At 48.3% G+C, this 70,905-nt stretch overlaps 2 protein-coding genes, 1 long non-coding RNA gene, 5 other non-coding genes and 1 pseudogene across 8 annotated transcripts in view; 4 read left to right on the top strand and 5 right to left on the bottom strand.

Annotated features, from left to right (window-relative positions):
* Window positions 1-23,647: 23,647 nt before the first annotated feature.
* Window positions 23,648-23,828, bottom strand: LOC125555147. The gene has a single exon (XR_007304576.1). It is a non-coding gene; the product is annotated as a small nucleolar RNA Z112 (small nucleolar RNA).
* Window positions 23,829-24,047: 219 nt separating this feature from the next.
* LOC125555151 lies at window positions 24,048-24,144 on the bottom strand. The gene has a single exon (XR_007304581.1). It is a non-coding gene; the product is annotated as a small nucleolar RNA snoR31/Z110/Z27 (small nucleolar RNA).
* A 43-nt stretch (window positions 24,145-24,187) lies between these two features.
* On the bottom strand, window positions 24,188-24,281 carry LOC125555173. The gene has a single exon (XR_007304604.1). It is a non-coding gene; the product is annotated as a small nucleolar RNA snoR31 (small nucleolar RNA).
* Window positions 24,282-24,484: 203 nt separating this feature from the next.
* Window positions 24,485-24,563, bottom strand: LOC125555171. The gene has a single exon (XR_007304603.1). It is a non-coding gene; the product is annotated as a small nucleolar RNA U31b (small nucleolar RNA).
* A 3,213-nt stretch (window positions 24,564-27,776) lies between these two features.
* LOC125555172 lies at window positions 27,777-27,877 on the top strand (annotated as a pseudogene).
* Window positions 27,878-27,933: 56 nt separating this feature from the next.
* LOC125555175 lies at window positions 27,934-27,993 on the top strand. Its single transcript, XR_007304606.1, has one exon. It is a non-coding gene; the product is annotated as a small nucleolar RNA U49 (small nucleolar RNA).
* Window positions 27,994-28,498: 505 nt separating this feature from the next.
* Window positions 28,499-30,553, top strand: LOC125553369. Its single transcript, XM_048717162.1, has 3 exons — window positions 28,499-29,294; window positions 29,384-29,554; window positions 30,047-30,553. The coding sequence occupies exons 1-2, from the start codon at window positions 28,590-28,592 to the stop codon at window positions 29,549-29,551; spliced, it is 873 nt and encodes a 290-aa protein (XP_048573119.1). The 5' UTR covers window positions 28,499-28,589; the 3' UTR covers window positions 29,552-29,554; window positions 30,047-30,553.
* Window positions 30,554-35,724: 5,171 nt separating this feature from the next.
* Window positions 35,725-39,159, bottom strand: LOC125554487 (5-methyltetrahydropteroyltriglutamate--homocysteine methyltransferase 2-like). The gene is made up of 11 exons (XM_048718032.1): window positions 38,810-39,159; window positions 38,623-38,710; window positions 38,036-38,163; window positions 37,761-37,952; window positions 37,456-37,658; window positions 37,017-37,131; window positions 36,899-36,917; window positions 36,584-36,834; window positions 36,408-36,480; window positions 36,192-36,320; window positions 35,725-36,102 (listed from the first exon to the last, which is right to left on the bottom strand). The coding sequence occupies exons 1-11, from the start codon at window positions 39,157-39,159 to the stop codon at window positions 35,740-35,742; spliced, it is 1,911 nt and encodes a 636-aa protein (XP_048573989.1). The 3' UTR covers window positions 35,725-35,739.
* A 30,417-nt stretch (window positions 39,160-69,576) lies between these two features.
* The window catches only part of LOC125553368, a 1,477-nt gene continuing 148 nt past the window's right edge, over window positions 69,577-70,905 (top strand). Inside the window, exons 1-4 of the long non-coding RNA XR_007304037.1 lie at window positions 69,577-69,733; window positions 69,824-70,046; window positions 70,237-70,379; window positions 70,479-70,905. The exon at window positions 70,479-70,905 is cut by the window's right edge and continues 148 nt beyond it. This is a non-coding gene — a long non-coding RNA (uncharacterized LOC125553368). The remainder of the gene's footprint in view (window positions 69,734-69,823; window positions 70,047-70,236; window positions 70,380-70,478) is intronic.

Here is a 70,905-nt window from a genome sequence, read left to right as displayed (position 1 = left end):
CGCGGACCGAGGGGAGAGTGGGGTGAGTGGGAGGAGAGACCGAGGGGGCGCGGCGTGGCGACCTTATCCCCTCGTCGTCGCCGGTGAGAGGGTGAGGCGGGGACGCGCCCCTGTTTCGACCCGGGTCGGGGGAACAGGGAAGGGAGGCAGCAGGGGGAGGCGGGCCGGTTCGGCCGGATGGGCCAGGTGGGTTAGCTGGGCCAGATGGCCCAGGGGGGTTTGGGGGGTTTTCCTTTCTCTTTCTTTTTTTCTTTTCTGTTTTATTTCATTTTAAAGTATTTAGTCTTTTACTAAAAATGTGTTTTCTGCACCATAATTACCTTTGTAATATTTGGCGTCCACCGAACATTTTTTTTCAATTTTGAAAACTTTTATTGTCGACCTTAATTTTAAGTTTGAATTTGACGCGTTTTCGAATTATCCCGAGATTAGTAACAGTAATCACAGATGACATGGCATCATTAGGAGAGTTTTACTGTAGCCAAATTATCCGGGCGTTACAAATCTCCTCCACTACAAGAAATCTCGTCCCGAGATTTAGGAGGTAGAAGGAAACAGTGCGGGGTATTCATCACGCAGGCGGTCCTCGCGTTCCCAAGTGGCTTCGTCTTCAGAGTGATTCGACCACTGGACTTTGAGGAATTTGATCGCCTTCTGACGTGTGCGGCGTTCAGCTTGGTCAAGAATGCAGACCGGATGCTCTTTATAAGAGAGGTCCTGTTGCAATTCGAGCACTTCATGATCCACCGCTCGGATTGGATCCTTGAAGCAACGGCGGAGTTGTGACACATGGAACACATCATGAACCTGTGAAAGGTTCGGCAGAAGCTCCAGTTGATATGCCACTTTTCCACGCCTTTCGAGAATAGTAAAGGGACCGATATAGCGAGGAGCTAGCTTGCCCTTGATCCCGAAGCGGTGAGCACCCTTCATTGGTGTAACTCGAAGATAAGCCTTTTCGCCAGGTTGATAGACCATGTCTTGGTGATGACGGTCATACTGACTTTTCTGACGTGACTGAGCAGTCTTGAGATTCTCGCGAATAATGCGAACTTGTTCTTCGTCGTGTTGGATAATATCCGGACCGAAGAGTGGACGTTCCCCAGTTTCTGACCAGTTCAGAGGGGTTCAACACTTTCGTCCATATAGCACTTCGAAGGGGGACATCTTCAGACTAGCTTGATAGCTATTATTATAAGAGAACTCGGCATATGGAAGAGATTCCTCCCATTTCTTGCCGAATGAGATTACACAAGCTCGAAGCATGTCTTCGAGAACTTGGTTGACACGTTCAACTTGCCCTTGTGACTGCGGATGAAACGCAGTACTGAAAGATAAGTGAGTTCCCATAGCTTCTTGGAAACTCGCCCAAAACCTTGAAGTGAATAAGCTGCCACGGTCTGAACTGATAACCAGTGGGATACCGTGAAGTGAAACAATTCTGGCCATATAGAGAGTAGCAAGCTGACTAGCAGTGATTGTCTCTTTGACCGCCAGAAAATGGGCAACTTTGGAAAGTCGGTCAATGACGACAAGAATAGCATCATTACCTTTCTGCGATTTGGGAAATCCAGTGACGAAGTCCATTTCAACATGGTCCCACTTCCATTCAGGAATAGAGATAGGTTGCAGTGTTCCAGCAGGCTTTTGATGCTCTGCTTTGATACGGCGACAAACGTCACACTCAGCAACATAACGAGCAATGTGCTGCTTCATATTAGACCACCAGAATCTTTGACGAATATCCTGGTACATCTTTGTACTACCAGGATGGATGGACAGAGGCGTATCATGAGCTTCTTGCATAACCCTTTTAGTCTTATCCAGGTTTTTCTTCGAACATGGTACCACTAGGCGGCCTTTGAAATACAAGGCGCCATCGTCGGCGATAGTGAAGAATGAGGGCTTTCCTTCTGCTAGATGGCGTTTAATCTTATGGACTTCAGAGTCATAACCTTGAATAGTCTTTATACCAGCTATGAGATCTGGTATGACAGCCAGGGTATTTAGAGAACCCTTAGTAACAACAAGAAGATTCATCTTGCGGAACTCCGGGGGAGGGGGAGCGAGTGCTCCAGGAGGAACAATATGGAGGTTCAGCTTTCTAAATTCTTCGACAAGCGAGGGCTGAAATTTGTGAACCTGGAGGTGGTTGCAGTAAGACCTGCGGCTCAAGGCATCAGCCATTACATTAGCCTTGCCGGGGGTATAGGATATACCCACGTCAAAGTCTGCAATAGTCTCCATCCATCTTTGTTGACGGAGGTTCAGATCTGGCTGAGTAAACAGATACTTCAGACTTTGGTGATTGGTGAAGATCTCGCAACGATTACCGAGAAGGTAGTGTCGCCACTGCTTCAGTGCATGAACGACAGCAGCAAGCTCGAGGTCGTGAACTGGGTAGTTTTCTTCGTGAGGGCGCAGTTGACGAGAGGCATAAGCAATCACTCTGCGCTCCTGCATTAGGACACAGCCTAATCCTTGACGGGAAGCGTCGCAGTAAATGACGAAGTCCTTCTTAGTATCAGGTGGAGCAAGCACGGGGGCAGAGGTCAACTTGTCTTTGAGCGCCTGAAAACTTTCCTGACACTTGTCTGTCCATTCGAACTTGACACCCTTATGCAACAGATTAGTCAGAGGCCTGGCAATCTTGGAGAAGTTCTCGACGAATCGACGGCAATAGCTGGCGAGGCCGAGAAAACTTCGGACTTGCTTCACATTCTTCGGAGGAGTCCAATCGAGAATAGCCTGAACTCGTTCAGGGTTGACGGCAATACCATTCTTGGAGATGACATGCCCAAGATAGGTTACTTCGGGGAGCCAGAATTCACACTTGGAATACTTAGCATACAGTTGATGCTCTCGAAGTTTTTCCAGCACAAGGCGAAGATGTGCAGCATGTTCTTCTTCGTTCTTGGAAAATACAAGGACATCGTCCAGATAAACCACGACAAACTTGTCGAGGTAATCCATGAATATATAATTCATCAGACGAGAGAAGGTGGCGGGAGCATTCGTTAAGCCGAATGACATGACGGTGTACTCGTATGATCCATACCGAGTCACGAATGCGGTTTTTGGGATGTCCTCCTCACGAACACGGATCTGGTGGTAACCCAACCTCAAGTCGAGTTTGGAGAACACTGATGAGCCAGCCAGTTGATCATAAAGATCATTGATCCGAGGAAGAGGGTATTTATTCTGAATGGTATGGTTTATAGGACGGTAGTCTTGGACTAATCGGTTTGTCCCATCCTTCTTCTTAACAAAGAGAGAAGGTGCTCCCCAGGAGAGCAACTTGGGCGAATGAAACCTTTGACAAGAGATTTGTCGATTTCCTCCTTAAGCTCAATGAGTTCATGCGGCGGCATCTTGTAGGGTCGTTTAGCTATAGGGGTAGTGCCGGGTTTCAAGTCGATGATGAATTCGACAGCTCTAGCAGGGGGAATCCCCGGAAGTTCTTCTGGGAAGACATCTTGGAATTCACGAACGACGGGAATGTTTTCAATGCCCTCGAGTGGTGCAGCGTTCAACGCATTCAAGGCATAAAGACGTGCCTCGGCGTTCTGAACTAGATGAGCTTGGTAAGCAATTATTTCATCAGAAGGGTGTAGCAGATGGACGACCTTAGTGGCGCAAACTATAGAAGCAGTATGCGCTTTCAACCAATCCATTCCCAGAATGAGGTCAATGCTGCAGGACTTTAGTACGATGGGGGAGGCAAGGAATTCCAGTCCTTCAATTTCAACGGGAACGTTGTGACTAACCATAGAGGTTTGACACTGGCCCGCAGGAGTGTGTACCACAATCGCAGTGTTCATCTCTTCGTATTTAATGCCATGCATGAATGCAAACTCAGCTGATAAGAATGAATGTGATGCTCCTGTATCAAATAAAACAGATGCTGGTATGGAATTTACGAGGAGTGTACCCATCACGGTAGCAGGCTGGTCTAGAACTTCATTGAGATCAACGTGGTTGGCATGAACACGACCATAAGACTTGGTACTGTTGTTGCGGGGCTGGTTGCTTCCACGGCCAGTTGCTGGAAGGGCCAGTTGATTCTGGTTCTGGTTGCATTCCCTAGCACGGTGCCCTGGTTGCCCACACCTGAAGCACAATCCATTATTGGGAGTGGGGACAGGAGCTTGTGGTGGTGGAGCTGGAAGTCTTGGCTACCTAGTTGGAGGAGCAGGCAGACGAGGTGCATCATAGGTCTGCCTTGGGGTGGGTGCATTCGGCTGGTACATGCTGTTGGGAATCCATATCTTGCGCTTCTGCGAGGACGGGCCCGAAGAAGAGCCTGTGTCACGGTTGCGCCTGTGAGAGCCCTGGTATTCCTGCAGACCAGTTTCAACATTGATGGCCTTGTTCACCAGGGTGGCGAAATCAGCAAAGTCATGCACTAGAAGTGCGAGCTTGATGTCAGCTTGAAGGCCATCACGGAACTTCTCCTGTCTGCGTGCATCAGTTGCAATGTCTTCTTCAGCATAGCGGGACAAGTCAAGAAACTCCCGTTGATAAGCTTCAACAGTCTTGTTGCCTTGGGTGAGGTTGCGAAACTCGCGCTTCTTACGGTCCATGACTCCCTGAGGAATGAAGCGAGCACGGAAGGCAGCTTGGAAGTCTGGCCAGGTGATGATTGTTCCAGTTGGCAGAGTACGCCTATGGCTGTCCCACCATTGAGCTGCGGGTCCTTTCAGGAAGAAGGAAGCAAAGGTGACATAGCTGGCAGGGGCTACATCAGCAGACTCCATCTCATAGGTGATGTCACGGAGCCAGTCATCAGCATCCAGAGGCTGAGTTGAGCTGCGGTACACGGTTGGGTTGAGGCGCATGAAATCCTGCAGAGTCACTTGGGTTGGCTGCTGGTTCATATTGGGGAGAGGAAACTGAGCCATAATATTCTCCATGAACTGACGATTCAGCTCAAACTGTTGCATCATCCCAGCCATGTACTCAGGCGGTGGTGGGGCGTTGCCACCACGACCACGACCACCTGGTCTAACCATCCTGCTAATATTTAACAGGGGTAGTTCAGCATTGAGAAATTTGCAAAAAAACAAGAATCATTCATGATGAAACATGCACAACGAAAGCAGCACGATAGATACTACATAGTAGTCGGCATATCTTACAAAAGAGATCATGCATAGAGTTTGTTACACAGAGTTCGATACATAGGCTAAGACATCATAGGCGGCACACAGGCTCGCGGCGAATGCATCTAACACTAACAAGCAAGTCTACATCAGTCCCACGCGGTACTGCGGAGGTAGGTGTAGCCCGACAGCTAGTAGTGACACGAAGGGAAGACCTCCACGCGAGTAGCCTGGGGTCCGCGGATACTCTGGTGCGGAACCCGATGCGCAGGTGGCAGGAGAGGACCAAGTGCAGGAGAGTAGCCTCCCACATCTGGCCAGCCGACGCCCTGGGGCATCACGGTCCTGGCAAGGTAGATCGCAGAACGCGACAGATCACCAGATTGGACAGAGGGGTGCAACAGCGTCAGAGCACGATACAGGTGCTGACGGGTGGTGTACAACTCGTGGCGAAGAGCTCGGTTAGCTCTATCCAGCCCATCAGCATGCAGAACCAGGTTCTGATGGTAGAAGGGCTCTCGGGTGACGGTGGAGTAGGCAGCAGTGTAGTATCCCTCCGCACCAACATCGGATGCGATAGCAATGTGCTTGAAGGGGGAGGTATCCAACTCCTGATACTCTCCACGAAGACGTGTCAGAGCAGCATAAGCAGCATCGTGGACCGCCATATCGATAGTCACTCCAACACCATGAGCAGTGTGCAGCACATTAGTGGAGTCATACTCCCGAGAGTAGAGGTGGACGATGGCACGGTACTGCTCTTGGTTGAAGTCCTGATACTCCTCATAGACGGTGTACTCAGGGTGCCAGCGATAACCCAGATAGGTCATCATCTCAACTAACACAGCAGGTGATCCTGAGGCACCAATGGCCGTCGTGTGGCGCACGACCTGCCTCGTGGGTTCCATCTGAAAACAAAGATGTTTTCACAGGAGTCAAATGACAATGTGGATAATGTTCAGATACTACTCTAAAGAATAACTAGGGCTTATCCAACTTTGGGGTGAACGTGGTCACGGGATCCTAGTGTTAGAGTTAGTAAAATCGTTTAACCCGAGTAGGAGAGAGTTCAGTGTCCCAGAGTAAGGATCGAGGAGTAAAAGAGCCTAATACCACCCAGATGGCGATGTGGGCCCGTAAGGCACACAGCCATGTTAGTAAAAGTTTTTGTAATGTCTAGACTCCACTTCGGCCAAGGAGTGTGGAAGGGGGATTCCTACAGGCAGTCGACTCTGATACCAACTTGTGACGCCCCCTATTTAACCGTACACTAATCATGCACGCAAATATGTACGATCAAGATCAAGGACTCACAGGAAGATATCACAACACAACTCTACAAATAAAAAAAGTCATACAAGCATCATATTACAAGCCAGGGGCCTCGAAGGCTCGAATACAAGAGCTCAATCATAGACGAGTCAGCGGAAGCAACAATATCTGAGTACAGACATAAGATAAACAAGTTTGCCTTAAGAAGGCTAGCACAAACTGGGATACAGATCGAAGGAGGCGCAGGCCTCCTGCCTGGGATCCTCCTAACTACTCCTGGTCGTCGTCAGCGGGCAGCACGTAGTAGTAGGCACCTCCGGTGTAGTAGGAGTCGTCGTCGAAAGTGGCGTCTGGCTCCTGGGCTCCAACATCTGGTTGCGACAACCAGGTAGAAGGGATAGAGGGAAAAGAAGGAGAAAGCAACCGTGAGTACTCATCCAAAGTACTCGCAAGCAAGGAGCTACACTACATATGTATGCATTGGTATCAACTGGATTAAGGCTATTATATGTGGACTGAACTGCAGAAAGCCGGAATAAGAGGGGGATAGCTAGTCCTTTCGAAGACTATGCTTCTGGCAGCCTCCGTCTTGCAGCATATAGAAGAGAGTAGACTGAAGTCCTCCAAGTATCATCGCATAGCATAATCCTAACCGATGATCCTCCCCTCGTCGCCCTGTGAGAGAGCAATCACCGGTTGTATCTGGCACTTGGAAGGGTGTGTTTTATTAAGTATCCGGTTCTAGTTGTCATAAGGTCAAGGTACAACTCCAAGTCGTCCTGTTACCGAAGATCACGGCTATTCGAATAGATTAACTTCCCTGCAGGGGTGCACCACATAACCCAACACGCTCGATCCCATTTGGCCGGACACACTTTCCTGGGTCATGCCCGGCCTCGGAAGATCAACACGTCGCAGCCCTACTTAGGCACAACAGAGAGGTCAGCACGCTGGTCTAAATCCTATGGCGCAGGGGTCTGGGCCCATCGCCCTTTGCACACCTGCACGTTGCGAACGCGGCCGGAAGCAGACCTAGCCTAGTAGGCGTTCCAGTCCAATCCGGCGCGCGCCACTCAGTTGCTGATGTCACGAAGGCTTCGGCTGATACCACGACGTCGAGTGCCCATAACTGTCCCCGCGTAGATGGTTAGTGCGTATAGACCAGTAGCCAAACTCAGATCAAATACCAAGATCTCGTTAAGCGTGTTATTTTGAAATAACCGCGAACGCCGACCAGGGCCAGGCCCACCTCTCTCCTAGGTGGTCCCAACCTGCCCTGTCGCTTCGCCATAAAGATCCACACAGAGGGCCGTTGGGACAAAGGTCCTTTCAGCCCCCAATCCGTGAATCACTCGCGGGTGCTCCACAAGCCGACCCGTCTTTAGTCACCACATGTATCCTGTAGAAAATATATAGTATATACCCGTGATCACCTCCCGAGTGATCACGGCCCAGTAGTATAGCATGGCAGACGGACAAGAGTGTAGGGCCACTGATGGAACACTAGCATCCTATACTAAGCAGTAGGATAGCAGGTAATGGTAACAACAGTAGTAGCAAGAGTGAAGGAAATATGCCCTAGAGGCAATAATAAAGTTATTATTTATTTCCTTATATCATGATAAATGTTTATTATTCATGCTAGAATTGTATTAACCGGAAACATAATACATGTGTGAATACATAGACAAACAGAGTGTCACTAGTATGCCTCTACTTGACTAGCTCGTTAATCAAAGATGGTTATGTTTCCTAACCATGGACAAAGAGTTGTTATTTGATTAACGGGATCACATCATTAGTTGAATGATCTGATTGACATGACCCATTCCATTAGCTTAGCACCCGATCGTTTAGTATGTTGCTATTGCTTTCTTTATGACTTATACATGTTCCTATGACTATGAGATTATGCAACTCCCGTTTGCCGGAGGAACACTTTGTGTGCTACCAAACGTCACAACGTAACTGGGTGATTATAAAGGAGCTCTACAGGTGTCTCCAAAGGTACATGTTGGGTTGGCGTATTTCGAGATTAGGATTTGTCACTCCGAATGTCGGAGAGGTATCTCTGGGCCCTCTCGGTAATGCACATCACTTAAGCCTTGCAAGCATTGCAACTAATGAGTTAGTTGCGGGATGATGTATTACGGAACGAGTAAAGAGACTTGCCGGTCACGAGATTGAACTAGGTATTGGATACCGACGATCGAATCTCAGGCAAGTAACATACCGATGACAAAGGGAACAACGTATATTGTTATGCGGTCTGACTGATAAAGATCTTCGTAGAATATGTAGGAGCCAATATGGGCATCCAGGTCCCGCTATTGGTTATTGACCGGAGATGTGTCTCGGCCATGTCTACATTGTTCTCGAACCGTAGGGTCCGCACGCTTAAGGTTTCGATGACAGTTATATTATGAGTTTATGAGTTTTGATGTACCGAAGGAGTTCGGAGTCCCGGATGAGATCGGGGACATGACGAGGAGTCTCGAAATGGTCGAGACGTAAAGATCGATATATTGGACGACTATATTCGGACATCGGAAAGGTTCCGAATGATTCGGGTATTTTTCGGAGTACCGAGGAGTTACGGGAATACGGGGGGAGAAGTATTGGGCCTTATTGGGCCATACGGGAAAGAGAGAGGGGCTGCCTAGGGCAGGCCGCACGCCCCCCAAGGCCTAGTCCGAATTGGACTAGGGGGAGGGGCTGCGCCCCCTCCTTCCTTCCCTTCTCCCTTCCCCTTCCTTGTCTCCTACTCCTACTACATGGCAGGACTCCTAGTTGGACTAGGAAAGGGGGAATCCTACTCCCGGTGGGAGTAGGACTCCCTTAGGGCGTGCCATAGAGAGGGCCGGCCCTCCCCTCCTCCACTCCTTTATATACGGGGGCAGGGGGCACCCCATAGACACACAAGTTGATCTTCGTGATCGTTCCTTAGCCGTGTGCGGTGCCCCCCTCCACGATATTACACCTCGATCATATTGTAGCGGTGCTTAGGCGAAGCCCTGCGACGGTTGAACATCAAGATCTTCGTCACCACGCCGTCGTGCTGACGGAACTCCTCCCCGAAGCTTTGCTGGATCGGAGCGCAGGGAGCGTCATCGAGCTGAACGTGTGCCAAGAACTCGGAGGTACCGGAGTAACGGTTCTTGGATCGGTTGGACCGGGAAGACGTACGACTACTTCCTCTACATTGCATCAACGCTTCCGCTTTGGTCTACGAGGGTACGTAGACAACACTCTCCCCTCTCATTGCTATGTATCACCATGATCTTGCGTGTGTGTAGGAAATTTTTTGAAATTACTACGTCCCCCAACAGTGGCATCCGAGCCTAGGTTTTATGTGTTGATGTTATATGCATGAGTAGAACACAAGTGAGTTGTGGGCGATATAAGTCATACTGCTTACCAGCATGTCATACTTTGGTTTGGCGGTATTGTTGGATGAAGCGGCCCGGACCGACATTACGCGTACGCTACGCGAGACTGGTTCTCCCGACGTGCTTTGCACAAAGGTGGCTCGGTTGGGTGTGACAGTTTCTCCAAACTTTAGTTGAACCAGTGTGGCTACGCCCGGTCTTGCGAAGGTTAAAACAGCACCAACTTGGCAAACTATCGTTGTGGTTTTTGATGCGTAGGTAAGAACGGTTCTTGCTAAGCCCGTAGCAGCCACGTAAAACTTGCAACAACAAAGTAGAGGACGTCTAACTTGTTTTTGCAGGGCATGTTGTGATGTGATATGGTCAAGACGTGATGAGATATAAGTTGTTGTATGAGATGATCATGTTTTGTTGAAGTTATCAGCAACTGGCAAAATCCTTATGGTTGTCTCTCTATTGCATAAGATGCAAGCGTCCAATAATTGCTTTACTTTATCGCTATGCGATAGCAATAGTTGCAAGATCAATTGTTGGTGAGACGACCACGTGACGACACATTGATATAGATCAAGATGATGGAGATCATGGTGTCATGCCGGTGACGATATAGATCATGACAGTACTTTGGAGATGGAGATCATAGAAGCAAGATGATGATGGCCATATCATGTCACATATTTTGATTGCATATGATGTTTATCTTTTATACATCTTATTTTTGCTTAGTTTGACGGTAGCATTTTAAGATGATCTCTCACTAATTATCAAGAAGTGTTCTCCCTGAGTATGCACCATTGCGAAAGTTCTTCGTGCTGAGACACCACGTGATGATCGGGTGTGATAGGCTCTACGTTCAAATACAACGGGTGCAAAAGTTGCACACGCGGAATACTCAGGTTAAACTTGACGAGCCTAGCATATACAGATATGGCCTGGAACACGGAGACCGAAAGGTCGAGCGTGAATCATATAGTAGATATGATCAACATAGTGATGTTCACCGTTGAAACTACTCCATCTCACGTGATGATCGGACATGGTTTATTGATATGGATCACGTGATCACTTAGAGGATTAGAGGGATGTCTATCTAAGTGGGAGTTCTTAAGTAATATGATTAATTGAACTTAAATTTATCATGAACTTAGTCCTGGTAGTATTTTGCAAATTATGTTGTAGATCAATAGCTCGCGTTGTTGCTTCCCTGTGTTTATTTTGATATGTTCCTAGAGAAAATTGTGTTGAAAGATGTTAGTAGCAATGATGCGGATTGGATCCGTGATCTGAGGTTTATCCTCATTGTTGCACAGAGAATTATGTCCTTGATGCACCGCTAGGTGACGGACCTATTGCAGGAGCAGATGCAGACGTTATGAACGTTTGGCTAGCTCAATATGATGACTACTTGATAGTTTAGTGCACCATGCTTAATGGCTTAGAATCGGGACTTCAAAGACGTTTTGAACGTCATGGAGCATATGAGATGTTCCAGGAGTTGAAGTTAATATTTCAAGCAAATACCCGAGTTGAGAGATATGAAGTCTCCAACAAGTTCTATAGCTAAAAGATGGAGGAGAATCGCATGTGCTCAGATTGTCTGGGTACTACAATCGCTTGAATCAAGTGGGAGTTAATCTTCCAGATAAGATAGTGATTGACAGAATTCTCTAGTCACCATCACCAAGTTAGTAGAACTTCGTGATGAACTATAGTATGCAAGGGATGACGAAAACGAATCCCGAGCTTTTCATGATGATGAAATCGATGAAGGTAAAAATCAAGAAAGAGCATCAAGTGTTGATGGTTGACAAGATCACTAGTTTCAAGAAAAGGGCAAAGGGAAAAAGGGGAACTTCAAGAAAAACAGCAAGCAAGTTGCTGCTCAAGTGAAGAAGCCCAAGTCTGGTCCTAAGCCTGAGACTAAGTGCTTCTACTGCAAAGGGACTGGTCACTGGAAGCAGAACTGCCCCAAGTATTTGGCGGATAAGAAGGATGGCAAAGTGAACAAAAGTATATTTGATATACATGTTATTGATGTGTACTTTACTAGTGTTTATAGCAACCCCTCAGTATTTGATACTGGATCAGTTGCTAAGAGTAGTAACTCGAAACAGGAGTTGCAGAATAAACAGAGACTAGTTAAGGGTGAAGTGACGATGTGTGTTGGAAGTAGTTCCAAGATTGATATGATCATCATCGCACACTCCCCTATACTTTCGGGATTAGTGTTGAACCTAAATAAGTGTTATTTGGTTTTTGCGTTGAGCATGAATATGATTTGATCATGTTTATTGCAATACGGTTATTCATTAAAGTCAGAGAATAATTGTTGTTCTGTTTACATGAATAAAACCTTCGATGGTCATACACCCAATGAAACAAGTTCGTTGGATCTCGATCGTAGTGATACACATATTCATAATATTGAAACCAAAAGATGCAAAGTTAATAATGATAGTGCAACTTATTTGTGGCACTGCCGTTTAAGTCATATTGGTGTAAAGCGCATGAAGAAACTCCATGCTGATGGGCTTTTGGAATCACTTGATTATGAATCACTTGATGCTTGCGAACCATGCCTTATGGGCAAGATGACTAAAACGCCGTTCTCCGGAACAATGAAGCAAGCAACAGATTTGTTGGAAATCATACATACTGATGTATGTGGTCTGATGAATATTAAGGCTTGCAGCAGGTATCATTATTTTCTGACCTTCACAGATGATTTGAGCAGATATGGGGATATCTACTTGATGAAACATAAGTCTGAAACATTTGAACAGTTCAAAGAATTTCAGAGTGAAGTGGAAAATCATCGTGACAAGAAAATAAAAGTTTCTACGATATGATCGCAGAGGTAAAATATTTGAGTTACGAGTTTGGCCTTCAATTAAAACAATGTGAAATAGTTTCACTACTCACACCACCTGGAACACCATAGTGTAATGGTGTGTCCGAACGTCATAACCGTACTTTATTAGATATAGTGCGATCTATGATGTCTCTTACCGATCTACCACTACCGTTTTGGGGTTATGCATTAGAGACAGCTGCATTCACGTTAAATAGGGCACCATCTAAATCTGTTGAGACGACACCGTGTGAACTATGGTTTGGCAAGAAACCTAAGCTGTCGTTTCTTAAAGTTTGGAGTTGCGATGCTTATGTGAAAAAGTTTCATCTCGATAAGCTCAAACTCAAATCGGAGAAATATGTCTTCATAGGATACCCAAAGGAGACAGTTGGGTACACCTTCTATCACAGATCCGAAGGCAAGACATTTGTTGCTAAGAATGGATCCTTTCTAGAGAAGGAGTTTCTCTCGAAAGAAGTGAGTGGGAGGAAAGTAGAAAACTTGATAAGGTAATTGTACCTTCTCCCTTATTGGAAAATAGTTCATCACAGAAATCTGTTCCTGTGACTACTACACAATTTAGTGAGGAAGCTAATGATGATGATCATGTAACTTCAGATCAAGTTACTACCGAATCTCGTAGGTAAACCAGAGTGAGATCTGCACCAGAGTGGTACGGTAATCCTATTCTGGAGGTCATGTTACTTGACCATGACGAACCTACGAACTATGAGGAAGCGATGATGAGCCCAAATTCCGATAAATGGCTTGAGGCCATGAAATCTGAGATAGGATCCATGTATGAGAACAAAGTGTGGACTTTGGTGGACTTGCCCGAGGATCGGCAAGCCATTGATAATAAATGGATCTTCAAGAGGAAGACGGACACGGATAGTAGTGTTACTATCTACAAAGCTAGAATTGTCGCAAAAAGGTTTTTGACAAGTTCAAGGTGTTTTGACTACGATGAGAGTTTCTCACTCGTATCTATGCTTAAGTCTGTCCGAATCATGTTAGCAATTGCCGCATTTTATGAAATCTGGCAAATGGATAAACAAAACTGCATTCCTTAATGGATTTATTAAAGAAGAGTTGTATGTGATGCAACAAGATGGTTTTGTGAATCCTAAAGGTGCTAACAAAATATGCAAGCTCCAGCGATCCATTTATGGACTGGTGCAAGCATCTCGGAGTTGGAATATACGCTTTGATAAGTTGATCAAAGCATATAGTTTTATACAGACTTGCGGTGAAGCCTGTATTTACAAGAAAGTGAGTGGGAGCACTACAACATTTCTGATAAGTATATGTGAATGACATATTGTTGATCGGAAATAATGTAGAATTATTCTGCAAAGCATAAAGGAGTGTTTGAAAGGAGTTTTTCAAAGAAAGACCTCGGTGAAGCTGCTTACATATTGAGTATCAAGATCTATAGAGATAGATCAAGACGCTTGATAAGTTTTTTCAATGAGTACATACCTTTACAAGATTTTGAAGTAGTTCAAAATGGAACAGTCAAAGAAAAAGTTTCTTGCCTATGTTACAAGGTGTGAAGTTGAGTAAGACTCAAAGCCCGACCACGGCAGAAGATAGAAAGAGAATGAAAGTCATTTCCTATGCCTCAGTCATAGGTTCTATAAAGTATGCCATGCTGTGTACCAGATCTATTGTATACCATACACTGTGTTAAGAGAGGGAGTACAATAGTGATCTAGGAGTAGATCAATGGACAGCGGTCAAAATTATCCTTATTGGAATAAGGATATGTTTCTCAATTATGGAGGTGACAGAAGGTTCGTCGTAAAGGGTTACGTCGATGCAAGTTTTGACACTGATCCAGATGACTCTAAGTCTCAATCTGGATACATATTGAAAGTGGGAGCAATTAGCTAGAGTAGCTCCATGCGGAGCATTGTTGACATAGAAATTTGAAAAATACATGCGGATCTGAATGTGGCAGACCCGTTGACTAAACTTCTCTCACAAGCAAAACATGATCACTTTTTGGGTCTTAATCACATAGCGATGTGAACTAGATTATTGAATCTAGTAAACCCTTTGGGTGTTAGTCACATGGAGATGTGAACCAATCACATAAAGATGTGAACTATTGATGTTAAATCACATGGCGATGTGATCTAGATTATTGACTCTACTGCAAGTGGGAGACTGAAGGAAATATGCCCTAGAGGCAATAATAAAGTTATTATTTATTTCCTTATATCATGATAAATGTTTATTATTCATGCTAGAATTGTATTAACCGGAAACATAATACATGTATGAATACATAGACAAACAGAGTGTCACTAGTATGCCTCTACTTGACTAGCTCGTTAATCAAAGATGGTTATGTTTCCTAACCATGGACAAAGAGTTGTTATTTGATTAACAGGATCACATCATTAGTTGAATGATCTGATTGACATGACCCATTCCATTAGCTTAGCACCCAATCATTTAGTATGTTGCTATTGCTTTCTTCATGACTTATACATGTTCCTATGACTATGAGATTATGCAACTCCCGTTTGCCGGAGGAACACTTTGTGTGCTACCAAACGTCACAACGTAACTGGGTGATTATAAAGGAGCTCTACAGGTGTCTCCAAAGGTACATGTTGGGTTGGCGTATTTCGAGATTAGGATTTGTCACTCCGAATGTCGGAGAGGTATCTCTGGGCCCTCTCGGTAATGCACATCCTTAAGCCTTGCAAGCATTGCAACTAATGAGTTAGTTGCGGGATGATGTATTACGGAACGAGTAAAGAGACTTGCTGGTAACGAGATTGAACTAGGTATTGGATACCGACGATCGAATCTCGGGCAAGTAACATACCGATGACAAAGGGAACAACGTATATTGTTATGCGTCTGACCGACAAAGATCTTCGTAGAATATGTAGGAGCCAATATGGGCATCCAGGTCCCGCTATTGGTTATTGACCGGAGACGTGTCTCGGTCATGTCTACATTGTTCTCGAACCGTAGGGTCCGCACGCTTAAGGTTTTGATGACAGTTATATTATGAGTTTATGAGTTTTGATGTACCAAAGGAGTTCGGAGTCCCGGATGAGATCGGGGACACGACGAGGAGTCTCGAAATGGTCGAGACGTAAAGATCGATATATTGGACGACTATATTCGGACATCGGAAAGGTTCCGAGTGATTCGGGTATTTTTTGGAGTACCGGGGAGTTACGGGAATACGGGGGGAGAAGTATTGGGCCTTATTGGGCCATACGGGAAAGAGAGAGGGGCTGCCTAGGGCAGGCCGCACGCCCCCCCAAGGCCTAGTCCGAATTGGACTAGGGGGAGGGGCTGCGCCCCCTCCTTCCTTCTCTTCTCCCTTCCCCTTCCTTGTCTCCTACTCCTACTACATGGAAGGACTCCTAGTTGGACGAGGAAAGGGGGAATCCTACTCCCGGTGGGAGTAGGACTCCCCTAGGGCGCGCCATAGAGAGGGCCGGCCCTCCCCTCCTCCACTCCTTTATATACGGGGGCAGGGGGCACCCCATAGACACACAAGTTGATCTTCGTGATCGTTCCTTAGCCGTGTGCGGTGCCCCCCTCCACGATATTACACCTCGATCATATTGTAGCGGTGCTTAGGCGAAGCCCTGCAACGGTTGAACATCAAGATCGTCACCACGCCGTCGTGCTGACAGAACTCCTCCCCGAAGCTTTGCTAGATCGGAGCCCGGGGAGCGTCATCGAGCTGAACGTGTGCCAAGAACTCGGAGGTGCCGGAGTAACGGTGCTTGGATCGGTTGGACCGGGAAGACGTACGACTACTTCCTCTACGTTGCGTCAACGCTTCCGCTTCGGTCTACGAGGGTACGTAGACAACACTCTCCCATCTCGTTGCTATGCATCACCATGATCTTGCGTGTGCGTAGGAAATTTTTTGAAATTACTACGTTCCCCAACAGTCGGCGTCGGAGTAGGCCGTGAGAGTCATGGACGACGATCGAGGAATGTGCAGGCGGAGGTCGAGTGTACCCTTGATGTAGCAAAGAATACACTTGACCAAGTGTAGATGCAGCTCGCGGGAGCATGCATATAGAGGCAGGCCTGCTGCACAGCATAGGCGACGTCCAGACATGTGAGAGTGAGATACGGCAATGCACCAGCATAACTCCGATAGGTAGTAGCATCATCAAGCAAAGCACCATCAATGGCTGAGAGTTTGACCTTGGCGCCAACTGGAGTGAGCGATGGATGACAGTCGGCCATGCCTGCACGCTGAAGAAGATCCAAGACATACTGTCGCTCGGAGAGAACCATGCCATTGGCGTCCCGGGTAACTGAGATGTCGAGGAAAAACGAGAGGTCTCCAAGATCTGTCATGGAAAAGTCCGAGTGTAGCTGCTATGTCAAGTGCTGAAGGAGCGTGGATGTAGAAGCGGTGATCACAATATCATCAACGTACAAGAGGATGTACGCGAGTTGGTGTCCGTGGTGGTAGATGAATAGGAAGACATCCGATTTCGATGCAACAAAACCGAGGCGATGCGCATAGAGAGCGAACCGTTGGTACCATGCACGGGGCACATGTTTGAGGCCATAGAGTGACTTGTGAAGACGGCACACGTAGTCGGGGCAGCAGGCATATCAACGAAACCAGACGGCTGCTGGCAATAAACCTCCTCATCAAGGTTGTCGTTGAGGAAGGCATTCTTGACATCAAGCTTGTGGATCGGCCACGCACGGGAAACCACAATGCTGAGGACGATGCGGATGGTGTCCGGTTTGAAAACTGGGCTGAATGTCTCGTTGAAGTCGATGCCCGGCTATTGAGAGTAGCCGCGGACCACCCACCGAGCTTTATAGCGGGCAAGCCATCCGTCTGAATGAAACTTATTCTTGAAAATCCACTTCCCTAAAATAACATGAGCACGAGGTGGCCGTGGAACAAGTGACCACGTCCGGTTAGTGACAAGAACCTCGAACTCATCGTGCATAGCACGACACCAGTGTGGGTCGTTGAGAGCACCCCAGTATGTTTTGGGAAGAAGAGAAATAGAGGAGGTGGAAGCCATAAGATTCATATGATCGATGGGCTGAAAGAGACCGCGCTTGGCACAAGTAAGCATCATGTGGGTGTTGCTAGGGGAGGGTGGCCGATGCACGATGACAGGGGAAGAAGGTGCGCTCGAACCAGGGGCAGGTGCGGGCGAAGGCCCGGGGGAGGCAGGCGCGCTCGGTGGGCTAGCGAGAATGGGCGAGCTGGGCGGCGGGCTAGGCGCTGCAGCAGGGCTAGGCACGCTCGCGGGCGAGCGGGCAGAGGGGTGGGGGGAATAAGAAGGGTTGACATGCATAGCGGGTTGGACTGCAGGAGAGAGGGCGGGTATGGTGTTTATGCTACGAGGTGGAGGAGGAAATCCAATGACGCAAGGGGGTTGGACGGGCGATCCGGAGAGGAAGAGAAGGGAAAGATCGTCTCGTCGAAGACGACATGGAGAGAGATGATGACACGACATGTTTGAGGATCAAGACACCGATATCCTTTAGGCTGTGTTCGGTTGAGAGGGATTTAAAGGGGGTTTGGCAGGGATTGAAGTGGATTTAATCCCTTGCAAGTCAAAACCTCCCTAAATCCCCGCCAATCCTCTTGTGGAGGGGTGTAACCGAACAAGGCCTTATGGTTGGCGGGATAACCAAGTAATATTCATGCGACGGAACATGGCGCTAGTTTATGCTTGGCGACGGATGATTGGTTAGGGTAGCATAAACATCCAAAGACTCGGAGCATGCTATAGTCGGGAAGGGTATTATGTAGGCGGATGTAGGGGATGGCGAACGCGATGGACTGAGAGGGGCGTATGTTGATGAGATGGGTGGTGGTGGCCAAGGCTTCCGCCCAGTAGGGAAGTGGCATCGAGGACTGAAAGAGAAGTGTGCGTGCAACATCGTTGAGGGTGCGGATGGCACGTTCAGCCTTGCCGTTTTGAGCGGAGGTGTACGGGCATGAAAGACGAAGATGAATGCCATGAGAGGCAAAGAAGGTGGTGATTGTGGTGTTGAGAAACTCGGTGCCATTGTCGGCCTTCATTGCTACTAGTGAACGGGAAAATTGTGTGCGGGCGTAGGCGACAAAATTAGTAAGTGTGGCGGCGGTGTCAGATTTGTTGCTGAGAGGAAACGTCCATATATAGTGCGAGAAGTCGTCCACAATAACAAGGTAATACTTAAAACCGGAGTTGCTCAAAACAGGAGATGTCCAAAGATCACAATGTACTAACTGAAACGGTTCGACACAATGCGAGGTAGACCTAGTGAACGGCAAGCGTACATGTTTGCCAAGTTGGCAAGCATGACAAACGTGGGAAGCCGCTTTATTACAAGGAATAGATGACTATTTATGAAGATTGGACATAGCGTCGCGACCTGGATGTCCTAGATGGCAATGCCAAAGCTCGATGGAGGTGGTGGCGATGAGTCCATGGGCGTGATGGTTGATGACCGAGGAGGGGGACACGTAGAGATCTCCATGGCTATTGCAGCGAAGAATCACAGCCCTGGTGCGAAGGTCCTTCACAGAGAAGCCGAAGGGGTCAAATCCGATTGAGCATAAATTATCAATAGTGAAACGACGAACAGAAAGTAGGTTTTTGACAATATGAGGGATGAGTAGAACATTGTGAAGAAAAAGTGTGCGAACGGAAGTAGGAATAGAGGCATCACCAGTATGAGAAACGGGTAATGTAGAGTGATACGTCCATTTTGCATCATGCTTTTATATCGATATTTATTGCATTATGGGCTGTTATTACACGTTATGGTACAATACTTATGGCTATTCTCTCTTATTTTACAAGGTTTGCATGAAGAGGGAGAATGCCGGCAGCTGGAATTCTGGGCTGGAAAAGGAGCAAATATTAGAGACCTATTCTGCACAACTCCAAAAGTCCTGAAACTCCCCGAAAGTTGGTTTTGGAAATAATAAAAGATACTGAGCGAAGAAAATACCAGAGGGGGCCCACACCCTGGCCATGAGGGTGGAGGGCGCGCCCCCCTATCTTGTGGGCCCCCTGTTGGCCCTCCGGTGCCCATCTTCTGCTATTTGAAGTCTTTCGTCCGAGAAAAAATCATAGCAAGCTTTCGGGACGAGACTCCACCGCCACGAGGCGGAACCTTGGCGGAACCAATCTAGGGCTCTGGCGAAGCTGTTCTGCCGGGGACACATCCCTCCGGGAGGGGAAAATCATCGCCATCGTCATCACCAACGATCCTCTCATTGAGAGGGGTTCAATCTCCATCAACATCTTCACCAGCACCATCTCCTCTCAAACCCTAGTTCATCTCTTGTATCCGATTCTCATCTCTAAGTCTGAGATTGGTACCTGTAGGCTGCTAGTAGTGTTGATTACTCCTTGTAGTTGATGCTAGTTGGTTTATTTGGTGGAAGATCATATGTTCAGATCCATTATGCATATTAATACCCCTCTGATTATGAACATGAATATGCTTTGTCAGTAGTTACGTTTGTTCCTGAGGACATGGGAGAAGTCTTGCTATTAGTAGTCATGTGAATTTGGTATTCGTTTGATATTTTGATGAGATGTATGTTGTCTCTCCTCTAGTGGTGTTATGTGAACGTCGACTATATAACACTTCACCATTATTTGGGCCTAGAGGAAGGCATTGGGAAGTAATAAGTAGATGATGGGTTGCTAGAGTGACAGAAGCTTAAACCCTAGTTTATGCGTTGCTTCGTAAGGGGCTGATTTGGATCCACTTGTTTCATGCTATGGTTAGGTTTACCTTAATACTTCTTTTGTAGTTGCGGATGCTTGCAATAGGAGTTAATCATAAGTGGGATGTTTGTCCAAGTAAGGACAGCACCCAAGCACCGGTCCACCCACATATCAAATTATCAAAGTACCGAACGCGAATCATATGAACGTGATGAAACTAGCTTGACGATAATTCCCATGTGTCCTCGGGAGCGTTTTCCTTTATATAAGAGTTTGTCCAGGCTTGTCCTTTGCTACAAAAAGGATTGGGCCACCTTGCTGCACCTTAGTTACTTTATTTACTTGTTACCCGTTACCAATTATCTTATCATAAAACTATCTGTTACCTATAATTTCAGTGCTTGCAGAGAATACCTTGCTGAAAACTGCTTATCATTTCCTTCTGCTCCTTGTTGGGTTCGACACTCTTACTTATCGAAAGGACTACGATAGATCCCCTATACTTGTGGGTCATCATAGAGCCATTACCAACAGCGACAAGGGAGGAGGAAGAAGAAGCAGGAAGGAGATGTTGAAGCATACCGGGGTCGGAGGCCATGTAGGATGTGGCTCCGGAGTCCATGACCCACTCCCCGATGTTGGAGGCTGATGCGGCGTTGTTCAAGGTGGCAATGAGCGCGGTGCAGTCTCACTGAGGTGTCGGGTTGTAGCCGTGGACCGGAGGAGCATTGGTGCCGAAGGCCTGGCCATGGAGAGGAGCCAGGGAAGTGAACGCCTAGGCGGGTGGCAGCACCGGGGGACGCGGTCCAAGCAGGCCGGCTCCACCGGTCGGGCACGGCATGGGAGCGCCCTGAGGCTGTAGCGGCTGACCAGTGTATGGGTTGAAGCAGATCCATGGGCCGACCGTGGGTTGGCCGCCTGTACCGATGCGGGCACCGTCGGAGTTGCTGCCGATGGATCTGCCGCCTTGCCTCTTCTTGCACCAGTTCCCGCTGTTGCGGTTGCCGTCGGCTACGGAGTTGCCGCCGCAACGGTTGCCATCACCACGGTTGGAGTTGGAGCCGCCAAGGCCGGAGCCCTGGGAGGAGTGGCCGCCGTACAGGGCGGTCTGGTTCGCCACGGCGGAGGTGTTGGCGAGCTGAGTCTCGCGGAGAACAAGCAAAGAGTGTGTCTGCCCGAAGGTTGGGAGCAGGTTCTGCATGGTCACGATCGTGGTGATGTCGGCGAACCGTGGGTTGAGGACGCGAAGGCAGTTGAGGACGAGAGTCTGGTCCGTGACCGGAGTGCTGACGTCGGCGAGGGCGTCGGAGAGGGCCTTCAAGCGGTGGCAGTACGCGGTGACCGAGAGCCCGCCTGTGATTCGAGGTTGCGGAACTCGGCCTTGAGGTAGACCGCGCGGGTCATCTGGTTATCCAGAAAGAGGTTGGAGTTGAGGTTCCAGGCCTCATGCGCCATCTGATCTTCCGCCATGATCATATCAAGAATCTCGTCAGAGATAGAGCCGTACAGCCAGGACCGGACGACATAGTCCTCACGGTCCAATCCGGCGTGCGGTCCGCCGCGGCCGTGACGGTGGTGATGTGGGGAAGCAAGTTGTACTTGCCGAGGAGGACGCGGATGAGCATCCTCCACTTGGCGAAGTTGGAGGTGTGGAGATCAAGCGTGACGGGCACGTGGGTGCGCATGCTAGCAACTTGTACAGCCGGTGAGGCAGAGGCGGGCATGGTGGTGTTGACGAGGGGGCCGGTGATGGTGGAGTGGGAGGCGGGCAGGGAGGGAGAGGTGAGCGAGGAATTGGTGGTGGCGCCGGTTCCTGCCATGGCTAGGTGACGGCAATCAGGAAGGTTGGCGGTGGCGTGGTAGGGTTTAGGAGGAAAGGATTGATCTTTCTGATACCAAGTAAACGAGAATGATTAGGCAATGCGCCACATATGGGCGGCCCTCGTGTTACATATATATAGGAATACATGAGAGTTACATGCCTTGGAGGTCAAGAAAAATCACAACCATATCATACAGAATCATGGGATATTCCTATACATAAACGATACACGGAAATATACTCTAACACAATCTCAGGGGCCAACTCCAGGTCACCTTCTGCGCCGTCGCCCCGCCGCTCGTTTCCTACTTTTGCGTCCACGCCACCCACATGGACCACACCGAGTTCCCGGTCATGCCCTACATCCTGGCCACCGAGACCGACGGCAGCCTCGTCCTCCTATGCGTCGCCACCAGCGACCATCCGACCGATTACTTGTGTCCCGAAAATTGCCAATACTTCGTCTATGATACCCTCTCTCGCAAACTTCACCAACTCCCGCTCCCCGGCTTCCAACACCGACTCAACGAGACCTCGCTCGCCATCATGCGCAAGCCCAACAAAAGCTCCAAAAACACCAGCAACCACGTCGACCTATGACCCCATGTACATGGAGAGGCAGAGGACGAGGCCGAGGCCCATCACTTTGTCGTTGCCGCAAAATCTTACATTTTCTGGGGTAAAAAATCTCCTCACCTCTGCATCTATGACTCTGCTATCAAGACATGGAGCAACAAGCTAGTGGTGATGGGTCCATCATATCCAGAACACCACCTCACAAGCAAGACACTCACCATCGGAGGAAGCAATGGCACTATGGCTTGGGTGGATCTCTGGCGCAACATCGTCTTCTGCGACGTTCTCGCCAAACGCCCCAAGCTTGGCTACCTGAAGTTCCCGTGCGGACCCGACGTGGGGGCTATCAATCCAAGGTCTCTTCGCGACATAGCCGTCTTTGGCGAGACCATCAAGTATGTTGTGATGCTGCATCACCCCGACAGAAGCTCCTCTAAGGTCCCCTCCCGTCATTGGATGGCCACAACATGGAGCATTGACAAGAGCCGTCACACCTCAGCCAAGGATTGGCGCATGGTTTGCAAGCTCAAGTCCACCCGTATAATGGTTGATGCGGCCGGTACCGCGGCTTCCTTCCCAACCTTGTCGTCTCTTTACGTTGGCATGCCCACACTCAGCATGCAGAATGATGCCATTGTTTACTTCCTCGCCAAGGTTGACTTCAGCCCAAGCCAACACACAGCTCTCTAGCCTGGCTGGGCGAAAGCTCTTAGGCGGCATCTACGAATGTTTTGAGAAACAAGCCTTAAATTTATCGTCGTCGTCGTAACATATCTCCAAAACTGATCAAACCATATTGATCAGTACCTTATTCAGCCACTACAAAAATATCGTAACCACAACAATTAACTCTAGAGAGTGTATCTTAACCAAAATACAGAGAAAGGTTCCTGTCAACACACACAAAACAGAGCAAACAGTATGAGAGAATCCCTCAGAGACCCATTTAAAATCATGCACACAACTGAACCAAACCAGGTGCAAAAGGATATTCCAGCCCTGACCAAACTACAAAGGTTATAGCCAAAGGGAGGACACATGCAGTGGAGAGAAACAGTTGTTGTTTACAGTGTCATAGGCACTTCCTGGTCTAAGAATCTTCGCTGGGATAATTTAAGTTGAACAAAATTAACAATATAATAAAGAAAATTGTACGCTTCTGGTTTTATGCATCAGAAAGCCGCAAAAATATCGTCATTCAGAATCGGACGGTAATTCAACATAAAGCTAATCATCATGCACTTTAATTACATCAGGTCGCAAGTATAAAAGAGAACAATGCTCACTAGCCAATACCAAAAAACTAAGATAATTTACAAGAAAACATGGTGTATCATCAGAATATAAAAGCCTTCTAATCCACAGGTAAATAGGCACTGTGTCAGAAGGTGTCCTAAGATTGAATAAGGTTTCCTCGCATGATACTGACGAAATCAAGAAGAAAATAAACAATTAAAAACAGATCTATAATGGATTCAGTTGCAAAGATGACATCACACAGGCAGCTCATGCCACCCCTCGGATCAAGTTTTGGATCATGCATCAATACCTCCTCACAATCCAAATAGATCATCTAGATTGAAAGGCAAAAATAACAGCCAAAAAGATTCAAAATATAGTTGCTCAGTGGTGGCAGTGTTTAATTGGTTCGATTCTGATTTGGTCTATTGAGCTTGAATACATGCAAATCATCACTGCCATCAGTCAAAGAAATTAAGTAAAAGAAAATCAAACCAACTGTTTAAACTTTGATTTGTCAAGTCGTATTTAATAGTATGTCAATCAGCACATATCCACCTAAACGGACCCTAAGACTGGAGCGATAAATTTGAAATCATCATAAAAAAACTCAACATTGTACAAAGGTATACGTATATGAACAAGTTGGGTGCATACCCTTTGCTCTTCTCGTTGCATATCTTGTCAGCGGCTTTTCTTGTCCACCCTCCTGAGAGCAAAGAACTCGATTCTCAGATCAAATGTCTCATGCTCCCACTTCTCATCCACCAGAGAAGTTCCATCGCTGCAACAACCACCAACTTCAACAGTTAAGGAAGAGATAGCGGAGGCAGCATGATTGGAAGAACAAAAAAATGTACTTCAAGAAAAGCCTATGGACAAACCCTTCAAATATAACTCAAGTCAACAATTAGTCCATAGGAATTGTCATCAATTATTAAAACCAAACATGGGGGCACCGCATGTTCTTTCAGTGCTAGAGTATGTTATGGTGGGGATTGAATGTCAATTAATAAAAGCTATGGCGGGGACTGTGCAATTTCTTTTGCATGTTTTAGATATCAAAGTAGAAAATTGCAGTGGGACATGTGACTGTGGGGTAGGGATAGCCTATTTTTGCCCATTAAGTCATACTATCGGGGCAGGTTTGGGTATACCCATGGTTACAAGATTATATCCAGGCCCTACCCACGAGCAATCAGGTTGGGTTTGGGTGCTGCCCATGGGCACAAAAGCATATCCAAACCCTATCCATTCGAGTCGGATATGCATGGTTATCCATGTCCATGGATAAAATTGTCATCCTTATTAACATGACCGTTGGAACTCCCCATCCCAAATAACTTTAATGGTATTAATTTGGTATACTGTGAATGTTCTCCCCTTTTTCCTATGAAGTTGGTCAAATTTCAAAAAGTTCGACGTAAGAAAAAATGTAAAGTAACAAAAGAAGGCGAGGGAGTGCTAACTAGAGAGAAAATTCAAAAGGTGGAGGAAAAGTGTGAAGTCCATGTTTGGTTAGTTAGCAGCGCACAACACAGAGAGGGGACAAAGTCGAAACTGTTGTGTGAACGACACAACCTGGAAGACAGCGGGACGATGCCCGATCCAGATGTCGACTGCACTTTACTGATATGCATAGACAGACTGATATATGTTGTCGTTCACACATCATCTTGTGCATAGCAGCACTCGGACAAAGTAGTCCCACATCCATATCTGCAAAAAATCTGTCTAGTCATTGACACATCATCCATCCACTTGTTTACATCCATCTATCAAACAAGAAGAAAAAATGCCTTGCAAACACAACTGGCTTTACAAGGAGAAAAAAAGGATATAATCTTACAACAAAACATGTCCACATAGGTAATCTTGCATACATGCATACATTCAGCCGTTGCAATAACAGAATGACACATGGCATACATAATCCAAGCACGGCTGCCTTCAAGCAAAATAAAGAAAAGAAAATTTGCCCTCCAAACAAAAACATATCCTGACATAGAATCTTGTGCACATTAAACTATGTGCAAATAACATATTGGCACATGGCCGAATAACACTAGTAAATACAATGGCAGCAAGCAAGCAAGATCTAACTAACAAGTTTAAATCTGCCTCCACGATGAAGCTCTATTGGAAAAAACTTTAAGTAGAAAAGGAAGACCAAAGTTTGCCAAAAACAACAGTAACTCGATATTGGCGTCACCTATTATAATCTCTTGGTTAAGGAACTACAAGACACTCTTTTACTAGCATACATGGCTGACTAATTGGCTGGGTGTATTTATTATTTTTGTAAAACACCATTCTACATGATAGATGGTGGATTGCAGTGGCCATCGAAAGATCTTCTTGAGGGTTTCTCTCTCCAGATCTGGTGGATGACTTCAATGATGAGATGCAAACTATGGACGTCGGCTTGACACAGAAGAATGGTGGTGCAGCGACGACTAACACATCGCTTGCAGCTGCTAGGATCGTGGAAATGTGGTGGCGACAGTACTTGAGTGACTTGATGGTGGTGCTACTCGAGCACCCGGTGTCGAGCTCCGAGGTGAAAGCCTGGGTGACCCGAGTTGGTTATGCCTGGCAATGACGATGTTTTTACGTCGTTACCTTGTTGAAGGCATTGCTCGGATATGCTTGGACCATTTCTTAAGGGTGAAAACCTAGATTCCAATCTTGAGTGGTCGAATCTGGCAATGGCGGCTATTGAGCGTCGCTCCCTTCTTGAAGGTGTTGATGTTGAAGAACTTCGTTGTTTGTGTGGTGTCATGAGATGGTTGGTGCGGATATGGTCATTGATGTAGCTTGCCGAATGTGGATCTAATCTCTTTTGGGTATTTCTTCGCCTATACATAGCTTTGGTCTTATATGACTTTGCTATCTGTTGGCATGTTCTTGTATGCATGTGTTGGGGTTGCCCGTGTGCATCTTTACTATGCAGAGGCCGCCGGGTGGTCTTAATTATTGTCTTTGTATCCTCCTGATGCTTCATTTTGAGCCAATAAAATTCACCCTTTGTCAAAAAAAAGATAAATGGTGGAGATCAGAGGATCCTGATGCAGTTTGTCAACTACTCGCTATCCATCTAGAATAAGCCAGATTTTTATTTGCACATATCTAATTATAAACTAGAAAACAGTTATTGGGATATTTCATATACCACACACTTTTGAGATTCCTGCCAAGATATAAATTATTAATTAACTTGCCCAAATTAATCTGGGAATACATGTGTTGTTTCTTTAAACTTCGTCTCATTTAGATAGTTTTTTCTTTAAAAAATTAGAAGGGTAACACACTAAAATGTAAAATAAACAATTTTAACACTTTATGAGACTTACCTCAATATATTATATATGATTGTAACATAGAAAAAATAGTGCGGAAATTACAAATAAATTTAGTATAAATAATGATATTTATGTTTATCAGGACCCATGTTTTACTTTTATTGGCGCCGTGCATCAACCGATAGAGAGGCAGCTGCCCGAGGGCATGGGAAACTAATTGATCAGACTTGTTTCCTGCTTATTGTACAGGTGTTTGTTAGGTTACTTCAATCATGCTATTTCTTTTCTGAACTGTTGGTGGTGGTTGTTGCAGTGCTGGAAGTCACCTGATCAAAGAAATGTGGGAGCAGCAAACATTCGTTATGAGGGTTGATTATTACGCTCTCAGGAGGATTGACAACCTAGACAAAAAGGCTGCTGACAAATTATGTAATTAACCAGATGAGCCAAAAGTATGCACCCTGCTTTTTATATGTGTACTTATGTGCAATATTTAGTTTTTTTGTTTCTGGACTGAGGGACTGATGATTTCAAATTTGTCGCCCCAATCTTAGTGTCATACTATAAAATCCGATTGACATGCTATTTGGCTAATTGACATACTATTAAATCTCACTCTGTAGCATAACATTTTCTTTATTTTATTATATTGTTAATTTTGTTCAACTTGAATATCCCAGTGAAGATTTTTAGACCAGGAAGTGCCGCATGACACTGTAAACAACAGCTGTTGTTTAATCTCTGTTATTTCTACCTGTGTTCATACAGCACTTCCTGAAGTTTAATCTCTTTTATTATATTGTGTTATTGTGCCGTATGACACTGTAACATTTTCTTTATTTTAATGCGTGTTATTGTGTTATTTCTTTTTTTGTTTTCACTGAGATATTCTTTTTTTAATTAGTGAAAGAATCTTATAAATCTGAACATAACATATCTATTATTTTGTTTGCAGCTTGCAGGCAGTCGTGGAAGATGCTGCCCAAGATGTTATATTGGAGCTCTTTAAGAAAGAAGAATACAAGCAGAGGTTTTCCGACGAAGAGATCTTGGCTACAATGTCTTTGAGAAGTTTAAGCTTGAAATTCTTAATCTTCCTAGCAGGTTCGTTCTTCACAACTTTGGCTATAGTTTACTTGTTTTTTCTGTTTGATTTTGAATCTGCAGCCTTTTATTGTGAATTTCACTATGTGTATCTTTCAGATTCCTCATTATTGATTTTTTTTTGTTTTACAGCATTTCATCGCTTGAATCAATAATTTGCAAGCTTCGAGGACATGCTCTCAGGACTTTATTCAAAGGTCATTCCTTCAGGCAGAATATCGTTGATATGCATGAGGAATTGCGGCTTTTGCTGAATTGTTGTTTCCATAAACTGCTCGAAGCCCACCGCCATGACCATTCGTGGAGTGGACAATGGACCATTGGTGATTGGTATGTTCTAGATGATGGGAGGGTTGAGATCGAAGTCCCTCCTGTGATGTATCAGGACCATGCTGAACTGTTGACTGCCTGCAAAGCTGATTTAAAGAAATTTGCGACATCCATTGTCTCGCTGTTTGCTATACAAGGCGATTTTCCGGCTTATTTGCTCCATTTCTCCAAAGAGCTCAAGGGTGATGTGCAAAATATGACTTATGATGACTATTTTGGCAGTGACAAGGAGAGGGAGTCCCGGGTGTATTTGTCTGGGCATGGGTGGTACATGGAGTATCTAGAGTTCCATCCTGCATTGTTGTCTCCGGTAGCAAGACTTGCTTTGATTGAAGGATGGTATCTCTGTATTAATGATCTTCAGTATGACAGGTGGATTGAGTTCACCAGTGTCTTATGCTCACGATTGGATTGGATGCAAGTAATTACCGACAACAGTGCTGATGAAGTTGATGATCTCGTGTGGTTGACGTTTTGGTACAAAGCAGGAAAACCTAATCCGCTAGATTCGTCAACTTGGAAGCCACGATACAAAGATACTTGGGCAAAAAAGCACTTGTTCTTACGGCAACTGTGCTATCATTCGTACCGGCACACCAAGGTAGGTTTATGCATGATTTCGACTTGTGTCAACTGTTCTTGCGGCACTTGATATTTGCTGTGTTTTGACCATATTCCTACTTGTACCAGTTTGCAGGGGGTATTCAGAGCGTTAAGAATGAAGATGAGCCGGAGCTCAATGCAGCTCGACTGGAACCTGATTTTCTGCCAGAGTTTGTGAAGCTCCTCCTCAGTGAACGGAAGATGACCGAGGGTTTCTTTCGACACTGGCAGGCTTATCGCAGGCAGAAGTTTTGACTGGTAGATACCCTTGTGATTTATAGTTTTCAACTATTTATGGAAAGATGTTTTAGTAATACCCTGTGGTGCAAATTTACTGTTCAGTTCTATCATGCTTCTGCTGAACTGTTTATGGTAGATACTCTGGTGCAAATTTGCTGCTGTTCAGTTCCATCTTAAAAGTTGTAAGTGTAGCAGAAACATGATGCTGTCATGTCCAATTTGGAATGTCTTAAAATCATTCCTTTTAGTGATCTAAACATTTTTGTGTCTTGTTGGTCTTGTTTTATATAGAGAGCAATTGTGCAAGTAGTTGTTGTACTGTCTGCAATCTGCATAATCGTCTGTTCGAGAAGATGTGCACTCTTGTAATCTCCATTGGTTCACTAGAAACCACCCCTATTTTACACAATTTCTTTTCCTGTCAACTGTACACTTGTGCTCTTACAGTGTCTAGTTGAATCAACTTTATAACTTGTCATTCCTAACATGTATGTTGGTACAACTATGTAGATGCTGACTTCACAAGCCAGAGCTGGAGTGTGGACCGAAGAATCGCCAACCTGGGTACGCGTAGGAGTCTTGCTGGCCGAAGAGGTTGTAATGCCTGTCAAGTTCTTGACTGTTCTGAGGCACATTGTCTGCCTAGTACTTTCAGCTTGAGTTACTCTTTACATTCTGCTTAGGTGATTTGTTGGTGAGGAGATTATGAGGTTGTATGGCAGACGATCCGTTTCGCACCAGGCTTTTGCTTTGACTACTACTTTTTAGTATACTGTCACTATTTAGCGGTGCCTGATCGTATGTCTTCATGAGTTATTGGTTGACTGCTGATTTCAGTATGCTGTGCTGCGCCTGATCGTATTAGTCTTCATGAGTTATTGGTTGTCGTTTGGATTGTCTTTGTGAACTACCGAGTGTTGTTTGCAGTATGTTTACGAACTGTGGATTGTTGTTTTCCGGTGATCCCCTTGTTGTCTTGCAGCACTTGTTCAGTGCGCTTTGCATGGAGGAGCTAACATTTTCGCCCTGTTTGTTTTGGAGTACATGTGTTTTAAGTGTGGAGGTGCTCCCTCTGATTCGGAGGGTGAGAGAAACATTTCGTCCTAAACTGCTATTCGTAATACCGGTACTCTGTGGAGGTACTCGACAAGTTTGCAAAAGCCTTCGCATCAGCTCCCAGTGGATGTTTTAGCTGCGCTGCGTGCCCTGTTCAAAGTGGATGATGCCCAAGCGATTGCTGTGGAGAACGCCTTGCTGTATCACGGTGGTGAGGATGCCCTGTAACATGACATGGCTTCATCTGAACGCACGGTGCCAGACAGAGTCTGGTTAGGCGCGCGAGCTTCCAGTCTCCCTCCCTCGATTCCCAAATCGGTCGATCCCCTTCCCAAACCGCTAAACCCAGCTCTCTCTTGCCACTTTGTAGGTCCGGCTCTGGTGGCTTGCCATCTCCTGCTCCGGCAACCGGTCCTCCCCTCCCCTCCATACTCCTGCTGGCCATCTCCCTCCCCTGCGCTCGCCCCTTAGTCTTCGGCGTCCGGCACTCTCCTCCGCGGCGGCGCGGCTCCGCCATGCTGGCCACCTTCGGCCTTCCCAGCGAGCCGGCAGCCGGCAGCGCCCTCCGACCATCGTCCTCGGGGCTCCCTGGCGTTGTCCAGCAGCAGTCCGTCCATTCTGCAGCCATCCACATACCACAATATTGCTTCTTTCCCTCTCTTTGTAAACAAATCTGAATATTATGCAGTGATTACTTGTAAATTAAAATTGAATGTGATTCATTGGCTGCTTATGATCATAAATGATTGCCACTGATTTCTATTTTGTTTACGTGATTGAGATGTAGATGAAGAAAAAGGATGTTAGCATATTTGAAATGTGGGACAAATCTTTGAAGGCAAGAAAAATAACTTCTACATCAACACCAACTCCTATTTTCGTTTAGGTTGAGAGCAATCTGCAGCTAGCACTAGTGCAAACACATGATGAAGCTCCGCAACCGGAGAGACGAGAGGCTCCCCAACCCCAATTGTAGAAGATGATGAAGCGGTTGATGAAGATGGTGAATCAATGCCCCAATTTGAAGCAGATTTGGCACCTCTGGAACGTGATCCCAGCAAGCGACTTCCCATATCTTCGTATCATGCCAATGACCAAGATAGAGTTATAAGGAGATACATTGACTTGGGTGCTTGTCAACCAAAGGATCCTAAGTTTGAGATCAAAGATTTTAGTGGACATCTCCGTCGCTTTTGCCCTACTTGGTTTAAGGAACACAAGTGGCTTCAGTATAGCGTGCAAGAAGAGGCTACCTTTTGCTTTGTTTGCTACTTGTTCAAGGATAAAACAAAAAGTCCCGGAGGAGATGCATTTGTGAACGGATGGTTTAATAATTGGAACATTAAAGCAAGATTGAAGAGGCATATTGGTGCCGTTAGCAGTGCTCACGCTGAAGCTCAAGAAAAATATGATATGTTCACTACACCTACAACATCAATTAGGGAGTCAATTGCTTCAAACACTCATGCTGAAGCTCAAGAAAAATATGATATGTTCACTACACCTACAACATTAATTAGGGAGTCAATTGCTTCAAACACCACACAATACAAGGTTCTATATAAGCTCCGCGTGACATGGACACTCAAGTGTTTGAGATTCCTATTGCACCAAGGTTTGGCATTTAGAGGGCATGATGAAAGTGATGACTCACTAAATAAAGGAAATTTCCTTGAGCTTTTAAATTGGCTAGCAGGAAACTTTGAAGAGGTTGATAGGGTGGTTCTAAAAAATGCTCCACAAAACTGTAAGATGACTTGCCATGATATACAACAAGAGTTGATCAAATGTTGTGCCTAGCTGACTACTAAACTACTCATTGAAGATCTTGATGGTGGACATTTTGCAATACTTGCAGACGAGTCTAGTGATATGTAACAGAATGAACAACTAGTTGTTTGCTTGCGTTATGTGGATAAGAAAGGAAGGACAGTTGTGAGATTTCTTGGTCTTGCCCATGTTGAAGACACTTTCTCTTCGTATCAAGAAATGGGTCTTGGAAGGCCATGTGACACTCATTGGGGCTCTCACTACAAGACTGTCAACCATGTTATCTCTATGTATCCTGCAATAAGGCGTGTTCTCATCAAGATTGCAAAAGAGTATAACGGCACAGAGGCAGTAGCAGCAATGACTATGTTGACATCATTTCAGACATTTGAATTTGTTTTCATGGCACACTTCATGAAAGAAATATTTGAATACACCGATGACTTGAGTAGAGCTTTGCAAAAGAAAGATCAAGATATTGTTAATGCTATGGAGGTTGTTGATCTCACAAAGCTACACTTGCAATGTTTGCGAGAAGATGAAGGGTGGAATGATTTTCTTTAGAATGTCACTTCTTTTTGTGTAAAGCACAAGATCAAAGTTGTTGACATGGAGGCTCCTTACTATCCTGCTGGGAGACCAAAAGGAGGGTTCTTTAATGGTGCAAGGAATTACCAACGCTTCAAGGTTGAAATGTTTGTGGGTGTCATTGATAGGCAACTTCAAGAACTTGATGCAAGATTTGATGAGGTAAACACTGAACTACTTACTTGCATGGCAGCATTTGGTCCACGTGATTCCTTTGCTGCTTATGATAAAGAGAAGTTGGTTAGGCTTGCTAGAAAGTTTTATGCTAAGGATTTCACAAATGATGAATTGTCAAGACTTCCATGGCAATTAAGCATGTACATTTCTCATGTGCGTATGGATAAAAGGTTTAGCAATTTGAAGAATCTATGTGAGCTTTCAGTTTTGATGGTTGAGACAAGAAAGAATGAACAATATTATATTGTTTACAAACTTCTTAAGTTTGTGCTCATTCTTCCGGTAGCCACTGCCAGCATTAAGAGGGTATTTTCCTAAATGAAATACGTGAAGAATTCACTAAGAAACAAAATGGGTGATGAATATTTGAACAATCGCTTGGTTACGTTCGTTGAGAGGGAATTCTTCAAGCAAGTGAAAGATGAGGATGTCATCAATCTCTTCCAAAAAGTGATCGTAAAGTTATATTGTAATTTCCTTTGCTATTTGTAAGCTTTCTTAATTGTTAGAGATATTGCCACAATGATATTTTGCTACTATTATCGATGTATGGTCATTGAGTCATTGATGTTGCTATCTTACTGTACATTTATGGTTTTATTATATTGCTTTGGCAAAAAAAAAGTTTTACATGAATACCCAGGAGCAAGTTCCTGGCTCCGCCAGTGGTCTTGCCTGTTCTTATGTTAGCTCGTAGCAGCATCTGGGTTGTGCTTTGTAAGCCTTGTATCGCTGTTTTGCAAGGCTGGTGTGCGGGCGTGTCATGCATGGTGTTTGTACCATGCATGAATGAGTGCATGCATTGCCGCCTTGTGGCCAAAGCAAAACATCCTAGAGCAGCACAAGCAAAGGAAGGAGTTGCCTAGCTAGCAACAACCATCATCGCCGCATAGTTAGTTATATTGTGTCATCTTCCCTATAATGCATGCACCCCGGGAAAATATCTAGTGCTCTCAGGCTTGGGGTGCTCCCGATGCTCCAAATGTCCGAAAAACATTTTTAGAATGTTCAAAAAATTCTAAAAAAAATGCAGCACATCGAAGGAACATCAATGTCTCTTGTCACAAAATTTCAAATCAAAATTCAAAACATTGCTTGAGATACAAAAATGACAAATTTTTGTACATAATATAAATTGGGCTTTAGTTTTGGCCCATTATCACATTGATATCAAATTTGTCATTTTTGTATCTCGAGCAATGTTTCAAACTTTGATTTGAAATTTTGTGACAAGAGACATCGATGTTCCGTCGATGTGCTGCATTTTTTCAGAATTTTTTAAACATTTTAAAAAATGTTTTTCGCATCGGAGCACCGGGAGCACCCTAGGCCTGGGAGCACTAAATACTTTCCCCATGCACCCCTTCCCTGTCTCCTAGCCAAATCCTTGTCGCTGAAAGATCCTTCCCTATAATGCAGCGTCGATCAACGGTCTCGCCATGCAGGCGCCGGCGCCGCGCCACCGCGTGTACACGGCCGTCGAGCCCCGGTGCGCATTGCCTCCGGCTTCCTTTCGCTGCTGCATTATGAGCCTGTGACAGTGTGACTTGTGTGTGTTCTGAAGATGTCTGTCTTGCCATGGTCGCAGGGTTCATCAAGGAGGAGCTGAGGGTGCTCTACAACACGAGCCGGAAGCTCAAGGTGGCTGGCGAGCGCCCTGTGGGCGGCGCGCGGTTCCTCAAGTCGTTCCCGGTGCCTAAGAGCGTCCGCACCGGCGGCATCAGGGCCGTGATGGACAAGGACCAAGCCGTGCTCTACGTCATCCTGCCCAAGGGGCCACCACCGCCACCACCAGGCCCTCAACCACCGTCGTCATCGTCCATGGCCACGCAGAAGGAACAGCAGCAGCCTGGAGGCGCTCAACCACCGTCGTCATCGTCCATGGCCACGGAGAAGGAACAGCAGCAGCCTGGAGGCGCTCAGCCCCCGTCTCACGGCGAGCAGAAAGGCGATGGCTCGTCGGGCGGCACCAGCAGCAGCAATGGCAGCTTCTGGAGCGCCCAAGAGGACGCGGAGAAGAAGAGGGCTCAAGAGAAGAAGAATATGGTGCCGAAGGCGGAGACCAGGATTCAGATACAGGAGGAGGAGATTGCCACACCGGATGCACCGAGAAACGATGGTGGTGGTGATGACAAGAGGTGGTGGGAGAAGCTTAGGCCTCTGCATGTGGTTGGATTTGTTGTCCTCGTCCTCGCGGTGGTAGGAGCTGGTGCGCTGTATGCAATGCTGCTACTGTGATTGTGAAGCATGTACTTATAACATAAATGGCTTCAGTTTGTAACTGTCATCTGAGAACAGGTTCACAGATGAGCAGACAGCTTGTGAAAATCAAGGAGGAGCCGAGAGATGCACAACAATTTTCACCTCCGTTTATAACCGTGACACACAAGGCTCGAGACCACAGCCTGTAAACAATAAGAAACCACCCACCAAACATAGATACAACATGTCAACACGTAGCAGTTCACCATAGCAAGACTAACCCTATCCAAACTCGGGCGGTACGTACGATAAAGAATCGGATTATTCAAAACAAATGTGGCTCATTTGGCGCTCTGCCCAGACAAAACAATAGGTAGTAGTATCAGGCTGCTGTTCGCTTTCGTGGCTCTTCACTTTGTGCTGGCGAGCTGGGTGCGGATGAGCTTGGCCGCGGCAACCATGTTGGTCAGGGCGGGCTTCACCTCGGTGTATTTGCGGGTCTTGAGGCCGCAGTCAGGGTTCACCCACAGGATGTTGGTGTCGAGCACCGCAAGCATCTTGTTGACGCGGTCGGCAATCTCCTCGGGGATCCTGGGGGAGTGGATGTCGTAGACGCCAGGGCCGATGCCGGCTCCGTAGGTCACGCCCTCGCGGAAGACCGACAGGAGCTTCTCGTCGGAGCGGGAATTCTCAATGGTGATGACGTCGGCGTCCATGTTGATGATGGAGTGGATGATATCGTTGAAGTTGGAGTAGCACATGTGAGTGTGGATCTGCCCAGGAAAAACAAGTCTCATAAGGTATGGATGAAGATGGTAACAAAGATTTTCTGATTACATTCATGGCATTCCAAGTAGATTACCTGAGTGGTATCTTGCACACCGCAGTTGGTGATTCTGAATGAGTGGACAGCCCAGTCCAAGTAGAAAGCATGCTCCGACTTGCGAAGTGGCAGACCCTCTCTTAGAGCAGCCTCATCGATCTGGATCACCTGCAGATGACCGAAGCATATTTATTACACATGCCACATGGACACAGTAATGATATGGTGAAATGACAAAGAAAGCTTAGTACAAACCTGAATACCACCAGCTTCGAGATCCTCAACCTCCTTTTTAATGGCAAGAGCAATCTGGTAGCATGTCTCAAACCTGTATACCAACAAGTGGCGTACCGATTAGTAGCAGTTAAAACACCTCCACGTGAAGGCCATCGAATCAAAACAGATGTAAGAAGCTAGGAAGCGGTATCAACCTTGGCTGGTCGTTCCTGACAAAAGACCAGTTGAGGATTGTGACAGGACCAGTCAGCATTCCCTTCATTGGGCGAGGGGTCATGTCCTGAGCCATCTTGGACCAGAAGACTGTCATGGGGTTGGGGCGGCTGACATCACCATAGATGATCGGTGGCTTCACGCAACGTGATCCATAGGATTGCACCCATCCATTGGCAGTAAATGCAAAACCAGACAATTGCTCGCCAAAGTACTCAACCACGTCATTTCTCTGAAATGTACATAGAAATTAGTCAAAAAAATGCACATACACTAAGTTACCAGAGAGCAAATACGATATGCTTAAGCAAATTCCTATTTCAATGATCCATAGACAGATATAGCTTCATTTCAAAACGTCCAAACATGTTGCAAATGAGTCTGCCACAAAGAATATTAATTAGCATTGCTCACCTCAGGCTCTCCGTGGACGAGCACATCGATGTCAAGCTCCTCTTGGATCTTGACAACCTTGCTAATTTCTTCCTTGATAGCATCAGAGAGCAGGAGGTGGACACCACAAGCTTGTCTGCAAGAAAGTATTCACAATTGCTTTAATACAGAAAGCAATGACAATGGATAACAGATACCACCTCTGAGTCACACTGTAGGTCGTTTTAGAATATGTATTAATGGAACATTTTAAGGTTTGATCACAGCTATCAGTATAGAACAAATACCAACATCAATATCATGAGATATATGTTTATAATCAATACTTGGTTTTATTTGAAGCAACATATTTTCATAGGAACTGATGGTCAAAGTTACACCTAAAGAACTGTCAATGTTGAAAACGTCCTAAACCGTGACCTGGAGATGGTAAATAATAAATATATTGTTTACTGCTTACCCTTGCCAACAACAGCCTCAAGACACTGGAGAGTGCTGAGAGATGCAGCAAGATCATCAGCCCAGATGTTCCTTCCATCTACAACACCAGCAAATAAGTACTTCCCAGATGGGATACCAGCGCTCTTGATAAGTTCAAGTGTCTTAGTTCCACGAACAAGATCAAAACCATAGGCAGTCACGCCACTCAATGATGTGAGGGTCCTGTGGTTACAAAAGAATTAGTTGCTGTTTTACTGTTTTAATAGAACAACTTGAAACACACAAAATGGCTGAGTAGAATTGATTAGCACTGGAGAAATGTACTTGTAAGATTCAGCAGGAACATCGGCAAAGTATGTCTCAGTAAGCACATTCAATCCAGAGAGTGCCGATTCGAGTTCAGCATATGCTGAAGAGAACGCGGCCAATTCGTGAGCAGCAAGGTCCTTAACAAGGGTGGGCTCATCAAACTGAATCCATGAAGCACCAGCTGCCTTCAGCTCAGCCACAACTTCCCTGCAATTTATATAACAAATGACATTATCAACTGAAGATTCAAGTTAAAAGAAAAGGAGTTGGTTGTGTCAGCCGATGCTTACTTGTAGATGGGAAGAATGCTATCAAGAAGTGAAAGAAGAGAGAATAATTTCTCCACACCCTTCGCTGCCTTGGAGAGCAGCAAGTATGAGACTGGTCCAACAAGCACTGGAACAGTGTCAACACCGAGCTGCATGGAAGAACATGTAAGCATGCAGGCATCATTTTGTGAAGACAAATAGCATGGCAAATGAATTTCTATATTCAGGACCTTGAAATGAATTTCTATATTCAATTAGGTGCAAATGGTAATGCATTATTCTGTGGACGACAGAAAAAAACATGCTTGTTCCAGAACTATAAATTTCAACTTCAGGTATAGGTTACAAAATCAACTAGTCAGCGTTTTGCAGTATGGGATTGCTAAGATATTGGGTCTCATCCAGATGTGGTTAAAGGCTCTACTTTAACCAAAAAACATGTAACTAGCAAAGCAAGACATAAAAACTAGCACTGTGGGATCAGATTTAGATAGCTAGCACAAAATAGTACTAGTAGAGGTCAGAAGATATTTTTTACTACCAAATCATGTGCAAGGAAACTACTATGAAAAGGAGGCTGAGACAATGCTGTGGGTGAAGGAACATACCGCCTTTGCCTCCTTGTATTCAGAGACAGCCTTGTGTGAAGCATATGAGAACTTGGTTGCTGGGCTCAATTCAGGCACAATGAAGTGGCTGCAAAAGAGTAACAAAGCCAGTAAGCAAAACTGCATGACCAATGCCCTAAAAAGATTTCACCTCTGATCACCATTCAAGAGATGCAGATTGACTTACTAGTTAGTGTCAAACCACTTGGTCATCTCCATAGCAGGGACAGTGGCATTGCCCCTGGCCATTGAGAAGTAGGTGCTGTAGCCAATCTCTCCGCCAGTCCATGAGTAGCGGTCCGGGACGGCACCAAGCATGGCCGTTGTGTCAAGCACCTGGTCATAGTATGAGAAGGTGTTGCTGGGAATGTACTTAATCCCAGCCTCTGACATCTGCTTCCAGATGCTGGCCCTGAGGTCGGCAGCAACCTTCTCCAAATCCTCGGCGCTGCTCTTCCCATCCCAGAAAGACTCCAAGGCAAACTTGAGCTCCCTCTTGGGGCCCATGCGAGGGTAGCCAACAATGTGGGACGCCATCTTTCTACACCATCAAAAAATTAAAATCAATTAATCTGCAGGAACATTGGTTGGTAAGGGACTTTCCAAAATACTTTGCACATATAGCAAAGTATATATTTCTTCAACCTAACAGACAAGGGATCCAAAATAAAAATCAATTAATGCACATACAGGAATATATATATATATATATATATATATATATATATATATAAGCTAACAGGCAAGGGATCCAAAATTATCACAGCATATTTTTCCAAACCAAATCAGTACTCGATCTTCTTCGTGCTTTCCATGTACACAATTTTTTTTAATTATTACTGTGGCATGGGCTCCTCCAGTAAGAATTCAGAGGCTTAAGAAATACCTTTGGCTAAGCCAGGATGTTTCTGTATACTGGGAATGTTTAGCCGTGCCATGAAGGCAGGCTACACGCACTAAAGGCCTCCATTTAGGATCCAACCAACTCCCATGGTGTGGGTACAGGGCAGCTAAAATCGGCCGGAAAGAAAGCAGGGTCCCTCTCAGGCATGAAGGCATCATCATACTACTACAAACAACATAACATTCAGGGGAACGGATGTCTGGGATCAAAATGTCTGAGTACGAGTAGGACATGCAGCGTTTAAGTTGACCACAGGATTTATATGTGAAATAAAATAGTAACAACGCTGATCAGAAAATGTCCTGGTACTACGGATATGCATAATTGGACAGAACTGGAGGCAAATTAAATTGGCCGACGGGTTAGAACGGCCGAGAAAACAAACTGATCATTAGAAATGATAATAACAATCAGCACATAAAACCAGCACTCACTCCCTGACAGTCGCTCTACAGATACAGTACACAGCCAATGCAATCTCAGATCGTAACTAGGAGGCACAGCAGATCTGATGCCAGGAACCTAACCACCGCATCGACCTCAGATCCACCGAGGGCGCGGCCGAGAGGCTCGGATCTGGGCCCCGAGCGGCCACCGCCATGCAGGTGGCGGATCCGGGTGGCGGGGGCGGCCGCGGCCAGCCAAAATTCAGTTCGGGTTTAAGCCCGAACCTCATCAGAAAACCAAACGCCCGATGCCGCTAGGTGGGCGGGGAGACATCGGGGACGCGACGAGCTTACACTATGGCGCGGCGGCGTCAAGCGGACGGCGCGGGGGATTTCGCGGCCGCGCTTGCGCGCGCGCGCAAGCATTGGGTCGGACGCATGCGGGAGGGAAGGGGAGGGGAGGGGAGGGGGAGCTTACCCTTGGACCGGAGGAGTCGCGGAGCGGCGCCAGAGATGGGGAGGAAGATGATAAATTTAAGTTCAATTTTACTTAAGAACTCCCACTTAGATAGACATCCCTCTAATCCTCTAAGTGATCATGTGATCCAAATCAACTAAACCATGTCCGATCATCACGTAAGATGGAGTAGTTTCATTGGTGAACATCACTATGTTGATCATATCTACTATATGATTCACGCTCGACCTTTCGGTCTCCGTGTTCCGAGGCCATATCTGTATATGCTTGGCTCGTCAAGTATAACCTGAGTATTTCGCGTGTGCAACTGTTTTGCACCTGTTGTATTTGAACGTAGAGCCTATCACACCCGATCATCACGTGGTGTCTCAGCACGAAGAACTTTCGCAACGGTGCATACTCAGGGAGAACACTTCTTGATAATTTAGTGAGAGATCATCTTATAATGCTACCGTCAAACAAGGCAAGATAAGATGCATAAAAGATAAACATCACATGCAATCAATATAAGTGATATGATATGACCATCATCATCTTGTGCCTGTGATCTCCATCTCCGAAGCACCGTCATGATCACCATCGTCACCGGCGCGACACCTTGATCTCCATCATAGCATCGTTGTCGTTTCGCCAATCTTATGCTTCTACGACTATCGCTACCGTTTAGTGATAAAGTAAAGCATTACAGGGCGATTGCATTGCATACAATAAAGCGACAACCATATGGCTCCTGCCAGTTGCCGATAACTCGGTTACAAAAGATGATCATCTCATACAATAAAATTCAGCATCATGTCTTGACCATATCACATCACAACATGCCCTGCAAAAACAAGTTAGACGTCTTCTACTTTGTTATTGCAAGTTTTACGTGGCTGCTACGGGCTTAAGCAAGAACCAATCTTACCTACGCATCAAAACCACAACGATAGTTTGTCAAGTTGGTGCTGTTTTAACCTTCGCAAGGACCGGGCGTAGCCACACTCGGTTCAACTAAAGTTGGAGAAACTGTCGCCCGCAAGCCACCTCTGTGCAAAGCACGTCGGGAGAACCGGTCTCGCGTAAGCGTACGCGTAATGTTGGTCCGGGTCGCTTCGTCCAACAATACCGCCGAACCAAAGTATGACATGCTGGTAAGCAGTATGACCTATATCGCCCACAACTCATTTGTGTTCTACTCATGCATATAACATCAACACATAAAACCTAGGCTCGGATGCCACTATTGGGAAACGTAGTAATTTCAAAATTTTCCTACGCACACGCAAGATCATGGTGATGCATAGCAACGAGAGGGGAGAGTATGATCTACGTACCCTTGTAGATCAACAACGGAAGCGTTGACACAACGTAGAGGAAGTAGTCATACGTCTTCCCGATCCGACCGATCCAAGCACCGTTACTCCGGCACCTCCGAGTTCTTAGCACAGTACAGCTCGATGACGTTCCCCGGGCTCCGATCCAGCAAAACTTCGGGGAGGAGTTCCGTCAGCACGACGGCGTGGTGACGATGATGATGTTCTACCGACGCAAGGCTTCGCCTAAGCACTGCAACAATATGACCGAGGTGGAATATGGTGGAAGGGGGCACCGCACATGGCTAAGGAACGATCACGAAGATCAACTTGTGTGTTCTAGGGTGCCCCCCTGCCCCCGTATATAAAGGATGGAGGAGGAGGAGGCCGGCCAAGGCTTGATGCGGCCAGGATGTGGAGTCCTACTAGGACTCCAAGTCCTAGTAGGAGTCCACCAAGAGGGGAGGAAGGGAGAAGGAAGTGGAGGAGAAGGAAAGGTGGCCGGCCCCCTTTTCCCTAGTCCAATTCGGACCAGAGGGGAGGGGGGGCGCAGCAGCCCCTTGGCCCTTTCTCCTCTTCCCACTAAAGCCCATCAAGGCCCATTGCTTCTCCCGTAACTACCCGGTACTCCGAAAAATACCCGAATCACTCGGAACCTTTCCGACATCCGAATATAGTCGTCCAATATATCGATCTTTACGTCTCGACCATTTCGAGACTCCTCGTCATGTCCTCGATCTCATCCGGGACTCTGAACTCCTTCGGTACATCAAAACTCATAAACTCATAATATAACTGTCATCGAAACCTTAAGCGTGCGGACCCTACGGTTCGAGAACAATGTAGACATGACCGAGACACGTCTCCGGTCAATAACCAATAGCGGGACCTGGATGCCCATATTGGCTCCTACATATTCTACGAAGATCTTTATCGGTCAGACCGCATAACAACATACGTTGTTCCCTTTGTCATCGGTATGTTACTTGCCCGAGATTCGATCGTCGGTATCCAATACCTAGTTCAATCTCGTTACCGGCAAGTCTCTTTACTCGTTCCGTAATACATCATCTCACAACTAACATATTAGTTGTAATGCTTGCAAGGCTTATGTGATGTGCATTACCGAGAGGGCCCAGAGATACCTCTCCGACAATCGGAGTGACAAATCTTAATCTCGAAATACGCCAACCCAACATGTACCTTTGGAGACACCTGTAGAGCTCCTTTATAATCACCCAGTTACGTTGTGACGTTTGGTAGCACACAAAGTGTTCCTCCGCCAAACGGGAGTTGCATAATCTCATAGTCATAGGAACATGTATAAGTCATGAAGAAAGCAATAGCAACATACTAAACGATCGGGTGCTAAGCTAATGGAATGGGTCATGTCAATCAGATCATTCACCTAATGATGTGATCCCGTTAATCAAATAACAACTCTTTGTCCATGGTTAGGAAACATAACCATCTTTGATTAACGAGCTAGTCAAGTAGAGGCATACTAGTGACACTCTGCTTGTCTATGTATTCACACATGTATTATGTTTCCGGTTAATACAATTCTAGCATGAATAATAAACATTTATCATGATATAAGGAAATAAATAATAACTTTATTATTGCCTCTAGGGCATATTTCCTTCATACTGTTCATCCTACCCTCCACGGGGTGGTCCTTTTCGTCCAGCCCTCCACGGGGTCCTGTTCATCCAGCCCCAACCGGATCGGTCGATCAGGGTCCTGTTCATCCAGAGGCAACACCACGGGGTCCTGTTCATCCACCCCCACCGGGAACTGTTCATCCAAACCCCCCCCCCCCCAGCAACGCTCACTGTTCATCCAGAGGCAGTATCGATAGGTTTTAGTTAGCAGCAGTAGCGAAGGAATCGCTCGATCGGGTTCAGTTAACAGCCATCGATCGATCGCTCGGGTTCAATAACGAGTAGCCCGCAGTGCAATCGCTCGGGTTCAGTTAGATCCCAACGCCTCGCTTGGGTTCAGTTAGAGTCCAACTCCTCGCACCCAAGTGCGTGCGTGTACGAGAAAAACGCGCATCGCTCGGCCCCGACCACCCACCGTAAACGGAGAACACCCCGATATTTTCCTCGCCCTCGCTTCTACCACGGTTTTTCCGTCATGGACGGCCCATAGAATGTCATGCAGCAGCGTCTCCAGCCCGCCTAGGATGAAAAGCCCATTTTCTGTCATTCTAAAGGAATCTTTACACAACAAGGGAAGATTAATGGTGGAAAAGTGACACATAAGGATAAAGAGAACAAACTTTCTGCATTTTGAGACAACATGGATACATGCCCATCGTATTTATGGATTCTCCCCAGTTGAGAATGTTTTGTTTTCATTGGTTTGATTTATCACAATTGACATGCATATACTAGCAATTGTTTCACCTAAACCCAGTTGTGACCGAGCTATGCATTTGTTTGTAGACTGTTTGGTTGATCTCAACAATTCCCTCTCTACCCGCTAATGACTATGTTCTGCCTTTCATGTACTTGTGACTTGCAACTTCATCAGTGAGAAGGGTCGGCGTGATGATGGTCCAGCGACAATCACAATTCTGTTGTGTGTGCTGATGATGACGATCTGCAGGTCTTAAAAACCAAGCATCGGGTCCTTCCCCACCCTAGGTCTGAGGCTATCGCTGAGGAAGTAGCAATGGGCTTAATAAAAGCAAGAAAATAAAAGCATCTCGATAAGCTTAGGAGCAACACGTCATCAATGGAAGGAGCTTTGCCATACTGGAGAACCAAGAACAGAAGCTTTGCCATACTGGAGAACCAAGAACAAAAGCTTTGGCGTACTGGAGAACCAACAAAAGAAGCTTTGTCGTACTGGAGAACCAAGACAAAGAGTGCAGAGAGGAGAAAAGAGGCTGAAGATGCGTGTGGTAAATTATAGATTTAGTACGGAATATATTTTTCATTTGAGAATGGATTTCATTTAAATATGCCGAGTGCTTTGAATTTTGTATTTCTACTCGCAAGGTTTTCTTTCAGTGATAAATTATTGTTTAGGTTTCTAATCATTTGTTTATTTTGTACCCATTGCAACGCACGGGCCTTTATGCTATGATTAATAACGACACAAAGCATCGTTGAATTTTAAGAGAATTCATATAGTATAAACACCAAATATCTCACAGATACGAGGACTTGGTCCGTAGAACTTTTCTGACTTGATCAGTAGAACTTTTCTGATTTCATGCGACCTTAGTGCTTCCTTATTCTAATTAGTTAAATTTGAGATTTGACAGATATATTTCATGACGGAGTACATAATTCTAGTTCCTATTTTCGGCTTGATTAGTTCCAAATTACAAGGATACGAGTGTTCAAAAGATAACTAATTGAAACACTGAACATGTTGGTTTGATGACCTCCGACTAGCAGTTATATGCATGTTCTTCTCTCTTCCGGTTGTGTGACATGGATTACTGAATTTTAAATAATATATATGTTTTAGGATTTTTGGTGATGTTTCGTTCAAGAAAAGAAGAAACTTAATTAGGCTTGAATTTTGGTAGAGAATATCCGTATAATATGTTCTTGCTGTAAATTAATTACTTTGTTGTTGGAACTTTTTATAAAATGTTTCAGCCTTTTTTTAGTTTTGGAGATACACTAAATGGACATACAGAAAAAATACGAAAATATAACATGTATGCATGTATTTATGGCTTTTCATTTCGAGATTTAGATGACCTGAAACAGTTAAATGAGATACTTCTAATTACAATTATCAATTTTTTAAAGTTGGATCCCTTGGCCAACATGCGATTTTGTACATGTTGTGCCACATATCTTATTCAAGATTTACGGTCTTCAGTTCATTAAATCAGTTTTTCTCTTTCACGGATGCTCCATGTCATAAATAGTTTACGGGAGATCTGACATGTGAGCTGCTCTCAAGTTATGCATTTCTTGAGTTAATCGTTGACGATCGAGATTGAGCATTCAACATTCTAATTATCATTTATATCTGCAGCTCAATGCACTTCCTGAATTAGCGGTCGACGATAAATATTGAGCAATCTACATTCTAATCATCTTTTTTTTTGCTCCGTCATCTTTGGCTTAACTTTGACATTTCTCTTATTCCAATTTCCAAGGTAACAATTTTACGGTGCCCAGAAAAATTTAATTCATATAGGATGTAACTTCTATGTTAGGATTCCCAGCATAATATACTTTTTCCTGATGCCACCAACTAATCTGCCATGCCGCTTCTATATAGTGGTTTCTTTGAAAATGGCTACACATAAAAAACAATACAACGTTCCTGTTTTAGATAGAATGTCAACCTCTTTGGATCTGACATGACCTATTTGGAGCACAGTTTCATCTCCCTTCAACGCATTATTGCATCTATATTATTTGGTTGCCACAAAGTGCATACATAATAAAAGAACAAGATGCCTCCTTTTTAATGTCAGATACTCTTGAGCTTTATTAATCTTGACTACCATACATATAAACCCACTCAGTACAAAAAAGAAGTCTTGAAAATTTCTAGCTCACGCAGTTGCATGGGTTGATGACTAGCTCAACAGCTTTGTTGCCACCACTTGGAACCGTGCCATTGGCCTCCCCCGGGTCCTTATCAATTGCAATATCTTCTTGCCCAGGTTAATTCCCTCCTCCTTGCCAACGCCCCCTTCGATGGTGGCCTCCCATAAAAGCACTCAACACTATCGCGGAGCCGGTTCTGCACCCCATGGTTTTCTCCCGTTGCAAAGCACGGACAAATTTCCTAGTAAAGGTAAAGAATTGGAATAAAAAACATAGGGAAGTTTTTTTTAGTGGTAAAAAGAAAAACATAGGGGATATGGTTCGCCCTGGGCTGCGGCCTAAGGTCGGAGGCCCAAGTTGCAGCCCAAAGTGGCGGCTGTCAGGAGGAGGAGGCCCGAATAAAACCCTAGCCCCGGCAATAACCACCCACCGCTCTCACTCGCTCCCCCCAGGATTTCATCTTCCCAATTCAATTCGATTTCATCTTCCCACCCAACACGGATCGATCGTGCCAATCCACCCAATAAATCCATCCACGCACACACCCGCCGAGACGAAGCAACGATTTGTGATCCATCCAGCTTGAACAAGGCAATCGATTTGGGATCGATTGACGGCCAATTTGAAGACTGGGAGGATCCGATGGACGATTACGGCAAAGAGAAGGACATGCAGTGGCCACCGGCTCCTCCCGCCTACGGCTACCCCGACGACGACGGCGGCGGCAAGCGGCCGCCCTTCGTCCTCATCGATCCAAAGGCCTACTTCGCCGACCGCAAGAACGCCACCACCGCCTTCTGCGATATGAAGGCCCCCAAGCTCAAGGGCCGACTCCAGGTCACCTTCTGCGCCGTCGCCCCGCCGCTCGTCTCCTACTTCTGCGTCCACGCCACCCACATGGACCACACCGAGTTCGCCGTATCGCCCTTCATCGTGGCCACCGAGACCGACGGCGGCCTCGTCCTCCTATGCGTCGTCGCCGGTAAGCGTCCAACCGATGCCCAGCTTCTCCGAAATCGCCAATACTTCGTCTACGACGCCTGCGACTGCCAACTTTACCACCTCCCGCACCCTGGCCCCCAACACGAAATCAACGGCTTCTCGCTCGCCATCATGCGCGAGCCCAACAAAGGCACCGGCACCTGCAACCTACACCCCCATGGACAGGCAGAGTTCGGTCACTTCGTCGTTGCCGCACAAGCTCGCTTCTTCTGGGGTAAAGAATCTCCTCAGCTCTGCATCTATCACTCTGCTACCAAGACCTGGAGCAAGAAGCCGGTGGTGATAGATTCATCTCGAGAAAAACACTCCACAACCAAGACATTCACCATTGGAGGACCCAAGGGCACCGTGGCCTGGGTGGATCTTTGGCGCAACATCATCTTCTGCGACGTGCTCGCCGAACGCCCCAAGCTCAGCTACCTGAATCTGCCACCGGCCCTCAGGCCCCGCCCCAACATGGGGGCTGGCGATGCAAGGTCTCATCGCAACATTGCGGTCCTTGGCAACACCATCAAGTACGTCGAGATGCTGCCTCACCCCGACAGAAGCTCCTCTAAGCCCGCCTCCCATCGTTGGGAGGTCGCAGCATGGAGCATCCAGAAGGCAAATCGGTCCTGGCCCAAGGACTGGCACACCGAATGCAACCTCGATTCCACCCATATAAAGGTTGATTCTGGTACCACAGCGGCTGCCCTCCCAACCCTGTCGACTCTCCACGTTGGCCTGCCCACCGTCAGCCTGCAGAATGATGCCATTATTTACTTCCTCGCCAAGATTGACTACCGCCAAAGCGAACACACAGCATGGGTGCTTGCTGTTGACATGCAGACCAAGACTGTCACGCAAGTGGCCGAGTTTTGCGCCGAGAGGACTCTTGGTTTAGCCTTGGGCTACAATGCAAGTAGCATCTCAGCATATCTCCAAACTGCTCCAGGTAACTGACTGTACTTTATTTTCACCCCTGCCTCGCTCTCTGTTACTTCCAGCGATACATGCTAAACTACCAGATTAATCCATGTTCTTCCTGGTGGAGTTGGTGACGGCATCGTCATTTCACACACATCGATATTAGGGGGTTCAGGGTGGATAATCCATCGTAAGATATGCTAGGTCATGATACTATATTCATCTCAAGACTTGTTTGGGGGGAACATAGGGAGGTTTTGAACACATTATGTTGATATATAGCACTGAGATGGGAGATGATATACATCCAGCTCCAAGTCAAATGCGAGCTATTTGGGGATGCTAACGGTGAATTTCTCACCAGAACAATTCACACTTCTGCTGTGACATGTAATTTAAGATATAGGGCGAGCGTTGCATGCTTAGCTAGTTTGGTATTTTCTCAGTTGTCTTTTCGCATGGAAATATAGGACAATTGTTGTATTAGCGCTAGTTGTTTGTGTATCAGTTCTTCTTTCCCAAACTATTACTGAAGACGTGTGGAATTTGACATGCCAGGTACACAGCGAATACCTAAACGACCAGGGGTGCCGTTGATGAAATGCCCTAGCAAGAAGCAGAGTAAAGATGCTCGAGATCATAAAGAAGACGACGCCATGGTGATTTTTTCTTCATGAGGTTGCATGGAAGCTGTATGACCTGCGATTGGTGCCGGGTATCAGTGGAGGGGGTAGTGGATTATCATGTCTGCTGGTCTGCCCCTTCCTTTGTCTGTCTTTTATTTATTTTAGGATTATTATGGCCCTCTAGACCCTGTTCTGGAGTTCCTTTCTTCATTATCTCACCGCCTACTCTACCGGCTTGTCTATAATACAAGCTGTATTATTAAAACTGTGTATGAACTATATATTATGTCAGTTGTAGTACCCCCTTCTGTTTTCTGTTCCCCGCGGTTGTCTTCTGTTAACATCATAACCTGCTGTTACCATCATACCTGTGGAGAGTTGGGTGAGTATTGTTTCTGACATGTGTTGTCAGTGACGCAACATCTCCATTTGGGTGGGTGGGGAATTTATTAACATTTTGAGCTATGTAGCAAGTGTTTATTGTGATGTCAGATTTTTTTGTCTGTGCTTATTGATTAGCTGCTTTCTTATTTTCTTGGCGTGTGCTAGGAGTCATCCTCTGTTTGTTCGTGCTTGCAATTGCAATGTTGTCTGTAATATCCTTGTTTTTTATTTTATTTTTAAAAGAAAGAGAAACTAAATAGACATGTTTGCAATTTATACTTGCTGGTAACTCTTATTTGTTTCTCATGGAACCAGGAAGGACCCCCTTTTTTATCCAGGTTCACCCTAATAATCGGTTATATTCAACAGTCAGTTATATGTGTAGTTATGCTAGCTAGCTCGTGGTTTCCATGACACAATACTCCTAGCTTTTTGGGAATTAACCTTGCAGTACAAAACACTATTATGCTCACCAAGGTTAAATTGAGTTATTCGGTAGATGTGATATATCCAGGTTAATTTTATTTGGCAACCTTCAAAATGACATTCCCTTTTAGTTTTATAGAGGGAGGGAGTACCCTTTTTTTGGAAACCGAGGCAAAAGATTTATATTTGTCGTTAGGGCATTTCTTCGACCAGGTGAACAGGAGGAAAAGTACCAAACTACCCTCAATTTGAAAAAAAAATTACTTGTCGCTGGGATGGTCGTCTTCCTCCATCGCTCCTCCCCTCCGCCAGGCTCCGCCCCTCTGCCGTTCGCAGCTCCGGCGTCCGTCCCTGCCGGCCACAACTCCCTTGCCGTCCGCCTTCCTCAGCTCCAATCGAGAGCCCCAAGTCCCGTTCTTGCTGGCCACAGCTCCCTCGCCGGCCGTCTTTCTCCGCTTCAGATTTGTTTGTCTGTGCTTATTGGTTAGCTGCTTTCTTATTTTCTTGGCGTGTGCTAGGAGTCATCCTCTGTTTGTTTGTGATTGCAAATGCAATGTTGTCTGTAACATCCTTGTTTTTTATTTTATTTTTAAAAGAAAGAGAAACTAAACAGACATGTTTGCAATTGATACTTGCTGGTAACTCTTATTTGTTTCTCATGGAACCAGGAAGGACCCCCTTTTTAATCCAGGTTCACCCTAATAATTGGTTATATTCAACAGTTAGTTATATGTGTAGTTATGCTAGGTAGCTGGTGGTTTCCATGACATAATACTCCTAGCGTTTTGGGAATTAACCTTGCAGTACAAAACACTATTATGCTCACCAAGGTTAAATTGAGTTATTCGGTAGATGTCATATATCCAGGTTAATTTTATTTGGCAACCTTCAAAATGACATTCCCTTTTAGTTTTATAAAGGGAGGGAGTACCCTTTTTTTGGAAACGGAGGCAAAAGATTTATAATTTGTCGTTGGGGCATTTCTTCGACCAGGTGAACAGGAGGAAAAGTACCAAACTACCCCTGATTTGGAAAAAAAAACTTGTCGCTGGGATCGTCGTCTTCCTCCATCGCTCCGCCCCTCTGCCGTTCGCAGCTCCGGCGTCCGTCCCTGCCGGCCACAACTCCCTTGCCGTCCGCGTTCCTCAGCTCCAATCGAGAGCCCCAAGTCCCGTTCTTGCCGGCCACAGCTCCCTTGCCGGCCGTCTTTCTCCGCTCCAATCGAGAGTCCCAGGTCTGTCCCCGCCGTGCATCCTTCTCGAATTGATCCTCTACTATTGCTCCTCTGCCTTTGCCGCTGAATACATGAGTAGAAGTTGGCGAAAAACAGAAGGCATGAGAAATGCAAAATTACATCTTCAGGGCAATGGCAATGATCTGCGATTTGTTCTAGCGTCAATGGTTCAGCAGGGTCTTTCCAGCTGAAAGAGAACAACCAAACATAATATGACCAACAGGAATCTCAGTACGTCCAAAAGGAACATTCATAGAATCAATGAAAAAATGAAAATTAAAGTATAGATGGATTTTACTCCATTTGTGGAGAGGAGAGGATTGCATTCAGAGAAGAGAAGAGAAGAGAATGGAGGGCACAAGGGGAGTACTTGCAAGCCCTACACTAAATTACAGATGCAAAAAGAGAAAGAGAAGAGAAAGAGAAGAGAGAAGAGAGAAGAGATGTCCTACTGTAACTGAAAAAAAAACAGATAATTAACTGAAACTTACACTAAATTACTGAAGCTTCATGTGCAAAATTACAGAATTTGCAAAATTTTGTAAACTGAATTTTGTAATTACTGCAAGCAGCTCCATGAAAGGGAGTACACTACAACTACTGCTTAACAAGGGAGGCAAAAGGAACATACTCCATCTTATAAGCAGTTCATTACAAAAGCTTGAATTTGCAAAAGGAACTTGAAGAGTGAAGTCTGTTTTAAACGTTGAATTCATGTGGCTCGTCGGAATCAAACCCTAACCTTTTTTTTCAGGGAAAACCCTAACCTTTTTTTGATCCCGGTCTATCTTAACCCTGGATCCAGTTACACCAATTTGGCACGCTAGGAAAACAACGATCCCGGTCAGGATCATTCTCTACTCTCACTGAGTACATGGGTCCACATGTCATATTCATCTTATCTCCTCGTTCTCTTCATTTCTCTGTATGAACTGCACCTCGTGCTCAACCCCAGCCAGCCGGTGTTCATGGCAACGGCAAGGGAACGCCTCCTGCTAGCATCCCTCGACATGGCCGCTCCGCCATGCGTGGGGTCGCGGACAAGAGAATTCGGGTGTGCTCCGCCGCCACCCCCTCCTTGTCGGATTTCGGGGGTTCCAGCTGACCCTTAAGGTTCGAACACTGGGGTGCGCGCGGAGATTACGCCTTCAACTTCTCCGTCTCACTAGGAACTAAACTACTAAAAGAACTGCACAAGAGACACAAGATTTATACTGGTTCCGGCCACCGATGTGGTGTAATACCCTACTCCAGTGTGTGGTTGGTGGATTGCCTCCTGGGGCCGGTCATGATGAACAATACAAGGAAGAACAGCCTCGCGAGGGGCTGTTCTTGGCTGGGTGATGAACTGCTAGGAGGGGTTCAGTCACCTCTCTCTCTCTCACTTCTCGATTCTCCGACCCCTTGCTACGTGGGTGGCTAGTCCTATTTATAGAGGCCCTGGTCCTCTTCCTAAATATTGAGCGGGAAGGGATCCAACAATGGCGGGCTAATTCGAAGGGGGACAGCGAGTACACTTATCCTGACAAAAGCAGTCTCCGCCTGCCAAAGGCTCTGTTGATGACGCCGTGCTGGGCTCCATGGTGACCTCCGTCTCATAGTCCTCTTGGTCTTGGTCTCGTTGCACCGAAGTGGCAACCTTTGCCTGATGCCTCGGTACTCCGCGGCTGCGCTTGTCCCCTTTGCACCAAGGAGGAAAGAAGGACGCTGCGTGCGCTGGCGCCCGCCTGGCATCCTGAGTCGTCATGGCTTACGTCATGGGCACCTCGCGAGGTACCCCGCCTTGATGTCTCCGCCTCCTCGCGAGCCAGCCTGATGAGGCTGCACCTGAGGATGCGCCGCATCGTCCGCCTCGCGAGGCCTGGCCCCTCGCGAGGGTCTTGAGTCTTGTGCTGATGAAGATGGGCCATGTTGGGCCCCCACTTGAGCCACGCCGCAGGCCGCAGGCAGGCAAGTCTGGGGACCCCCGTTCCCAGAACGCCGACAGTAGCCCCCGGGCCCAAGGCGCGCACGGACTTGGCCGTGCCGAGAGGCGAAAGGGCAAGGGCGAAGCGCCGCGGGCCCTAACAGCCTGCGGCCTTGGGCACCGCGTGGCGGTTGATCGGGCATGGCATCTCCATTTCCCCACGAAGCCTCGGTGACCGCACGAGTTGGATGAGTCCCTGCATGCAGAACGTGTTACGATTACCTGTGATCGTGGAGGCCGGCGGTTGGCCTTCGCCGGCTATAAGCACGGCACCGCGCGTGCCCTTCCAGTCCATCCCTTCTTGCTCTCTCTTTCGCCTCAATTCTTGTTCCGTCTTGGTGTGATGGCTCCATCGAGGAAGTACTCGGCCGCAGAGAAGGGGAAGGCCCTCCAGGTTGGTCCTGCCTCTCCCCCGCCCAAGCGCGGTCGTGGTCGCCCTCGGAAGCATCCGGTGGCCCCCCCGGCAGCGTTTGATGGCCATGGGGGCGGCTCCCAGCGCGGCGGCGGGCGTGCCGTCGTGGCCGAAGGACGCGCCTGGGTCGCGCGCTCTCCCAGGCCGCGCTTTCGCGCTGTGTAGGCGCTGCCGGAGTTCATCGTCTGGTCGGCGGAGCCGACTTGCGCCCGGCTCCCGCTCCCTCGCTTCCTCCTGGGTGAACTCCCGGCCGGTGCCCCTGGTGGCCTCTGGCTTCAGGCGGAGGGCTGCTGCAGCAGGTCTTCATGGGTCGCGCAGGAGGTCTCCGCCAGCGGAGGCTTGGCCTTTACTCGTGGCTGGCAGGCGTTCGCCCGCGCTCGCGACCTGGAGCGCCGGTGCACTCTGCACTTCAGATTCGACGGCGATGCCACCCTCTATGTGAGGGTGTTTGGGGAAGATGGTCGCCGCGCGGGGTGCTGCCCCGAGGACGACGACCGTGTCCGTGGGCCCCGCTCCGATGGCGATGGAGGAGATAGCGCCCGCGCTGATGGCGGCGTCCGCGACTCCTCAAGCTTCGTCGACTCTTCCTCAAGCGACTCCTCCAGCGGCGGCAGCAGTCCGCCCCCGCGCCGCCGAGCTCGCTTGGGAGGTGGTGGTTCGTCCGCCCGCCATCGTGCCCCGGTGAAGCGCGAGAGGGAGTCCGCCTGAAGCCCGGAGGCAGCCCGTGTCGCCTCCGCGGGCCGGTGTGAGGAGGGCTGCGCCGGGCCCGTCCCTTCCTTTTCCCTTTGTTTCCTGCGTCAGACAGAACAGCTGCATGGAGCCCCGCTGGGGCGTGTTGGAAATATCGCCATTTCAGCTATTACCTCGATCTCATTTTTGCGCCTCTTAATTACTCGCCTGTGCGTAGATAGTTTTCGACCCCTTCCGGGGGGTGGGGCGACCGACCCAGGCCCTGTGTGCGCGTCGCGGTGCCCGAGGGGCACAGACTAGAAGGGGTGCTCCTGTAATGCGCCAGGGTGTAACGCCCGGATAATTTGGCTACAGTAAAACTCTCCTAATGATGCCATGTCATCTGCGATTACTGTTACTAATCTCGGGATAATTCGAAAACGCGTCAAATTCAAACTTAAAATTAAGGTCAACAATAAAAGTTTTCAAAATTGAAACAAAAATGTTCGGTGGACGCCAAATATTACAAAGGTAATTATGGTGCAGAAAACACATTTTTAGTAAAAGACTAAATACTTTAAAATGAAATAAAACAGAAAAGAAAAAAAGAAAGAGAAAGGAAAACCCCCCAAACCCCCCTGGGCCATCTGGCCCAGCTAACCCACCTGGCCCATCCGGCCGAACCGGCCCGCCTCCCCCTGCCGCCTCCCTTCCATGTTCCCCCGACCCGGGTCGGAACAGGGGCGCGTCCCCGCCTCACCCTCTCGCCGACGACGACGAGGGGATAAGGTCGCCACGCCGCGCCCCCTCGGTCTCTCCTCCCACTCGCCCCACTCTCCCCTCGGTCCCCGCGCCTTCCCCCTCAGATCCACCGCGCTCCCCCCTCGTTCCCCTCCGTAACCGAGCGCCACCGCCGCCATGGCTCCGGCCTAGCCACGGCCACCGTGCCCACCTCGCCGCCCCACGGTGTCTCCAAGGGCCGCCGTCGTCCGCTGCTTCAACTGGTGCTCCCCGTTGGAGACCGGAGCCACCGCAACGCCCCGACGCCGCCTTCGTCTTCCTCTGCTCCGACAAACTCCACCGCCGTTCTTCACCGACTCCGGCCGCGCCCCTGCAGCTACTAAACCCCCAAGGGCCACCGTGTGCGCCGCTCGGTGAGCCCCTGCTCCCTCCTCTCTCTCTCTCTCGTGCACCCTAGCCAGCTGCCGCCGAAGTACCCGAGAGCCCGTCGCCGCGGATCACCTTGCCGCCGTGGCCGTACTCTCCGTCGTGCTCGCCTGAGCACGGCATCTTGTTCTTGGTGCCCCCAGGAACCCAACGCACCCGCTCGCGCACTGCTCCGTGGCCGCTAGCCCCTAGCTCGATGAACGCCCGAACACATCGCCGCACGCGCCCGTCGCCGGCAGCCATCCGGTGACCATTTGGTCCCGGGCTCATGCCTGTCGTGCTCGCACGCGCCCGTAGAGGCCTCCTGGTCGTTTAGGGTACTTGCTGCTGTGCCGCAGCGCCGTTTCCCTCTCGCGGCCGAACGCCGGCGTCCGCCCCGCTCGTCACCGGTGACGCTGCAGCCCTCCTCCGGCCACGCCACCGCCCCCACTAGATGCGCCTCTGCGCGCTCGTTCGAACGAGCCCAGGCACGCGCGGATCCGTGCCCTGTGCGCAATTTCCGGTGAACTCCGGCGGGTCTAGGCCGTGCTTTTGGTCGCCGGCGGCGAGGGCCGGCCCTGCTGACCTGGCATCGTGGGTCCCACCACCTGGGCCACTGACTGGTGGGCCCAGGGCCCCCTGTTGACCTGTTGACTGGGTCAACTGCTGACTAGGCCACCCCTATCTCACTGACCTGTAGGCCCCACTTCAATAAACGAAATAAATAAAAAGAATAATTGGTTAACTAAATAGTTAGCTAATTAAAACCCTATTCTCTCACTAACTGCTGGGTCCCACCCTCTAATTAACCTGTTTAGTTAGTCTAAACCCCCTGTTAATGCCCCTGACAATGACATGTGGGTCCCACTGGACCCACCTGTCTGGTTTGACTGGTCAACCGACCAGTTGACCTGCTGACATCACTCTGATGTCATGCCTACGTTACCACACACTGTTTTGGATAATGTTGGAATTAAATATATAATTAAAATCAGAAAATGATTTAAATCTTTAGAAAATCATATCTTTTAATCCGTAATTCGGATGAAAATACTTTATACATGAAAGTTGCTCAGAACGACGAGACGAATTTGAATACGCAGCCCGTTTATCCGCCACGCATCCCTAGCATAGCGAACACGCAACTTTCCCCCTCCGTTTCATCTGTCCGAGAACGCGAAACACCGGGAATACTTTTCCGGATGTTTTCCCCCTTCACCGGTACCCCCTCGTACCGCGTTAGGGAACACCTAGCATCACGTTTTGTCATGTCATGCATCGTCATGCATTTGTTTACATTATATTTATTGTTTCTTCCCCCTCTTCTCTCGCTAGACACCGAGACCAACGCCGCTGCTACCCAGTACGACTACGGAGTTGACGACCCCTCTCTCTTGCCAGAGCAATCAGGCAAGCCCCCCCCCCCTTGATCACCAGATATCGCCTACTCTCCTCTATACTGCTTGCATTAGAGTAGTGTAGCATGTTACTGCTTTCCGTTATTCCTATCCTGATGCATAGCCTATCCTTGCTACTACTGTTGTTACCATTACCTGCTATCCTACTGCTTAGTATAGGATGCTAGTGTTCCATCAGTGGCCCTACACTCTTGTCCGTCTGCCATGCTATACTACTGGGCCGTGATCACTCAGGAGGTGATCACGGGTATATACTATATATTTTCTACAGGATACATGTGGTGACTAAAGACGGGTCGGCTTGTGGAGCACCCGCGAGTGATTCACGGATTGGGGGCTGAAAGGACCTTTGTCCCAACTGCCCTCTGTGTGGATCTTTGTGGCGAAGCGACAGGGCAGGTTGGGACCACCTAGGAGAGAGGTGGGCCTGGCCCTGGTCGGCGTTCGCGGTTATTTCAAAATAACACGCTTAACGAGATCTTGGTATTCGATCTGAGTCTGGCTACTGGTCTATACGCACTAACCATCTACGCGGGGACAGTTATGGGCACTCGACATCGTGGTATCAGCCGAAGCCTTCGTGACATCAGCAACTGAGTGGCGCGTGCCGGATTGGACTGGAACGCCTACTAGGCTAGGTCTGCTTCCGGCCACGTTCGCAACGTGCAGGTGTGCAAAGGGCGATGGGCCCAGACCCCTGCGCCATAGGATTTAGACCGGCGTGCTGACCTCTCTGTTGTGCCTAAGTAGGGCTGCGACATGTTGATCTTCCGAGGCCGGGCATGACCCAGGAAAGTGTGTCCGGCCAAATGGGATCGAGCGTGTTGGGTTATGTGGTGCACCCCTGCAGGGAAGTTAATCTATTCGAATAGTCGTGATCTTCGGTAACAGGACGACTTGGAGTTGTACCTTGACCTTATGACAACTAGAACCGGATACTTAATAAAACACACCCTTCCAAGTGCCATATACAACCGGTGATTGCTCTCTCACAGGGCGACGAGGGGAGGATCATCGGTTAGGATTATGCTATGCGATGATACTTGGAGGACTTCAGTCTACTCTCTTCTACATGCTGTAAGACGGAGGCTGCCAGAAGCATAGTCTTCAAAAGGACTAGCTATCCCCCTCTTATTCCGGCTTTCTGCAGTTCAGTCCACATATAATAGCCTTAATCCAGTTGATACCAATGCATACATATCTAGTGTAGCTCCTTGCTTGCGAGTACTTTGGATGAGTACTCATGGTTGCTTTCTCCTTCTTTTCCCTCTATCCCTTCTACCTGGTTGTCGCAACCAGATGTTGGAGCCCAGGAGCCAGACGGCACTTTCGACGACGACTCCTACTACACCGGAGGTGCCTACTACTACGTGCTGCCCGCTGACGACGACCAGGAGTAGTTAGGAGGATCCTAGGCAGGAGGCCTGCGCCTCCTTCGATCTGTATCCCAGTTTGTGCTAGCCTTCTTAAGGCAGACTTGTTTATCTTATGTCTGTACTCAGATATTGTTGCTTTCGCTGACTCGTCTATGATCGAGCTCTTGTATTCGAGCCTTCGAGGCCCCTGGCTTGTAATATGATGCTTGTATGACTTTTTTTTATTTGTAGAGTTGTGTTGTGATATCTTCCCGTGAGTCCTTGATCTTGATCGTACACATTTGCGTGCATGATTAGTGTACGGTCAAATCGGGGGCGTCACACAGGGCCAGGAAACCCTCCCGCGGCTAGGGCAGAAACGCTCGCGAGGACGCCCAAGCACCATCCCTCGCGAGGTTGTTTACGAGAGAAACCAAAGCGAGGAGCGAAAATCGACTAACCACAAATCAGCAACAGCGATAACTTCAATAAGACTTCAAATGCAAACAAGCACGTCAACTACGGAAAGCAAATGAAAAGGCCACGTCCGGCACCTAGTCTAGTCTTCGACGTCTTCTCACCAGCGCGGAGCTAAGTGCTGCCACTGGGCGTGGGAGGGAGCCCCAGGGCCTGAGGTCGGCGCTCCTGAGACTCCGGGGTGTGTACAGCCCCACTCATTATTACGTGAGAGTGTCACGGGGCGGCGAGCTTCACAGGCATTGGCCTTGCTTCACAGGCTCCGGGCCTTTTTTCCAAAGCGCGATAGCTTCACAGGCACTCGCCTTGCTTCACAGGCTCTGGGCCTTTCAAAAAGCGACGATCTTCACATGCACTCGCCTTGCTTCACAGGCTTCGGGCCTTTCCAAAAGCGATGATCTTCACAGGCACTCGCCTTGCTTCACAGGCTCCGGGCCTTTCCAAAAGCGATGATCTTCACAGGCACTTGCCTTGCTTCACAGGCTCCGGGCCTTTTTAGGGGTAGAACCTCCGGAGGTGCTGGATGTTCCACGCATTCTGGATCGGCACTCCCTCTTGAGTCTCCAAGCGCGCAGAGCCAGGCCTGGAGACATGAACAACCTTGAACGGGCCCTCCCACATGGGAGAGAGCTTGTGCAATCCCTCCCTGGAGAGGACCCGCCTGAGCACGAGGTCTCCTACCTCAAGAGTCCTGGGGCGGATGTTGCGGCAGTGATATCGCCGCAGCGCTTGCTGATACCTCGCCGCCCGCAGCGCGGCCTCCCGGCGACATTCCTCCCCCAACACAAGGTCCATCCCCCGCATGGCGTCCTGCTGCGCCTCGTCGAACGCCAGGACCCGCGCGGAGCGACGTCTGACCTCGTGAGGGAGGACTGCTTCCGCTCCATAGACTAGGAAGAATGGGGTCTCCCCAGTTGGCTTGGTCGCGGTGGTGTGGATGGACCACAGCACGGACTGAAGCTCGTCGTACCAACCTCTGCCATAGGCCTCCAGCTTCTTCTTGAACGTCCTGGTCTTGAGGCCCCTCAGGACCTCTGCGTTGGCTCGTTCGGCCTAGCCGTTGCTCCGAGGGTGCGCCACCGAAGCGTAGCATATCTGCGTTCCAAGGTTAGCACAGTATGTTTTGAAGAGGTTACTGGTGAACTGCGAACCGTTGTCTGTGATGATGCGGTTCGGCACCCCGAACCGGCTCACGATGCCCCTGATGAACTTGACCGCGGAGCCCGCGGGGATGGTGCGGACGGCCTCTACTTCAGCCCACTTGGTGAACTTGTCCACGGCGACGTAGAGGTAGCGGTAGCCCCCTGGCACCCGAGGAAACGGACCCAGGATGTCCAGCCCCCAGACTGCGAATGGCCACGAAAGGGGTATAGTCTGCAGGCCCCCTGCCGGCTGATGGATTTGCTTGGCGTGGAACTGGCAGGCCTCACAACCTTTCACCAGTTCGACGGCGTCATTGAGTGCGGTGGGCCAATAAAAACCACTGCAGAATGCCTTGCCGACGAGGGTCCGTGATGATGAATGATGTCCACAGTCTCCGTCGTGTATATCTTCCAGCAGTTCCTTTCCCTGCTCCCTGGAGATGCAGCGTAGGGATACATTGTTTGGTCGCTTCCGGTAGAGTTCTCCATCCTTGATGCAGTATGCCGTGGCCTGCCGTGCCACACGCTCCGCTTCCTCCTCCTTCTCCGGCAAGGTCCCTTGTGTTAAGTAACTCTGGAGCTCCGTGATCCAGCACCCCTCCTGAGGTTCCATCGTCAGGAGCAGGCACGCTCCTGAGACCGGGCCACAGACCGGAGCTCCTGAGGCAGGTGGCTGGGGGAGCTCCTCCCGAGGCTGAGCCGTGTTTGACAATGACGGCAAGGCCGAGGGCTTGAAGAGCCGCTCCTCGAAGACGCCAGGCTCCTGAGGTAACCGCCTGGACGCCCGTTTGACGATGTCGTCGGCCTCCTGATTGGTGCCACGGGGCACATGCTGCAACTCCAGCCCCCAGAACTGCTTCTCCATCCTGCGGACCTCCGCAAGGTAGGCTTCCATGTGCTCATCTTTCGGCTCGTACACCTTGTTGGAGAAATTGACGAGCAGCTGCGAATCGCCCTTGATGGTCAAGCGTTTCACCCCCAGGGCAGATGCGGCCTTCAAGCCCGCTATTAAACCTTCATACTCCGCTATGTTGTTGGAGACCTTTTCACCTTGCTGGAAATAGAGCTGCACAGCGTAGTAGAGCTTGTCCTGAGTGGGTGATATAAGCACCGCCCCAGCCCCAGCACAATGCCTGGAGAACGCCCCGTCGAAGTACATGACCCAGCCCTCTGGTGCCTCGCTCCCCGGGGAGAGGGACCGATCCTCGTCGGCCTTGAGGCCTGGCGCCTCCGTCCATTCTGCCACAAAATCCGCCAACGCTGCTCCTTTGATGACCCTGGTTGTGCTGAACTCGAGCTGAAATGCCCGTAGCTCTATGTTCCACTCAGCGACCCTTCCGGCTGAGTTAGGGCTCCTGAGCACTCTCTCCAGGGGGTATGATGAGACGACTTTGATGGGGTGAGCCTGGAAGTAGTGACACAGCTTGCGCGAGGCTACTAGTAGCGCGAGGAGGAGCTTCTGAGGCATTGGGTACCGTGCCCTCGCGTCCCGTAGCACCATGCTAACAAAGTAAACTGGGTGCTCGACAAGGCTGGGAGCATCTGGGGTTGCTGCGCCCTCGGGAGGTAAGGGCGCCTCACGAGGCGACGTGGCCTCGGGAGGTGGACCATCCGGTCGGGCTGCCTCTCCTGCCTCCTGTGCATTCTTCGGCAGCTGACCTTCCTCGACTATGGTTATGGCTTCTGCAGGCTTTCCTTGTTCCCGTTTTGTCTTGCCTCGGGCTGCCGCTGCGGTCTTGACTTGGCGCTCCTCCCTAACCGCCACCAGGGCTGCGCTGGCTGAGTAGGGTGTGGCGGCGAGGTACAGCAGCAGGGGCTCTTGAGGGCGCGGAGCCACCATGGCTGGGGGACTGGTCAGGTACCTCTTGAGATCTTGAAACGCCTTATCTGCCTCTTCAGTCCATTCAAAGGGCCCCTTTTTCTTCATCAGCTGGAAGAAAGGCAGCGCTCGCTCCCCCAATTTGGAGATGAAGCGCCCTAGCGCGGTCACGCGCCCTGTGAGCTTCTGCATTTCTCTGAGGGTCTTTGGTGGACTCATGTCCTCGACCGCCTTGACCTTCTCGGGGCTGGCCTCGATGCCATGATGGGACACGAGGAATCCCAAAAGCTTGCCCGAGGGGACGCCAAACACGCATTTCTCTGGGTTGAGCCGCAGGTTTACTGCGTCGAGGCTCGCGAAGGTCTCCTCCAGGTCTTGTATCAGGGTCTTGGCCTCCCGAGATTTTACTACAATGTCATCAACGTAGGCTTCGACATTCTTTCCGAGCTGCTGGCCCAAGGTGATGTGCATCAGTCGCTGAAATGTTGCCCCTGCGTTACGCAGCCCGAACGGCATGCATGTATAGCAGTATACCCCGCACGGGGTCAAGAAAGCGGTCTTCTCAACGTATTCCATGGCCATCTTGATCTGGTGATACCCGGAGAAGGCGTCCAGGAAGCATAGCAGGTCGCACTCCGCAGTGGAATCGACAATCTGGTCGATGCGGGGGAGCGGGAATGGATCTTGCGGGCATGTCTTGTTGAGGTTGGTGAAGTCGACACACATGCGTTCTTTCCCCCCCTTCTTGGGCACAACGACAGGGTTGGCCAACCAATCCGGGTATCGGACCTCGCGAATGACCCCGGCGGCCTCCAGCTTGCGGGTCTCTTGGGCGATGAAAGCTTGCTTCTCCGTGGACTGCCGCCTGGCCTTCTGCTTCACGGGGCGTACATTTGGGCACACGTTGAGGTGATGCTCGATGACACTCCTGGGGATCCCCGCCAGCTGATCGGGCTCCCAAGCAAATATCTTCTTATTCGCGCGCAGGAACTTGACCAGGGCCTCCTCCTGCTCAGGCTCTAGGTTGGCGCCTATGGTGAAAGTGGCTCTAGAGGACCCGTCCTCATCGACGGGTATCTGCTTGGTTTCTGCCTTGTCCTGGGTGAACAACTGCTTCTTCTTGGCGGGCGCAGCCCCCTTGGGCTCAGGGGTCTCCGTGTCGACGGGCCGTGCCGGTGCTGCCATCTTGAAGGCGAGCTTGAGTACCTGCAGGGCGTCCCCGGTGTCCCCGTGCACGGCGAGGGTACCGCTGCTCCCGGGCATCTTCATGAGGTTTTACACCGGGTGCGTGGCGGCCATGAACTGAGCCAGTGCTGGGTAGCCTAGGATGGCGTTGTAAGGGAGGCCGATGGGGGCGATGTCGAAGTCGACCGCCTCCGTGCGGAAGTTGTCGTAGGTGCCGAAGGTTACCGGGAGCCGGATCTGCCCCAAGGAGTCGGATGATCCGCCCCCGACACCTGAGAAGGATCGACTGGGCCGCAGCCGCTCCCGAGGTATGCGGAGGAGGCTGAAAGTCTCGACCGAAAGCACACTGAGGCCCGCACCGCCGTCGACGAGGGTCCTGGTGACGGCCACCTGGCAGATAGTGGGGCTGCACAGCAGGGGGAGTGCGCCCGAGCCGACCGGGTTGGCGGGGTGGTCCTCCGAGCTGAAGGTCAGGCCGTCCTCGTGCGCCGCCTGGTCCGGGGAAGCCCCCTGCCATGCGGAAACGGCGTTGACCCGGCGGGCAAAAGGCTTGATGTGGCGACTTGTGGGCGGCGCCTGCGAGCCGCCCAGGAGGGCCGCAACGATCGGAAGCGTCGATGTTGCGGTGCAGTCACTCCTCCGTGCGGGCGGACGCTGGGGTGGTGCCCGCCGCTCGTTTCCCGCCGGGCCGGTGGTGGTGTCGACGGCAGGCGACGGGGAACGACGGGGACGCCCACCGACGGGGGCCGTCCAGGCGACGTGAGAAGCGACGGCTGCCGGGCGCTCGGCGCGGGCCCGACGAGCGTCTGGCATGGATGCGGCGGTCGAAGGAGAGCGGAGTGGTGGAAGACGAATTATGGCGCACCCCTACCTGGCGCGCCAAATGTCGGATTTCGGGGGTTCCGGCTGACCCTTATGGTTCGAACACTGGGGTGCGCGCGGAGATTACGCCTTCAACTTCTCCGTCTCACTAGGAACTAAACTACTAAAAGAACTACGCAAGAGACACAAGATTTATACTGGTTCGGGCCACCGATGTGGTGTAATACCCTACTCCAGTGTGTGGTTGGTGGATTGCCTCCTGGGGCCGGTCATGATGAACAATACAAGGAAGAACAGCCTCGCGAGGGGCTGTTCTTGGCTGGGTGATGAACTGCTAGGAGGGGTTCAGTCACCTCTCTCTCTCTCTCACTTCTCGATTCTCCGACCCCTTGCTACGTGGGTGGCTAGTCCTATTTATAGAGGCCCTGGTCCTCTTCCCAAATATTGAGCGGGAAGGGATCCAACAATGGCGGGCTAATTCGAAGGGGGACAGCGAGTACACTTATCCTGACAAAAGCAGTCTCCGCCTGCCAAAGGCTCTGTTGATGACGCCGTGCTGGGCTCCATGGTGACCTCCGTCTCGTAGTCCTCTTGGTCTTGGTCTCGTTGCACCGAAGTGGCAACCTTTGCCTGATGCCTCGGTACTCCGCGGTTGCGCTTGTCCCCTTTGCACCAAGGAGGAAAGAAGGACGCTGCGCGCGCTGGCGCCCGCCTGGCATCCTGAGTCGTCATGGCTTACGTCATGGGCACCTCGCGAGGTACCCCACCTTGATGTCTCCGCCTCCTCGCGAGCCAGCCTGATGAGGCTGCACCTGAGGATGCGCCGCGTCGTCCGCCTCGCGAGGCCTGGCCCCTCGCGAGGGTCTTGAGTCTTGTGCTGATGAAGATGGGCCATGTTGGGCCCCCACTTGAGCCACGCCGCAGGCCGCAGGCAGGCAAGTCTGGGGACCCCCGTTCTCAGAACGCCGACACTCCTTTCTGCTGGATTTAAAGTAGAAAGGAGATCATTGGGCAAGTAGCAACTACTAGCTAGGGCAAGTAGCAAATACTAGTACACGTCCAGGATAGAGAAAGGAGATCGTACTACGACTAGTCACAATGGGTAGTAACATAGACTAGTAACATGCCTATGTTACTAGTCTATGTTATTACCTCTATAGTGGGGAGTAACATATGTGTGGTAAGATGCAACACTTTATTTATTAGGCTATAGACACATATTGCCTTGATATGTGTGATGTTACTCATACTACTAGTAACTAGCTATGTTACCACTTTCCTCTGTTTCTTCATTTATTGCTTGCCACATCATCTATTTTATATGTGTGATGTTACTATCTATGTTACTCCCACTATGGATAGTCTATTAGGAATCAAGGATCAAGGCAGCCGGAGTTAGTGCTAGCTTTGTAGTACTAGGCTGCGTCTGGCCAGGAGAAGCTTCGTCATTGTCGTCACGCCCGTTGACGGATGTCGTTCATGCTCAGCACTGAGGTGTTGGAGCTGAAGTAGGTCGATGCCAAGTACGGCGGGTGGCAATTTCGCTACACCTTCACCAATGACAAGGTGCGGCAGAGCACGCAATACCTACTCTCCCGGGCGGAGCACGTGGGCCGCCGTGGCCGTGCAGCCCGTGTGGCACCGATATAAGGCCAACTCCAACACGCGACTCCAAACAGACTTTCGAATTTTGTCCGTTTGGGGTGGCAATGAAGTTGTGTCCATTCGGATTCATGGATGCGTCGAACGGACGCCCAACGCGCGGCCGCATTTCGGCCGCATCTCTTCCGTTCGCTCATCACAGTAGATAAAATGAAAATGATGCATATGAAATGGTTCAAATCAAATATAGCTCCCAAATAGTCTTTACAACCCAATCAAAATTTGTTTGCATAACAAGAAAACAAACATCAAATTGTCTTACAACCCAATCGAAGTTTGTTTGCATGACAAGAATTAAACTCATAGATCTACCGGTTGCCAATGTGAGTCCACACGTGCTCAACCAAGTCATTCTGGAGTTGGACATGAGTATGACAATCACGCAACTCCTGATGAAACTCGACAAACTGTTTAACGGTTGCAGGAGGTTCATGCTCAGGTTCAACATTTCACCCTAGAAATCAAACCCTTGGTCGTAGATGCTATCATCGCGCTCATCTTTCACGATCATGTTGTGCATGATCACACAAGCAGTCATCACCTCCCAAAGCTTCTTCGTGCTCCATGTCAATGCAGGGTTACGAACGATACCCCACCGAGATTGAAGCACACCGAAAGCACGCTCCACATCCTTCCTGGCACTCTCTTGCATTTTGGCAAACCTCTGTCTCTTCTCTCCTTGTGGATTGGGTATGGTCTTCATAAGAGTGGACCACTGAGGATAAATGCCATCAGCTAGGTAATATCCCTTGTTAATGGTGGTCATTGACCTCAAAGTTCACCTCCGGGGAGTGCCCTTCCGCAAGCCTTGTAAACACCGGAGACCGCTGAAGAACACTAATATCATTATATGAACCAGCCATGCCGAAGCAAGAATGCCATATCCAGAGATCTTGTGAAGCCACAGCTTCAAGTATAACAGTGGCACCTTTCACATGCCCCTTGTACTGCCCATGCTAACCAAATGGACAGTTCTTCCACTTCCAGTGCATACAATCTATACTACCAAGCATCACTAGTAGAAAACAGGGCTTTCGTTCGGGCCAGATAAGCCCATTAGTCCCGGTTCAGTCATGAACCGGGACTAATGTGAGCATTGGTCCCGGTTCGTGCGGCTAAAGGCATTAGTCCCGGTTCAAATGAGCCCTTTAGTCCCGGTTTCAGACACGAACCGGGACTAAAGGGTGCGATGCCCTTTAGTCCCGGTTCGTATCTCAAACCGGGACTAAAGATTAGACCTTTAGTCCCGGTTTGAGACACGAACCGGGACTAAAGGGTGCACCTTTAGTCCCAGTTCGTGTCTCAAACCGGGACTAAAGGTCCCATTTTCAAACTCTAACCCCCCCCCCCCCATCGCCTTTTTAGTTTTATAAATAAAATGATAAAAACTTCAAAAAAATAAAATCCTTCGAGATGTAGTTATATTACTACACCTACTAGTTAGGAAAATTAAAAAACTTAAATTTGGACATGTTTTGCAAAAAAATGTCATGAAAAATTAAAACGGATATAACTTTTGCATATGATGTCGAAAAAAATGTATAATATACCAAAATGTTCAGCACGAAAACGTATAAAACGGCTATAACTATGGCCTGTTAAATTTTTAGAATCCTCAAATTCTAAAAGGAAAAAAGTTATGCTCAAATTTCAGTATTTTTTTTTTATTTTGGTTAAATCTGGTCAAACTACTTATTCAAGAAGTATTAGTGTTACTAAATAATTATTCAAGAATATTAGTGTTAGTAAATAATTATTTCAGTTTTTTTGAATTTTGGTCAAATCTGGTCAAACTGTGGTCAACCTATGGTCAAACTACTTATTCAAGAAATATTAGTGTTACTACATAATTATTCAAGAATATTAGTGTTACTAAATAATTATTTCAATTTTTTGAATTTTGGTCAAATCTGGTCAAACTGTGATCAAACTACTTATTTAAGAAATATTAGTGTTACTAAATAATTATTGTTTTTTAAAATAATAGTTTCAAACTCAAGCAGTGAAACGTGTGACTTCATGCTCAAGCTAAACTCCTGAGGGTTAATAGGATTGAACCCGGAAGTTAAGTGTGCTTAGGCTGGAGTAGTGAGAGGATGGGTGACCGGCCGAGAAGTTAGATGATTTGGAATGATGAGGGGTGATTAAAGATTAGAGGTTAAATTGAGCAGTGATGAGGGGTGATTAGAGATTAAATTGGAAAATAATTCAGAAATTTTAAAATAAAAAATAATTCAATTTTTATCATAAAAATACCTTTAGTCCCGGTTGGTAACAGCGGCCACGTGGACGGTCTTTAGTCCCGGTTCCAGGCCCCGGTTGGTAACAGCGGCCACGTGGACGGCCTTTAGTCCCGGCTCCAGGCCCTCTAGAACCGGGACAAATGGCCCCCTTTTCTACTAGTGCATGCCCGAAAAGCCCCTCTCGGTAACAACTTCTCTGTATAAGCGGCATTTAGCTCTCTGAGGTACTCCGGGCCGAAAACTTCCACCACGGCCATGCAAAAACTGTACAATGAGAGGAGACATGTGGACACACCCATACGAACATACTCATCCACAAGATCACCAGGAATTCCATATGCAACCATGCGGATAGCCGCAGTGCATTTCTGGTATGAAGAGAAATCAAGCTTGCCTAGGACATCCACTTTGCACTCAAAGTATGGGCCATACGCGACCACTCCCTCGCGAATATGATTGAACACATGCCTTCTCATTCAGAATCGGCGACGAAATTGATGTGGCCTAAAGAGTGGACCATCCTTAAAGTAATCGGCATAGAGAAGGGTGTGGCCCTTCTCTCTATTGCGGTCCAAGGCCGGAGCATGGCCGGGGATTGATCCTCTGTACCGAGGCCACTTCCTAGTGATGTGTTCATGTACGACCAACGTAGCTGCCAGCTCTTCATCATCCGATGAGCAAATGAAATTGTGAAAGAAAAACTCATCACCATTGTCCATTGTACCTTCTGAGCAATCCGTCGAACGCCTTGCGGTCATGGTCGGAAAGCGGCCGGATAGTGCACGCCCTGCTCCCCTCGCAAGCAGCAAACCAAGATTTTGGGGTCGGTGATGGTGGAGGGTGCCCTGCGTGACCGAACGGCCGGCCGGAAGAGGTTGGGGACGACGCGCGACGACGACGGCCGTAGTTTGTCTCCCACCGGCGACACAGAGAACGCCGGCCAAATGCTTTCCGGTAGGCCGACGCGGAGATAGTATGGCATGGCACAGTGGTGGTTTGGACGGCCCTGGTGGAAGACGACGCGGCCGGGGGTGGTGGTGGCGGCGGCGATGGCGATGGCAGGGGCGCGGAGGGAGGTAGAGGAAGAGAAAGGGGGGTCTGTCTCACCGACGGGCGGGCCAGGGCAGGACAAGGGCATGCGCCGCTCGCGTCCGCGCGTGTCCGTTCTGCTGCAAACTTTGGGCCTGAAATGGGTCGAACGCCGCTTGTTGGGAGGCATGTTTTGTCCATTTACCCCCAAACGGACGCGGGTGGACAGGATGACGCCGCGCGTTGGAGTTGGCCTAAGCACGCAGGATGTTCGTGTGCTTGTCCATCCATCCGTCCTGGCCAGTCGCCGTGATTGTTGCTTGGTGAGGAGAAGCTCTAGCTCTTCATTGCCATCTTCTCCTCCGCTAGGAGGATGCCAGCGAGCAGCACCTGCGGCGCTCGGCCAAACCCAGCACGACTCGTGCCCAGCCTTCTCTTCGCCGTCAGCAGCACGCGCGCCAGCTTGTAGGGGAGAAGCAGCACCCGCGAATGCCAGGGCGGACCGGAGGCCGTGGAGCACCACGAGAGCTGTAACGGTTGTTCCACGGGACGGCACAGACCTGGGCGCGACCATCGACGGGTTGCTGCAGGCGTTCTCGTACAGCGAGCTGTCCAGCTCCAGCACAAAGGGGCGGCACTTCAACTGGTCCGTCTGCCTCAAGAATTTCACCGCCGACCAACGCCTCCGCCGTTCTGCGGCTGCGTGTTCCACCATCTTAGGAGAGAGAGAGGGGATAGGGTGGAGAATGGAATTGACACGTGGGCCAGTGTTGTAAGTGGGAGTACAGATTAATCCCGGCCAGGATCATCTTTTTTCCTAGTGTGTCAAACATGTTCAAGGTGAAGATAGATCGGGATCGGTGAGTACAGTATAGGATACCAACTTCAGAGATTGAAAGGTTAGGGCTTGGTTCCGACGAGCCGTACGAATTCAAGGTTTAAAACAGACTTCACTCGAACTTGAATGATCATTTAAATTGTATGGAGTGATAAGCCAGAAAGAGAAGAGAAAGAGATGCTTGTAGGAGTGACAATTAAAAATAATTACTGTAAGTACTCTACATTAACTGAAAAGGAGTACTCCATTTGATCATTTCGATCATCTTGATCATTTTCAAATGGTTTTGTACTCCATCTGATCATTTTCAGTTTCAGTATGCACAGTTTCAGTGACAGCGGCGATGGCGATGGCGTGGACGGGCTCGCGTGCTCCTGGTTCGTGGCCGAATTGTTGGACGACGCGTTGTGTGCTTTAATGAATGCGATCGTAGGGACAGAGGTCGCCTACGTCCGTGAAAACAGTGGCGTACGCAGACGGTGCCGTGTAAACTAACAGGTCAGTAGTGGTCCACGATTATGCTGTCTCAGGGGTACAGATGGCCTGTCACGGTATAGGATGACGACAGTCGCTTGCGGCCCGTTACGCAAACGTCGTGCCCGACACTGAGAGCAATTTATCTATCTTTTTTTTGTTGCGAAATAAGCAATTTATCCTCCCCCTTCGTGCGCCGCATAAGGCAAGAACCTCATGGCTATGGCGATGGCGGACGTAGGAGACGACGCATTCGAGTTCCTCTCGGATCCGGTTGACAGGTATGTCTTGCGGCCCCCAAATTTTGTTCCCGGTAGTAGCCGCTGTAACTAGACTCGCATCTCAATCGCGTACTGGTTTATTTTCCGTAGATTTCCCCTGCCAGATCTCGCCGCCGCAGAATCGTTGGTGGCCGGCGAAGCAAGCCAAACTCCTATGTATGGCCGCTGAGTCAAGCATTGGTGATGCCGGCGATGCTTCGGAGACATTAGAACTAGAGTTGAACAGCGCCTGCGATGGAATGACCCTATCCGCGCCAAATTCAGAGCATTCCACAGGCAAAGACGACCCTCAAGATCCTGGCTGGACGAAAAGGTATAGCGCACTTGTAATTCCAGAAAAACTTAAATGTGAGTGACATAAATTAGCTCTTCTCAATCTCATCAAATATGATAATTGGTTATCTTCCCAGTAGACAATACACGCTGCACGCAAATGTTGATACAATGTACTTCCTGAACCTGCTCAAACACAATTCTGAATTACGTGATTCTGAATAATGCAGAATGCTTGTTGGTGTGCACCTGATGAACGCCCCCGTGTGCTGGCAGAATGAGTGCCCTGGAGAAAACATTGAGCAGATATGCAGAAAAGAAAACGGAGACAGTCATAATTCCTGCTGTAGGAAGCAACTTTGATTCACTCGGGGTACTCATTTCAGTTCAATATCACATATCCCAACCTAGCTTTAGACAGACATGTGAAAGTTACATATTGACACACTCGTGTTTGTTGTGCTGGTTACAGGGAATCCCAAAGAAGAGTAACACACGGACATGCCAATGCAGGTGCCCCGCAATGATACGATTGCTTCGATCAAATGACAATGGCTGGTACAGAAGCGAGTACAGACCAGCGCATAACCATTCACTAACAGAAAAATATGGGGAGAAAGTTTACTAGCCTTCGCACAGGCATATTGATATATACACCCGTGACGTTGTGAAGCAACTCCGTGAAAAATGATATTAGTGTTGGCAAGGTCTACAATATAATTGGTAGTTTCTTTGGTTCAATGACCAACGTACCATTCATCAAAAGAGCATTAGTCGAGAACAAGCAGACGATGATGTGAATAAGACAATGGATGTTTTTGCTGAGTTGGGAGCAAAGGATTCTGGGCTCTACTACAGAGTACAACCTGATGAGGAGAGCCGCATACGGAATTTGTTAT

Source organism: Triticum urartu, chromosome 4 (genome assembly GCF_003073215.2).
Source record: "Triticum urartu cultivar G1812 chromosome 4, Tu2.1, whole genome shotgun sequence".
Lineage (NCBI taxonomy): Eukaryota > Viridiplantae > Streptophyta > Magnoliopsida > Poales > Poaceae > Triticum > Triticum urartu.
The sequence above is the reverse complement of the archived record's forward strand: the minus strand, read 5'-3'. Positions and strand labels throughout refer to the sequence as shown.

What these genes read in the sequence shown, in the direction of transcription:
- LOC125553369 (XM_048717162.1), top strand. Translation starts at nt 28,590, where the DNA reads ATGCATGAGGAATTGCGGCTTTTGCTGAATTGTTGTTTCCATAAACTG. An exon ending in ATTCGTACCGGCACACCAAG is followed by an intron (nt 29,295 to 29,383) that starts GTAGGTTTATGC and finishes TACTTGTACCAG; the next exon opens with TTTGCAGGGGGTATTCAGAG.
- LOC125554487 (XM_048718032.1), bottom strand. Translation starts at nt 39,159, where the DNA reads ATGGCGTCCCACATTGTTGGCTACCCTCGCATGGGCCCCAAGAGGGAG. An exon ending in AAGTGGTTTGACACTAACTA is followed by an intron (nt 38,711 to 38,809) that starts GTAAGTCAATCT and finishes ACTCTTTTGCAG; the next exon opens with CCACTTCATTGTGCCTGAAT. An exon ending in TCGAAGCTGGTGGTATTCAG is followed by an intron (nt 36,321 to 36,407) that starts GTTTGTACTAAG and finishes GGTCATCTGCAG; the next exon opens with GTGATCCAGATCGATGAGGC.